This window comes from Cryptomeria japonica, chromosome 5 (assembly GCF_030272615.1).
Source record: "Cryptomeria japonica chromosome 5, Sugi_1.0, whole genome shotgun sequence".
NCBI classification, from domain to species: domain Eukaryota; kingdom Viridiplantae; phylum Streptophyta; class Pinopsida; order Cupressales; family Cupressaceae; genus Cryptomeria; species Cryptomeria japonica.
In genome coordinates, this window is record NC_081409.1 from 761072046 (window position 1) to 761144134 (window position 72089).

Consider the following 72089-nt stretch of genomic DNA (forward strand, 5'->3'; position numbering starts at 1 on the left):
TCTGGGGAAGCGTAAGCTTCAAGGTTGGGCGAAAAAAGCACCTGAATCTTGTTCTTTTCTTCATGCTAAATATTGCATTGGCGATAGCTTGGGTTGCAGATCAACGGACGCATCTCACCCTTTACTTTGTATTATTTTTTTATTGAACTTACGACAACTTGAAATGCGTAAGTAGTGTATGATTGAAATACTACTTATATTGATTTATTGAATGAAGAATCGTTATCTTTTATAGAAATTTTGTGTTTATTACAATCTAAATGGAATCATAAATTGAAGCTATGAATGGAAAATGGAATGAAATAGACTTATTAATAGATTTATGAGTTTATTTAAGAATAAAGAGTATTTCGGCTATTATTGAAGTTAGCACGATTTACATCTTTACAAGGATAAGGTCAAAGGAGGCCCAAAATAGGGTGGGGATAGGGGCACCACACCCTTTTTGTAGGGGGGAAAGGGGCGCTACGCCCTTTTCCTTTCCTAATTTAGGATAGGAAGTGACAGATAGTAGTGTGGGGTGCAAGTTTTAGGTGTTTTGAGCATCTCTCAGGTCTCCAATCAGGCTTAGGGATTCATCTACCAATGTGAAGACCCAAATGCGGTCGAAAATTGCAAGGTCACAATTTTATGATGCTACACGCATGAAAAATATTTACAATAGCCTCTTATATAGAAGACAATAGAAGATATTACAAAATTTTAGAAATTTTTAACTTAGTTGATAAGAAGCCAATAAGGTAATTACAATAAGAATTCTAGATAAATCTAGAATATAATAGAAATTACATATTTCTAACACTCTCCCCTAATTTCTACCATCAACAACTAATTACATTAATATTTACAATGCCCAAAATTTCTCTCTAATACTCAAATGGTTCTTGTGTTAATGCCTTGGTAAATATATCTGCAAGTTGCTCCTTTGATCTGCAATGCTATAGGATAATCTCTAGATTGTTCACCAACTCTTGAATGAAGTGATATCTAGTGTCAATGTGCTCTGTCCTCTTGTGAAAAACATGATTCTTTGAAAGTTGAATGGTGGGCTTGTTGTCATAATATATTGTAGTAGGCTCCTCTTGTTTATGTATTAGATTCTTAAAAATTCTTTGCATCCATATTGCTTGACATGCTACTGATGTACCTACCACATACTCTACTTCTGCTGATGAAATTGTCACAATAGGCTGATTCTTTGATGCCCATGCTACAACACCTATTCCTTGATGAAATGCATATCCAGATGTGTTCTTTCTATCATCAATACTTCCTGCAAAATAACTGCCTATATATCCAACCAACTAGAAATTATCTATAGTAGTATATAATATGCCATGTTTCATAGTTATTGCAATATACCTCAATACCTTTTCCCTTCTTGCCAATGTGAATTCTATTACAAGCTAGGGTTGTCGTTGCACCAAAAGATCAACTTGTCAATGCCCGATACAACCATTAGACTTATAGAATCCATAGGAGGCTATTAAACCATGTCGCAAATCCCTACAAGGGACGCTAGCCCACTGCCAACAATCCCCCTCCCATCATCACTCATCATGACCTGCATGATTCGAACTTGTGACCAAGCTTTGATACCATTTGTTACAAGCTAGGGTTACCATTGCACCAAAAGATCGACCTGTCAATGCCTAATACAACCACAAGACTTATAGAATCCATAGGAGGTTGTTGATCCATGTCGTAAATCCCCACAAGAGATGTTAGCCCACTACCAACAAATTCTTTGGTGCATCCATGAATCTAGAAATCAAACTAACTCTAGACATTATATCTGGCCTAGTTGCAGTGTGATTCATCAAACTACCAACCAATTTTCTGAATATAGTGGAATCAAAATCTATCTCATTATCTTCTCTACTTAGTTTTGTGCCTATTGCCACGGGTGTAGAAGCCGGACTACAATTTATCATTCTAAACCTCTTCAAAACATATTTTGCATACTTACTTTGATAGATGAAAATGTGCTTATCATTTTGTGTAACTTCAAGGCCAAGAAAATATTCTCCTTATACATGCAACTAGTCCCTCATCAAATACCCCAGAAAAAATGTGGCATGATAGATATTAGAATGGAGAAGAAATAAAAACATTATATTATATATGTCATTTACATGGACAAGTTCAATTTTTAATATCTTAACAAATCTATCCTCTTCATTGGGTGTAAATATTCAAGGAAAGCATTTCAATCCTTCACTTAGCCTCGAAGAATTTGTATTTATGTGTTCCTTCCCCAATTCACTATTTCCGTGTGCCTTCCTTTTCATTTTCTACAAAGCCCAAGTGAGAAGTTTCTCCATTCACAACTTGCAATTGCATCAAATACATTCCTTTCCTTTTCTTTTCATCGCTCTCTCGATTCTCTTTCCGTTTCTTCTTATAACATATTTTGTTGTGTTATTAGTAAATGTTGATTCCCCGTATCCTTCGTATCAGAGTTGTTCTAATTCTACATGGAAATAGTCTCTTATCAAATATCCCTTTAACCATTGTGGCATGAGGGGTACTGAGTGCAGAAGAAACAATATTAGTCCAAATGTTTTCCCTCATACATCAGGGTTTTGTTTGTGAGACATGTATAAGGTAGTGAGAGGGATCACACAATCATCTTATGTAAACAATACCATTTGTGTTGCCCGTGATGAAAATTCTTTTAATTTTTTCTCTAAAATACTATTCCATTATGTCATGTGGTCTGAGAATGAAAATCAATTTTATCTTACTGATAATTATAAATCAGGAACCGTTCTTATCTGTTATAGAGAACCTCCCTACATCATCAATCTCAAGCAAATCATGCGTTTGGAATGCAGAAGAAAAGACGATTTATGCAATCTTGTTAATAAGTTATATGAACCTACGCATTGTGAGTTTATTTCCACTTATTCTTAATGTTATGCAATCTTGTTAATAAGTTATATGAATCTTGTGTAGGTTTTAATGTGAGGTCATATCTCTTCTTAAGAAAAAAATTATCTCTATGTCATTTAGTTAGGATGTTAGATGGTTTGATTCTCTAGGGTTTCTTGGCAAGCATTAGATTATCTATCTTTCATAGTGGTTTCACAAAACCCTCTGTTTCAAGCACACAAAGGAACTAGCAATAACCTATTATTTCATGATTAGATGATAAAAATCTTAGAAACGTCCCTCTTGAGCATATAAAGCGATTCAAACATGGATTAAAATAACAACTAGATTGAAGATCTTATTTCTGAGTCAACCACAAATTGACACAATTTAATGGTTATTTGATAGAAATACTTAAAGCAAGCATAGAATAAATTGCATAAAACCCTAAATCACAAACCTGAAATTGCGAGTCCTTTGAAGTGGTTAAATGAAAACAACAAACACATTGAACAACTAATTTATGAACAAACCACAATACTCCCTTGTATCCAACAAAGGTTCAATTAACACCCACATTGCAATGGTTACATGAGTGAAACAACCAATCAAATAAAGAACGGATAAAAATAGTAACCACCATGATAGACAAACTAAAATATTTCCCACTCAATCAAAAATTATTGCAGTTTAATGGTTTGTTGACAAAATAATCAAAGCAAGAAAACAATAAATTGTGAGACATCCTAAATGAGAAACCCAAAATTACCTTTCTTTTGTAGTGGTTTTACAAAATCCTCTACTTTGACCACACAAAGAAACTGGCAGTGACCTCTTCTTCCACATGCGAATGATAAAAAACCTTAGGAACATAAACCTCGAATAGAGAAAGTGATTCAAGTGGACATGAAAATCACAACCATATGTTAAGATGATTTTTTCTAGTGAACAACAAATTCAAATCGTTTAATTATTGTTTGACAAAAAATCCAAAGAAAGAACACAATAAATAGTAGGAAAACTTAAATAAGAAACCCAAAATTACCTATCCTTCATAGTGGTTTCACAAAATACACAACACCTACATCAATGCCCACATCCAACTTGATGGGTTTCAAACATTTTTTCAAGTACACTATAATAATGGCGTCTATTAATTTCCACCAACAAAATCAACTTCAACAACTTTATTTTCCCTAGATCAATCGCAACTATATCAATGGGCACATTCAGTTGAAGGGTTATCTCAAGAACCTTCAAAGAAACACCACAAACCATTGAAAATGAAAATAAAACATTACCTGTCAAGCACCTGGGATTGATTATAGAATGCAAATGGAAAACTAGATGAACTAAAATTGTATCAATGTGCACATGTAGTCCAAGAATTATCTCATAAAACCTTCAAACAAACACCACCACTTGTTGAAAGTAAACATAAAACATTACCTGTCAAATGCTTGGGATTGATTATCGAATGCATATGGAAAAACATTTGTATACTCCAACGCTACTTTCAAAAACACCACACAATTGTTCCCATGTCATGCAGGTTAATGTGCCCATTGGCAATGCTTGTGTGGTACAATAAACCTATTGCTAATAAATGTTAGGCAAGCTAAGTGACTTGCAAGCAATATTGGAGTTGAAGATAGAATTTTTAGAAAACCCCGCCAATAAATCTAGACATGATAGAGATAGTTTTTTGGCCTATGGTGGGAAGGAGGCTCCTGATAAGCAGCTTTTTTTGGGGTTATTGACACTTGTTCAAGCTTAAAAGACCACACTAAAGCATATATGCTAATTAAATATTAGTTTTATTTATATATCTCAACATGAACAAATAGAAAAAATAGATAAATGACATTTTTTAACTTATTAAATTAGAAAATTAATTATAGTCTATAAGATTGTTGGTAAGAGGATGTAGCAAGATTAGAGAGTCTTAAAGACATGTCCACTTATTCAACATTGAAAATCAAATAGAAGAGTCATACAAACTACTTTACCTTTTTAATTAAAGATGATGTGACACAGTTGTACATTCTTAAATGTATATTCATAGATCAATATTTAAATTAAGAAGAAAGCATCTTGCCAACAACTTAGTCTATAAGATTCTTGATGAAAGAGGATGTAACAAGATTGGAGTCTCTTAAAGATATGTCCACTTATTCAACATTGAAAATTAGATAGAAGAGTCATACAAACTACTTTACCTTTTTAATTAAAGATGATGTGACATAGTTGTACAATCTTAAATGTATTTAAATAAATCAATATTGAAATTAAGAAGAAAGCATCTTGCCAACAACTTTATCTTTTTAATCAAAAACAACCTAACAAAATTGCAGTCACATATCTTCAACATTTAAAACCAAAGAAAAAATATCTAACAAATAACTTTACCACTTCAATAAAAAATAATGTAGCACAACTATAATCTTAATTGCATGTCCGTGAAAATTGTGAAAAAAACATCTTTCAATTTTGCCTCTTTAATCGAGGATGGTGTGTTGAAATTTCACTTTTGCCCACCCAGTCTTTATTAAGATTTAGTGTTCAAACTGAAGGTTAGTAATCGACTTATTTGTGGGTCAATACCATTGCATCCGGTCAACAGACTTTCTTTCTTCCAAGTGACGATTTCTGCGTTCCTTCCTGACTCACTATTTCTGCGTTCCTCTCTATAACATTGCATTTGGTCAAGGGACTTTGTATTTTTGCGTTCCTTCCCCGATTCACTATTTCTGCGTTCCTTCCTTTTCATTTTCTACAAAGCCCAAGCGAGGAGTGTTTCCATTCACAACCTGCAATTGCATCAGATACATTCCTTTCCTTTACTTTTCATGGCTCTCTGGATTCTCCTTCCGTTTCTTCTTATTACATGTTTTGCTTTGTTTTTAGTAAGTGCCTATTCCCCGTATCCTTCGTATCAGAGTTGTTCTAATTATACATGCAACCAGTCTCTTGTCAAATATCCCTTTAATGATTGCGGCATGACAGATACTAGGTGCGTAAGAAACAATATTATTCTAAATGTTGTCCGTTATGCGTCAGGGTTTTGTTTGGGAGACAGGTATAAGGTAGTGGGAGGGATCACAGAATCATCTTATGCAAACAATACCATTCGTGTTGCCTGTGATGAAAACCATTTCAATGTTTGCAATAAAGAAGTATTATATTCTTTCAGGTGGCCTTATCAAAATCCATTTTATCTTTCTGATAAATACAAATCAGGAACCGTTCTTATCTGTAACAGAGAACCTCCATACAGCATCGATCTCAAGCAAATCAAGTGTTTGGATTGCAGAAGCAGAAACGATTTATGCTACTTTCTTCTTTCTGGATTATCTCTGGAATATCATGATGAAAGTTGTGAAAGCCGATACGGCGTTGTCATTCCGAAAAACAATAGCTCCAACATCACTCATGAAAAGAATCTCCGGGAGCTCCTCTGCACGGGATTCGAAATGAAATGGAATATCAGCGATGCATGCACTTCCTGTGAAGCCTCTGGTGGGATTTGTTATACCCCAGATTATTATAATGGAGAGGACTATCTTGAGGCGTGCATTTGTGCCAATGGTCCCCACCAATTCAACTGCTCTGACGGTATTTATTTTTATATCTGAATTTAATAATTAATAGTTCAAGCATATTGTGAAAGCTTATCAGGTTTTATAATCACCAGAAATAAATAAAAGGACCATGAAAATCATAAAATCTTAATTGACTTAGGGTTTTGAATTTGGAAGGGAAATTACAAATTGAGAAATAAGCGTTATTTTTCTTTCAAGTTTTACTAAATAATTTATTTTGTTTTAGGAAATCTTCTCTACCAGAGAAATGGCGGATGCTCTCGAAATATAAAGCAGGTAAGCTACTTTAGACGGGGGTTTTTTCTTTTCAAAATTAATTATCTTATTTAAAATTTTCATGAATGGATTATGGTCCTTTACCTTGTGCACTTGATTACCGTATTAGAATTGGCTATGAATTTTGTTGCAGCTTTAGGTGCTATATCTGGTGCCTTCATTATATCAATCATCATCTTCATTTACAGAAGGATTAGGCAAAAGAGAAAGGAAAGAGTGCAACAAGAGGAGCAAGATATTAGAAGGTTTATGGATCCCCTCGACTCCAGACCTCCTTCAGTTGCGAACTTTTTACAAGCAGGAATTCCCAACAAATATTCTTATCGTCAAATTAAAAGATACACAAGCAATTTTGCAGTCAAACTTGGCCAAGGAGGTTTCGGTACAGTATTTAAAGGTGAACTTGCAAATGGATGTATGGTAGCCGTTAAAATACTTGATAAATCAAAACACAGTCAAATTCAATTTTTAAATGAAGTGGCTACCATTGGAAGGATCCACCACTTGCATCTTGTGCGACTTTTGGGATATTGCTTGGAGGGGTCTAAAAGAGCTTTGATTTATGAGTACATGGTCAATGGTTCCCTTGAAAAATATATCCATGAAGATGATCAAAATATATTGAATTGGAATCAGTTGTATTCCATTGCAATGGGCACAGCTCGTGGGATTGCATATCTTCATGATGAGTGTGGAAGCAAGATATTACATTGTGACATAAAACCTCATAATGTATTGTTGGATGTCAATTTCTCTCCAAAGGTTGCAGATTTCGGTTTGGCTAAATTAACAGATAGAGAAGAAAGTCATGTGTCTCTAACAGGTGCTAGAGGAACCCCTGGCTACGTGGCCCCAGAGGTGTGGTCTAGAAACTATGGACCCGTGACTGACAAATCAGATGTGTACAGTTATGGTATGTTGATCGTGGAAATTGTGGGAGGGAGAAAGAACTTTGACATGAAAGCTTCCAAATCCAGCAAATTTTACTATCCAGAGTGGGCATTCAAATAGGTGGAAATGGAAGAATTTCAAAACCTGGGGGGAAATAATATAACAGAAGACGAAGATGTAAGTATAGCAAAGAAGTTGAGCATGTTGGGACTGTGGTGCATCCAGTACAATCCTTCTCACCGGCCTTGTATGAGTAGAGTGATACAAATGTTAGAAGGAACTGTTGATATCGCCATGCCCCCTCAGCCCTTTCCTATCGATATACCAGTCCAAACACCAGCTTCTACTGAATCATCATCTAGCATTTGATGTTTCATGATCACATGGTCTCATTCGTGGCATCCCGTCCATGTCGCATTGCTCATGTTGATCTCAATCGTCAGCATTGGTAGAAAATCAGGTTAATGCTGCTAGCTGCTTTCTTGTTTTGTAATGGTGAAACGCACATTGTCCAGACATATATTATGCATAATATACAAACATTACTCCTTTCTTTCAGTTTCAGAGAGCAAAACTTTTTCTTTAAATTGAATGGAAAGCCCCTTTTTAGGGTAAGCATATGTGGTTTGTTCTAGTGATCCCCCATGCATGTAGGTATATTTAAATGATTCATTTATACTGGCAAAGAATTGCAGATTTAAAAGTAGTATAAAATAGGACACCATTAAGAACCCACGAGCAAATCTTTGTTTATAAAGCAATTAAGAGAAATGCTCGTCCCATTCCTTACCTCCCCTAAAAGGAAGTGTTTGAAAAATGTCAAATTGCTGAAGCAAAAATATCCTATGATAATGCTTCGTTCTTATGACATAATTTTTTCTAAATAATGCTTCCATAATTATTTACAGCACAGGCCGCAAAATTAATTGGAGAGAGGAAAGGGCTTTGCGTGATGTGATCTCGGATAACACACTTCCAGTCCTGATTGCCATTCCGTTTTCATTCTTCAATATTATGATTCTCCATGAAATTATATGATGCCGGATAAACAGAAATATGATGGCAATCACAAAATTATGGGACACTGGGAAAAAGGGTAGCACAAAGGATTCTGTAACCGCAATTAGTTCATCCAAATTGTTGAAATTAATCTTCAACTGCCCACCTGCTCCTACGTAGACTGCTGTTCATCCCATCTACTCAACTTTACCATGCCCGTGCCTTCCTTCTTACTCCAAACATGACAGTTTTTTGAATTAAAAATATTGATTGCAATCTTTTTGATGTACATACAAGACAGTAGTAAATGGACTTGAACTAAATATAATTTACTGTTTAGTTTTCTTCTTCTTCTTCTAGAATTTGTAGAAGAGTCTAGAAGCTGTATTATTTTAATACAAAAGTTAATTTGTAAGAAGTATTGTAGAAGAGGTAATGCTGGGAGAGCAACACAGAAAAAACAGAGTATGAAAAATACAGAGTAGATGATGTGGCTGCAGTAATAGAAAATCAGAACTGGGGAGCTGTTTTGATGCATTAGATTGGAAACAGCAGTAGCTCTGTTTTAAATCAGATTGTATATCTTTTATGTATGAATATATATGAAGTGTTCATAGATATAAAGCTCATTTTTCTGTCTTGTCTCTATTATAGTCTATTTATAATTTGTTTTGTTTCTATATCCTCTGTCTCTCTTTCCATCAGTGGTATCAGAGCTGAAGCTTAAACGTTATTGGGTGAAGTGACTGAGGAACTTTTTTCAAAGAGATAGAAGGGTTTTTCACAGTCTATAATGGCAGCTCCAAGCACAAGTTTGACAAATCCACAGATCCCACAGTTTAATGGGAAAAATTATGATTATTGGGCAATCACAATGAAGGCATTATTTTGTGCACAGGATTTATGGGAGTTTGCTGAAAATGGCTACCAAGAACTAGTAGATGCAACAACATATAATGCATTAACTCAAGCAGAGAAAGACTTATTGAAAGAAAATAAAAAGAAAGACTCAAAAGCCCTCTTCCTCATCTTTCAAGGAGTAAATGAAAGCATTTTTCCAAGGATTCAAGCAGCAACAAAGTCCAAGCAAGCATGGGACATTCTTCAAATAGCCTATCAAGGAATGGAAAAGGTAAAAATAGCTAAGTTGCAAATGTTAAGAAGGGATTTTGAGACCATCTACATGAAAGAATCAGATACAATAGACTCATTTTTCATTCAAATCATTGGATTGGTAAACCAAATCAGATCTCATGGTGAAAACCTTGAAGAAACAAGAGTAGTTGAAAAGGTTTTGAGAAGTTTGCCTACAAGATTTGAATCTATTGTGGTGGCCATAGAAGAGACAAAGAATCTCTCACAATTTTCAGTGGATGAGCTTCATGCTTCACTTATTTCTCATGAGCATAGACTAAGCAGGTCAACAAATTCAAATTTGGAGCATGCATTCAAGACACAAGTTTCAATCAACCATGGTAGAGGCAGGGGAAGAACAAATTTCAGAGGTAGAGGAAGAAATTCATATAGAGGTGGAAGAGGTAGCCCATCAAACTCAAGTGGAAGAGGTAGCAGCCCATCAAGCTGAAGTGGAAGAGGCAAGTATCAAACATCAACTCAAAATCAGCCCCAAAGCCAAAGGTATGACAAATCCTCAGGCCAATGTCATTATTGCAAGAAATTTGGTCATTACATAAATGAATCTAGAAAGAAGCAATATGATTCTAGACAACAAAGTGCAAATTTTACCAAGGAAAATCAAACTCAGGATAGCATGTTCATAGCTTGTCATGTTGCACAAGAAAGTGAGCAAGATATATGGTTTTTAGACTCAGGTTGTAGCAATCATATGACTGGAATTTTGGAAATGTTTTTTAGTTTGGATGAGAGTGTAAAATCAGATGTAACATTGGGGAATGACAACAAAGTTTCAGTTATGGGTAAAGGTAGTGTCAACATTCTAACCAAAATGGGGGAGAAAAAATATATTTCAGATGTCTATTTTGTTCCTGGACTAAAACATAACTTAATGAGTATAGGGCAGCTCATTCAAAAAGGGTATAGAGTCTATTTCAAGAACAAAGAATGCACAATTTTAGACAAATTTCTAAGCAATCAGCTCATAGCAAAAGTCCAAATGACAAGTAATATAATGTTTCCCCTAAGGATAAAATCAGATTTAAAGGTAGAATTTTCTCAAGAACATAACACAATGAATCCATGAGTGCATGAAGGAAAAGTTGCAATAGTCCCCCAAGTAGTTTATCAAGTTGAAATTAAAGATGAAAATTGGTTATGGCACCTAAGATTTGGGCATCTAAACTTTGGAAACTTAAACTTATCGCACAAGAAGAAAATGGTGATGGGGTTGCCACTAATAGAAAAACCGGATAGAATATGTGAAGGATGTATTCTGGGTAAACAACATAGAGAATCATTTCCAGTTGGAAAGTCAATTCGTGCAAACAAACCATTAGAGATTATTCATTCAGATTTGTGTGGACCAATGCAAACACCTTCCATTGGTGGGAGCTACTACTTCTTGACATTCATTGATGACTTCACAAGAAAAATATGGGTCTACTTTCTAAAACATAAGCATGAGATGTTTCGTTATTTTCGTCAATTCAAGGTTCTTGTTGAGAAACAAAGTGGGCACTACATCAAAGCATTGAGAACAGATAGAGGAGGTGAATATATCTCAAATTACTTCATAAGATTTTGCAAAACCCATGGAATCCACAAACAATTTACTGCAAGGTATACCCCACAACAAAAATGGTGTTGTTGAAAGGAAAAATAGAACAATAATGGAAATGGCAAGAAGCATGTTGAAGGCAAAACATTTGTCAAATGAGTATTGGGCTGAAGTAGTAGCATGTGCAGCATATATAATTAATAGATCTCCTACTAAAAGTGTTATCAATATGATTTCGAAAGAAGTATGGAGTGGAAGAAAATATAATGTTTCTCATATGAGAGTATTTGGATGTGTGGCATATGCACATGTGCCAAATGAGTTGAGAAGAAAGTTGGACAACAAAGGAGAAAAATGTATATTTGTGGGATATAGTGATGAGTCAAAGGCATACAAGTTATACAATCCAATCAGCAAAAGGGTTATAATTAGCAGAGATGTGCAGTTCATAGAAGATGAATCATGGGATGGAACTTTGGACAAAACAATCAATATTGCAGCCAACATACCACAAGAAGAAAATGAAGATTTTATATTAGCAAGTACTCCCTCAAATGTGACTCCTTCTATAGCTATTCAAGGTCAACAAAGTGGACAACAAATGACACCATCAAGTGTAAGGACAACCCCACACACTCAAGCAAATACTCCATCAAATGTGCAATTAACACCATCTTCAATTGGCAGTCTTGGTGCTGGACCATCAAGCCCACATTCAACAAATTCAAGTGACATGTCCAATCCTATATTAGCAAGCTTGAGGAGACAAAAAATTAGAAGTTTAAGGGAGATTTATGAAAAAAATGAAGGTGAAAATAATGCAGGTCGGACTTCTCTTTTTTCTTTATACTCGCATGTAGATGATCCAATTCAATTTGAAGAAGCTATTAAGGAAGAAAAATGGGTGCAAGCAATGGATGAAGAAATTGAAGCAATTGAAAAGAATGAAACATGGGAGTTAGTTAGTCTTCCACAAGGAAAAGAGGTGATAGGAGTGAAGTGAGTTTACAAAATGAAATTGAATGCAAATGGAGATGTGCAAAAATACAAGGCAAGGTTGGTGGCAAAAGGTTATTCACAACAACCTGAGGTAGACTACAATGAGACATTTTCACCGGTTGCTCTCTTAGACACCGTGCGAACAATACTAGCCATAGTAGCTCAAATTCAAGTGGGTAGTATATCAAATGGATGTGAAATGAGCTTTCTTAAATGGTATTTTAGAAGAGGAAGTCTATGTGGACCAGCCACCCGGATATGAGATTTTGGGTCATGAAAACAAGGTTTACAAGCTCAAGAAGGCGCTTTATGGACTCAAACAAGCCCCAAGAGCATGGTATAGCAGAATTGATAGTTATCTTTAACAAAATGGATTCAATAGATGCAACAGTGAGCCTACATTGTATACCAAGATGAATGAGAAAGGTGAGATCATAATTGTTTGTTTATATGTTGATGACTTGATATTCACTGGTGATCTTTCAATTGGCATGTTCAAATCAGCTATGAAGAAAGAATTTGAGGTGACTGATTTGGGTTTAATGAGATATTTTCTTGGCATTGAAGTAAGTCAAAATGATAAAGGTATTTTCATTTCACAATCTAAGTATGCAAATGATATTTTGAAGAGGTTTAATATGATGAATTGCAAATCAACACCAACACCAATAGTGACAGGTTTGAAGTTGAGTAAAAATGAAAAAAGAGCTAATGTAAATCCAACTTTGTATAAAAAACTTGTTGGTAGTCTCATATATCTAACAGCCACAAGGCCGGATATAATGTTTGGAGTTAGTCTCATTTCAAGGTTCATGGAGTCTCCAAAAGTTACACATTGGAATGCTGGAAAAAGAATTTTGAAATATGTTAGTGGAACAAAGAATTATGGACTATTTTAATCAATGTCTAATGATTTCAAGCTAATAGGATACATAGATAGTGATTGTGCTGGGAGCATAGATGATAGGAAGAGCACTTCAGGATATGCTTTTCATTTTGGATCAGGCGCAGTATCACGGGCTTCAAAGAAACAACCTATTGTTACTCTTTCATCAGCTAAAGCAGAGTATGTAGCAGCTACAGGGGCAGCGTGTCAAGCCATTTGGATGAGAAGAATGTTGAAAGAATTGAGGTATGAACAAGAAAGTGCAACAAAGATATATTATGATAATAACTCAGCTATAGCATTATCAAAAAATCCAATATTTCACAAAAGGAGCAAGCATATAGACACAAGGTATCACTTCATCAGGGAGCTGATCAACAATGGAGAAATAATTTTGGAACATTGTAAGTCAGAAGACCAATTTGCTGATATCTTCACCAAACCATTGGGAAAGGAAAGTTTTGTGCATCAACAAAACAACTTGGGTATTATAGATGGAAGTTGCAATTAAGGGGGAGTGTTGAAATTAATCTTCAACTGCCCACCTACTCCTTTGTAGACTATTGTCCATCCCTTCTACTCAACTTTACCATGCCTGTGCCTTCCTTCTTACTCCAAACATGATAGTTTTTGAATTAAAAATATTGATTGCAATCTTTTTGATGTACATACAAGACAGTAGTAAATGGACTTGAACTAAATATAATTTACTATTTAGTTTTCTTCTTCTTCTTCTAGAATTTGTAGAAGAGTCTAGAAGCTGTATTATTTTAATACAAAAGTTAATTTGTAAGAAGTATTGTAGAAGAGGTAATCCTGGGAGAGCAACACAGAAAAAACAGAGTATGAAAAATACAGAGTAGATGATGTGGCTGCAGTAACAGAAAATCAAAACTGGGGAGCTATTTTGATGCATTAGATTGGAAAGAGCAGCAACTTTGTTTTAAATTAGATTGTATATCTTTTATGTATGAATATATATGAAGTGTTCATAGCTATAAAGCTCATTTTTCTGTCTTGTCTCTATTATAGTGTATTTATAATTTGTTTTGTTTCTATATCCTCTGCCTCTCTTTCCATCACAAATTTCATTTTATTTTTATTTGATTGAATTTCGTTTAAACAAAATTCAGACTGATTAAATTTCCACAAAAAATATTTAAAATTATTTATTTCTCTATGACTTACATTTTCATCAAGTAGCGAACCGGGGTAGGAATAGAGAGGAAACTAAACTTGCGAAACGTGTTCTATGGAAGATAATGATCATTTTAGAGAAAAATAAAAAATCCAAGTTAGGAGAATTACAAGCCATATATTGCAAAGAATAGACAGCCAGTTAAAAACTTTTTTGTATATTTACCCACGCAAGATAATGACCATTTAAGAACAGCCAAAGTTTAGAGAACAAAAATCTATGAGTAAGATGAAATAAGAAAATTGTTGTGAACGATCAAAGTCTTTTCTACTTGCGTGATGGTCACGGAGTGCCCTGCAGCTTTTGTCGCACGATACATTATTGCAGTCAGAAGATATTGTCATTGCGACAAAAATAGTCCCTCTCCATAAGAGAGAATAGTGCTAGCAACCATACGCGTCCCTGTTCATATAGTATTTACTAGAATATATTTATCAATATATAAATTAGGAGTTGTATGGAAAGGAGGTGCAATGGTTATGTTAATAATCTATTTATTTTTATCAATTTTCTTAATAATTTTTTATAGTTCTTAGTGTAGTTTATATATTCTTTGTTCCTTTCAAATGGAAATATTTATACATCGATGCATTATATTTCTTTTATAAATTTATCCAATGAGTATATAGAATTATTTATTTTTAACAAGTATCCGATAGTTTGTATTTGATTTTGTAAGAATTTGTTGAAAATAGCCAAGATGAAGAGCACATTGAATAGCATGAGAGAGAGACAAATAATTTGTAAGAATGAATAGTATTCTAATCAAGAGAAAATTGAGATCAATTGGATCATTAAGAATTACATACAATGTAGATGAGCTTGTTTATAAAGGCAAGGCTGAGAGACAAAAGAGCACACAATGATGACATGTGGCTCAATGAGATGCAAGGGTAGGTAAGGGTAGGTAGGAGAAATAATAAAATATTTCACATGAGGTGGATCACTCACCAAAGGTGGAATTATCACTCCATGATAAGTGGATATGATAAAGAAATAACAATATCACACCATAAAAGGTGGAAATTCTCCTACATACACACTCCCAATGTATGCACATCTCCCTAAGTGTCTCATATGCAAACTACTATGAAATACATGTACCTAAGTAAACTTAAGTAAAGTGTAATTATATCCAAGATGAATAAATATTTACACCAACACCCTCACATAAGTGCAACCTAGAGGAATGCATTTAAGTCTACAGTGCAACTAAGCAATGCAAAATGTGTTTTGACTACAAGGCCATGTTAGGTACCCATGTGCAAATGCAAATGCAATCTACCATAAAGTGGGGAAAGAGAGAAAATCCCAATGGGAAAAAACTCCCCCCCTAAAAGAGAGATGAAAACTATACAAAGAAATCTCAAAGAGGCATGTGAAGGACAAAACCACATGTGAGGAAAATGTCCCCCCCCATATGAGAGAAGAAGAGAGACCAAGTAGCCCCCCCTCAATGTCTAAATGACACCAATGATAGAAGCTCAAAATTGAATGAAGAAACTGCTCCATGAACGTCAAACAATGTTCCTCCACTTAGGAACCAAAAAAACCAAAGATGTATCCATGAAGTCTCCCCAATCATTAAGGGAAGAGGTAGGAAAAAAACTCATGATGAATGAAGTCTCTAAAAACTGCTAAGTGTCCCCATGTCAATGTTGAAAGTTACCCCCTCCAAAGGTGGTGTACGGATCCACACTACTGAAAAAGTCACTCCAAGATCTAGTGGAGATGAATCTAGAACAATATCCAAAGACTCACATGTCTCATCTAAAGATAAAGAGACCTCCTCCAAGAGTTGTACATAAGAATCCACAATCATGTCAACCTCGAAAGAATGATCATGTAGAGAATGTACAAGAGGGTCAGAGTGTTCCCTCGTAAAAATCGAAGAAGGATCATCTTCATCAAAGAGAAGATGAATATCATCAATGATGTTTCTCAAATCTAAAATGTAAGAATCCATAAACAAACTTGCAATGTCTATCAAGTAGTAATCTCAATGAACTAAAGCTAGAAGACAAGATATACCCTGTTGCATCGAATCACAAGAAGGCAAAATTATCACAACATCCACATCATTTGGTGCAATAGGTGATGTGATATCAATAGGAGGAGATGAAATACAATGCTCAAGAATGAGGTCACATGTGAGAATCCCCAAGTTCAAGTACCCAAAGTTTTCCTCGATATCTAAATCATCACTATAAGTGTGATCATCATGTGAAGAATCATCCTCATCAATAGGAACAAAATTTGTAGAGGAATACAAGTGAGATGCATGATCAACCACCTGTGTAGCAATGATAGCTCTAGTAACCAAGTTTCTAATGATAACTGAATTAGGTGTGAACTCCCCAACTTTCCTTGTTTCCCGATGAGTGATTTGATAGATGGAAAGAAGTTTGTTTTCCAAGTGGGGTACACACAACACATCATTGAAGGAGTTATCCCTAATGGCAAAAGATACTTTCCCTGTTACATTAATGTATGTATGATTTCCCATCAAAATAGGGGGCATGTGACAAGGCTCAAATTAAGAGAACATAGACTATGAAGATGCCATATTGTAGCATCATAAAATTATGACCTTTCTATTTTCGACCGCATTTGGGTCTTTGCATTAGCGGATGAATCCCTAAGTCTGAATGGAGACCCGAGACATGCTCAAAACATCTAAAACTTGCACCCCACACTACCTTTGTATCATTGTCTATCCTGAATTAGGGTAGGATAGGGGTGTGGTGGCCCTATCCCAACCCTATTTTGGGCCCCCTTTGAGAAAACCTTGCATTGGGCTTGTCAATTGTGAGCGGGAAAATGTTTTCCTATATCAGTCTAGGACAAAAAATTGGCTAAATACCCCTAATTGGCAAGTATGTAAGGAGCACTTCCCTTCCTATTTGCATACGTTCAATAAGTTCAACAAAATCATTAATTTCATAAGCAAAGCAACGATGAGAGACAACAAGTTCATCATAAAGAAAAAGAAAGCATTCAAGCATCCATTGAGCATTTCAAGTCTCCTTTCAAGCCTAGGTGTTGCATTCAAGTCAATGATTCACCATTTGAAGAGGAGATCTCCATCAACATTCACAACATTCTATTCCACATATCCTTTCAAGCATTTCTATCTTTATCAAAAACATTTCAATTGCATCCTCTCTTGAGGTGGATTTTACTTTAGATATTTCCTTTCATTTACTTGCAAGTATTTTCAATCACTTGGTTAATTCCAAAATAGGGTTTGACCTGAAGGTAAATCCCCAATACAAACAACATTTTCCTCTCTTTGCTATGTGAAGATTGCAGGTGCACGACTGTAATTGTAGGTTTAGGCTTCATTTTTAGAGACAAAAAACCCCTTTTCGGTGCTCGGATTTTTTGGAGGTCTAGGTGCAACTTCAACCTGGTCTCGACAACTTTTGCTCAAATTTACAAGGAACTTTGTCTCGACATTTTACTACTAATTTCAGGTGCACAACTTCATCCGACATCTCTATATCAAGATATAATTGCTTCTTTGTCATCTCTACACTTGTCTCAATTTGCTTAATTCAACTTTTGTATTTTAAAAGAGGGTAAATTTACTTTTCAAATACACTTTAAATCCCCTACAATTCACTTAGCATTCAATCTCTTTCCATTGGGATTGGATCTAGTGAATTCAACCCCCTCTTTTAAATGTGAGGTGCGTGAGAAGTTGAAGGGAATCCTTTGTGAAACTTGCATCCCTCTTTTGAGGGGAGTAAAAATTTCCACTTGATCTCCCCTCATCACTTTTCACCACATTACATTTTTGGTGAACCCAACATGATTACATGCTTGACATTGAGAATTATTGTATATTTTTTATTTACAAGTTTAATTTTCTTGTAAAACTTAGTGGTTAATTCATTCAAAACCCTGGTTCTTAAAATTGAAATTGAACATGTGTTTTGCAAAAACTACTATCTATTGTCTTAGATCTGAAAATTTCTTTCATTGTCTTGTTTAATTTGCAAATCAAATTGTAACACCCCACCTATAGATGGTCAGAGATATTTCATTTTGATGACTAATTTGAGATGCTTTTATCAATACTTTCATTATGGACATTTATTTATGATATGGTCTTGATTGTGGCCATGTCAAATATGTGGAATATTCTAATTGTGCATCTGAATGCTATATACTTAAGCGAAACTTGGAAATAAAATATGACTTAGTTTATATTTAGCAATAACCTAAAATTAGAAAGTGTTCAAATGGTTAGAATGTTGTAGTTGTACCTACTATGAGTAAAGTGAATGGAAACATATTATGCTCTAATGATTATGCATTACTTTTCATGTTACATAATAGAATTGACCATTGTGGAGATTGTGTGGACCTCAGATCTTATGAAAAACAAAAAGGGGAGAAAAGAAAATGAAAAGCTAATGTTAGCTCAAGTGAATTGTGTGTAGATCTATGACTCATGTCAGCCAGCTTGCCAATGAAGTCCTACCAATATGCTCACATGATCAAGTTGTAAAGGTATGATCAACAATTATGTATCTTTGCTATATTTCATATTCATATATTGGTATAAAGATAAGCATATGCTTTTTATGAAGGTATACCCTATCATATACCATCTTTTATGCTCTACTTAGAATCATCAAATCTAAACATTCTTTTAAAATTGATCTAAGTAAATAATTTGAGACTTTCTACTACATGAGAATACATCTTCATGATAAACATATTTGATTAGAATCTATATGCATTTAAAAATAATTTGGTTACCTGTTAAACATATCTAAATGACAAGTACATATGAACATAAATAGAAAGCATGCTGTTTTTATTTTCTTATATGATCCTAAAATGGGGTGGTTGATGTAGGTTGTGTTTTCTCAAGTAGGATATCATAATATAAATATAAGGCACTAATCATACTTCATGTCATTCAAAACATAACATGTTAGGGAAGCGCATAGAGCCATATTAGAGTTTTTTAATACCTATTTCTTAGATATAATTATATTTTTGTACCACCTTTTATTATCCTTTGTTACAATTTGATCAAACTCATGCATACTTATGAATTTTAATTTTATTTTAGTAAAGATAAAAGCTAGCAATGTTAACATAGTGAATCAATGAATGCTACAATTCTATTTTCCTTGGTGATAGAAGTAGGTCAAATAGAAATCATTTCTATTGCAATTAGCATAATTAAATAGATTAATTTAGAGTTAATATTATCTACTCAATGTGTTTATACATAATAAAGTTAGAGTTTATAATTCAAATACTTTTAGCATTTAAATATTAAGTAGCCAAGTCGTAAGCATGAAGCGAAACAGTGAGTAACCTGTGGTTAATGCAAATCATGTACAGACCATTATGATAGCATAAGTCGAGGGGGATGTACATCAATTAGGATCGTGACCTCTTTGTCTTCCACGCCTTACAATGGAAATTGGAAGAGGGATTGTGAACGATCAAAGTCTTTTCTACTTGCGTCATCACTATATGTTTTATGTAATTAAATGTTTCTATGTGAGGATTTTGCCTATACAATATACAGTGGACACAGGGTAAATTTAATTTTTTCGCCTACACTCTTCTAGGTTGCCTTAATAGATGACCATAATTCGCCTATAGGCATGTGAAGATTTGTTAGCCAGGAGGACCCAATTCGCCAGGAATTTTGCCGATGTGTGTCTCCCTTCACTCCAACTTTTGCCAACTATATTGTATTTGCCAATTATTTGGATGACCCATAATCACCTCGAAAATTACATAAGTCATGTTATAGTTACGCGAGATTCGCCAAATATTTGTATACCATATAAAATTCCCGTGGAATTTGCCATATAAGGATTGGTATAAATACATGCAAAGATCAGATCTATCTCAACACAATCTAGTGGGTTCTAGGCTCTGAATTCTGATCAATACCGAAGTTTCAGACCAAGGAAAATCATTGTTGTTGGCTCCAATGGCAACTGATAGTGACCTAAAGGTGAGCGATCATATTTTTGAAGTGTTATAATATTATTCTAAATTTAACTATTTTTGTTTGCACTGTTGAGTTCATTTTTATTCAGTGGCAACCCGTCAGTGCCAAGCGGTCAGCGGGGACATTCAGACCTCAGACATCTAGATTGTAGGTCATAGGGCCAATGAAATAATCTAGTGGGTTCTAGGCTCTGAATTCTGATCAATAACGAAGTTTCAGACCAAGGAAAATCATTGTTGTTGGCTCCAATGGCGACTGCTAGTGACCTAAAGGTGAGCGATCATATTTTTGAAGTGTTATAATATTATTCTAAATTTAACTATTTTTGTTTGCACTGTTGAGTTCATTTTTATTCAGTGGCAACTCATCAGTGCCAAGTGGTCAGCGGGGACATTCAAACCTCAGACATCTAGATTGTAGGTCGTAGGGCCAATGAAACATATATTATACTTTATAGTCTATTATTGCTTCTTCAACAAATTGATATTTTTTTTGCAGCCTTTATTTCATTGGAGATGTCGAACAGGAAGAAGGGTAGGAAACCTGAATGTGGGGAAGGCCATGAGAGGCCAACAAAAAGAAGAACGTTGTCTTCATACTTTGGCTTTGGAAAAAATTGTGGTGAAAATCAGGAAGGTACATCATCACAAGTGCAAGTACAAAATTCGCAACCTACACTGCATGTTGAAGATGGCGGAAAACCTAATATCTCAGATCAGGATGATCTTGAAGAATATTATCTAGTAGATGGCCAAGTTAGCTGGAATGATATAATCGACTCGGGTGATAATGCCATTAATGATAATGCATGGAAGGGGAAAAGAAAAGCCAGATCAAAAAAGGATGAACCACAATCAAATAAGGATCGGGAGTGGGATATATCAGTGAGGAATTTTCAAATTAATTGGGCATCAAAGTATCCATTCATTGAACCAGTGGATAATCCAATTGAAGGCGAGCCTCCAATATAATGCAGGTGTAAGATTTGCACTTGGAAACATAACAAGGAAACTAGGTTGCAACTAAAATTTGACACCATAGAAAAACATATGGGTAAAGTTTATGAAAAAGGAATCATAGATGGAGTTAAAAAATCAGTGATAAGATGGAAAACAAAGGAGGAATGTAAGCATGTGAGGAATGCCAAAGAGTATTATTTTCATGAGAAAATATAGACGAAGCTTGTTGAAGTTAAAGGTTCTATTGAAACTAGTTTTGGAAAAGCAATGCAAATAGAACAACTGGGAAAAGTTGTTTAGTTAAGTGTTGTTTTTTATATTTTGAGTAGAGGGCATGCTATGACAAATTTCCCATCAATTAGTGGTTTATTAAACTTTTTGAAAGTTCCTAACTATCCTAATAGACACTAGTCAGTAAATAGTGGATGAGAATGGGCAAGTTGTCTTGCTGAGGTTGAAAAAGAAGATGTAAAGGAAGAAATAAGAGAGTCAAACTTTATTGCATTTTCTTTAGATGAAGTTACGGCAATAGACAATACTTCATGGGTATGCATGCATGTTTATACTGTAAAGAATCATGCCCTCCAACCTCATCAACTATCCATTGCTAAAATGAAGGAGAGTGCGACAACGGAAAATTTATTTCAACTAGTAAAGAAAAGTTTAATTGAATATGGAGGTATGGATGACATGATGGTTGCCAAAAAAATGGTGTGTGTTGGAGTAGATAAAGCTTTAGTAATGCAAGGTCACAAGAACGGTCTCTGTACAAAGATTGAAACTTCATTTGCATCATACATTACTGCAATTCACTGCATGACTCACAGAATGAATCTAGCTTTTGGAATTGTGAGCAAGTATGCTTTGGTAAAAAAATTTAAAATTTTAATCAGAGAGCTCTACTCCCACTTCTCTCAAAGTCCCAAGTGATTTATGGAATTTCAACACTTTGCTGATGAAATAACTGATGGGGATAAGCTTCTCAAGGATAATAATACTAGATGGATCTCTTTGGATGGTCTAGCGCATCAAGCTTTTTCAGAATATCTATCCTTGATTGGACTATTTCATAGAAATCGCGATGAATCAGAGAAACCTAAATTTCTTGACCTTCTTCGAAGGTTAAGTAATCTAGAGACACTCTTAACTTTAGCAACTCTTTTGCCCATGCTAGAGAAAATGAGGAATATTATGAAGGTTGCCCAAAAAAGAGCTCTGTATATTGCAGAATATGCTACGCTGCGTAAGACGACATGCATGACCCTCGACAATCTCTATTGAAATCAACCAACACTATCTAATGAAAAATTTGTTAAGTGGCAGACACTCATGGATTTGAACAATCCTGATAACTTTTTATAAACTGGTGCAAACAGGGGGGTATGTTCTAATGTACTGGGAGTTGAGATACCAATGCACTTCTATGCCATAGTCAACCCCAAGGAACCAGGAAAGCGTCCCAGGAAGCAACTAGCAAGAGTTAAAAGGGAAGATTTTGACAAGATTGTTGAGACTTTAACTAATCTGTGAAGAAAATTGCCTATGATCTTTCCTCACAAATTAGAAGCAGATTCCCTCTTGACAACCTACTCAAAGCTATCTCTATTGTGTTTCCTCAATATTGGAGCTCCAACAGTGCAGCTAATTTTTGAAGTAAGCTACTGACTTTCATAAAATAATTTTGCATATCTAGAGATTTGAATGGAGTAACTATAAATGGAATATTAGACGAAACTCATCTTTGAGAGAAATCATCTTGTTTTGAATACACTATGAGAGAACAATATGGCACAATGGAGAACCACCATGAAGAGGGATCAGTAACAAGACTTTGGAAATATATAGCTAAGAATGTAGTGTTGCGTGATTCAATGCCACAATATTTGAAGCTTGCTGATTTATGTCTGATGCTCTGCAAAAAGGATTAGAAAATCTATTTGATGGCAACACACACAAGAGCACAAGAAACAAACATTAGTGTTAGCAACAAAAGATTATCCTAAACAGGCATATCAAGAGAGATATTAAGCATGAAATAGAAAGCATATAAACATAGAATAAAATAGCTAATCAAGATGCTCATAGTTGCTCCTCCCTTGTTCCTCTCCTCTCCAAGTCCCAAATGAGTGTATCTCTCAGCTTTTAGCACTAGCCATGGATGCCATATGGAGATTCAAGATGGTTGAATATGATAAGCAAATACTATGCAAGAGTAGATAGTGATGCTATGAAAAAGCTCTATGCTAATGCCAGTATAACAACAATACTCTAAATGCTTTTTTTTTCTTGAGGAGAAGGGTTCTATTTATAGAAGAAATGGGGAAATGAAGGGTTAAGATTGAATGGTTTAATCAAGGGCCAAGTTTGAAAGTTGGGGATCCATGTGCACAATTGGCACCAATAAAATGGTGACAAGTGTCAACATAGGATTGGGTTGAGAGAAGAGGTTGGAGGCATTAAAGGCCTGAGAAGACCTCATGGTTATCTAGAGGCTAAGGGTCAAGTCCAAATTAAGATTACCCACTGGATTAAGAGTTAATCCAAGGATAAACCTTTGTGCAAATGTTTAAGAGATAATCATGGTCAAAGCATTAATGGCCTGATGAGACCTTTGGGTTGGGCAGAGGTTGAGTCAAAACAAATGTTTTAACCATGTGGGAGGGTTTGAGGTAACCATTAATGGTTATTGGAGACTTTGGGGATTAAGTGGTTGAAGGTTGAAAGCCTTCAATGGTTATCAAAGACTTTGAGCCATTTAGTGGTTGAAGGTTGAAAGCCTTTAATGGTTATCAAAGACTTTGAGGGTTTGAGAAGTGACTTCCCTTTTGCTTAGGAATGTGACAAAGTTTAGAGAAGGGGTTAGGTTATTTAGAAGTGATTAGAAAATTCTAGAAGGGGTTTAGGCATGCAAGTGGATTTTGTAGGAAAATGCAAGTGGGAGAAATTTTTGTATTTTCAATTAAAATAAAATCATTTATTTCAATTAAATGGTGTAATTTGCATTTGGATAAATATTCAAATAAATATTAATTTATTTAAATGAGAAAAATGAAGATAAAGCATTAAAATGCTTGAAGACTTTGAGGGAAACCATTAAAGGCTTGAAGACTTTAAGGAAAACCATTAAAGTCTTAAGAAGACTATAGAAGGAAGCCATCAAGTTTGAAGACTTTAAAGCCATCAAGTTTGAATACTTTAAGGGAAACCATTAAAGGTTTCAAGTGGGTGAGGATAAATAGGATTTTAAATAAATAATTTATTTAAAATAGTTGTGCAACTTGCTTTTGTAGGAAAATACAAGTGGGTGGAGGATAAAGGTGATTTAAATAAATTATTTATTTAAAATAATTGTGCAACTTGCATTTGTAGGAAAATGCAAGTGGGTAGAGGATAAAGGTGATTTAAATAAATGTTAATTTATTTAAATGTGAGAGGTGGGATTTTGGGGGATTTAAATAAATATTAATTTATTTAAATGTGAGAGAATATTTAATTAAATAAATATGATTTATTTATTTAATTAATGGTCTGAATTTGGTTAAGTGAATTAAATCAAATAAATTGAATAATTTATTTAATTAATAGGAAAAGAGGGTTAAGATGAATTAATTAAATATATTAATTTAATTAATTATTGATTGATGGTTAAATAATCAAATAAATACTAAATATTCATTTAATTAAGTGGACAAATTTATGTGACTACAATGTCTTACCATGATATTGGGTTTGGTGGAAGATGAGAGAGTTTTTAGTTCTTTGGGGTTCCTAAAATCAATGCTAAGAAACAAACTAGACAAAAATTTGGAAAATTGTGTGAGGCTCTATACATCTAGGTATGATGTCCACACTTTTCCTTATGATAGGGCACTGAAAATTTGGAGGTCCAAATGTGAAAGAATAGGTTTGGGCAACACTTCAAAACAAAGTATCAGTGGGACTATTGACTCATGTACTGAACCTACTGGTAGCCTTGAGATGCAGTTCAATCAAGGTATGCAGACTCAGAGTGAAGAAACCACATACAAGAATCAAGAAAGCTCTAAATTTGATGAGGATGAATGGAAACTATAAGAGATTGGTATTTATTAATCTTATTACTGTATCTCATCATTCATATTACAAAATCATATTATTATGGTTGATAACTTGATGATATTTTATGAGTCTATTAACTTTTTCAAATTAGAATTTAATATTGATTTGTAATTGTATTTTTCAACTTTCTATTTCTAGATTTAAAATATCATAATAAAAGACCATAATGTGTTTATTGATACAGAGATGTTTATTTAGACATGTTTGAAAAATTAGATTTTCATTAATTCTTTCAAAATATAGCCATATGATATAATTCATTCAATAGTAATACACCAAACTGTGTGATTCTCCATGCAAAAGTCAATACAAAGTTTTAGAACCCTTTGCAAATGACCCTGAATTCCCTTTTATAGAAACAAGGCAGCAGCAACAGCTTTAGGTCGAATTGCAACATGTGAATACTCAACATGAAAATCACAAACTCAACACAAATTTACATGGCCATCACAGGTCGGATTAGCAATTTAACAACTGCTACATGTCTGATGTCTCCTATTCAAAAAATAGAGTTCGAAATTAAATATTAATTCAAGCCATGACAAATTAAATATAGATAATAGTAGTGCGCAAAACCTAGTAATAAAAAATAGAGGAATGCAGAAATGTTAAAGCTTGGGAGAATTTTAGGATACAAATTTACAAGTTGAAGTTTTGCACTATGCATCATAGATTCATAGGCTGGATTAGCAATTTAGCAATAGCGAGTGTTGGTTTTTTCCTATTCATAAAATAGAGTTATTTCAAGCGATGCCAAGTTCCAAACACAAAAAACATAAAACCTTGAAATTAAGAGTAAAAGAAGAAAACTGTGCAATACATACTATGATTCTTAAGATTTTTGTGCTAGTTTTTTTAGGGTGCTCCAATCTTCATCTGATGGAAGGTCAATATTCTATAAACTATGGAAAGTCAACTGCAACTTCATCAACAATCCATATTTAAAAGAGTGACTTGACATCACTGTTTCACCCAATAAAACATTCAAAGTTGTAAATGGTTGGATGAATTCCAGAAAGCTTTGGGGAGTTGTGTCCTTAGGAAGCAAGTCTAAATCAGACTTCAGATTTATCTCCATGCTTGTTTTTAAGCTTCTTTTCCAATGAATTTATTTGATGGGTCAACGGTCTTAGGAAAACCAAGTTTAATCAAATTAGTTTTCTTTTCTTGCAGCTTCAATATCTTTTTGCCACATTTATCCATAACTTCTGATGTTTCCCTTAGTTTCTAACATTTTTGAAGGATAGATGATGTCTTAACTATGGCATCAATGCGGCTCTTAATTCCCTTGGATTCCAAGTAGATGTCACTGGTACTGTAGACTACTTGCAAAATCTATTTTTCCATAGCCTCTTTTGAATAAACATGTATGCTCTTCTCAAAGTGCCCTTTTATTTTCATATAAATTAATCTCAGACTTTCATTCAATTCAAACCATTCACAGAACTTGTCACTCCTCTGCATTATTTGCCACCAAATGTTTTTTTGTATATACTTCATTGTATTTTTCATATTATCTTTCAATCTATCCTCCAAAGTTTTAATTTTATCATTTGCATTGTGCATGTCTTCTTTCATTTGTGCACATTTTTTTCTTCCTCTACTTCCTCTTGCAAATGTTTTGCTTTTTCCTTTTCATGATCTAATAGGCCCTGTATTTTTCTTATTTCGATAGCAACAGACTCATAACTTTTGTATAATTTTTGAAATCTGGCTCTTTACTCATCAATTTCTACTACAGAGCCTGATTTTTTTATCCTTTTACGTAAATCATTGCACTTGTTATCTGCTCCTTTCCTCTTTGATTTTTTGTTTGCCAGGTCTACCTGTAACTTTTCTATTTGTTTCTCCAGTTTATTTATTTTTCTCTCCACCTTTAGCAGTGAAGTGTAGATGACTTCATTGGTCCTTTTTGCACACTAATTTTATCCACATTTTGTACTTTGGAAAAATCCATTTGGAGGGTGCTAACTTGAAATTCAGAGGGATCTATCTGATTGTGTGGTGGATTTTTATCTTTAGTTGGGGGCATAACAACCATGAAATCCATTATATCTTTGTGTGGGTCATATGTTGGAAATACCCTGTTCCTTGCAGGTTGTTCATCTAAAACTTCAGTTAGGGCAACCCTATGAAATGCTCTCTTTTTTTCTTTATTTGCATTTGTTGTGTGTTCAAATTTTTTATAGTAATCACGCAATTGAAAATCTGGGCTTGGTGAAGCAATTGAATGTTTGAAAGGTGACATAGGAATAATAGAGGCTCCGGTTCCACTTATGCCTATGGTTTTAACTAATGCATTACTAGGATTACCAACAACCATTCTTGATCCTGTCCCACTGACACTTTCATGTGTATTTTTCATTATCTTTTGAGGTGTGTGATCTGAAGCTACAAATGATTGATTTGTAGTGTAGTGGCACTTGATATAAGATTCTGAATAGTATGAGTATCTACCACTAGTGCCCTCTTGCGAGAGATATTTTGTTGTTGCCCTTGTCCAACACCAAGATAACTAGTATCAATAGTAGTACCCATTCCAACCCCACCAATCATAGTGGCACTTGACTTAACACTAATAGGAATACTATCCCCAAATTCCCCACCAGTGGCAGTGGAAGTTGATTCACCACCAATGGGAATACCTTGATGTGGTGGTGGTTGTGGATTTGAACCTGAAACAAATGCAGGTGGACCCTGAAGGTAATGAGTAGTACCTTTCTATGATAAATTTGAAGAATCAAATCCAATGACTGGTTTAACAAGAGCTTTTGATTTTGAATCTGATGGAAGCTATACCTCAAGTGGATACCAAATGCCTTTTCCTCTGGGACCTAGACCACCACCTACAAAACCCATTTTTTCCACAATGTTTGCCCCTTTTCTATATTTTTCTTCAATGGACTCATTGACTCCACCTAATATTTTAGGGATTGTAGTAGTTGTTGGAGTGGGCTCAACCTCATATGCATCATCATCTTCACTCATGCCATATGTTGTTGTGGGATGCTTCATATTCCACAATTTGCTAAACTCTTCATCCTTGTCGATGGTCTTAAATTCTACACTGGTCTTTGGTTCACCGAGATTCTTCCTCACAGTCCAAAAATTATCTTTTTTGGTTTGAGTCCATTAACTCTCTTTACATTCTTGCAGAATTGATTTGGGAACAGATTTGTTAGATGGATTAGTAGATTTTTGGTAGAAATTGTAGGACCTCCTACTTTGGATGCCCTAACCCTCCTTTGTTGTTCTCTGTGTGTGCAATGCCATAATTTGTGATGACATTTCTTCTATTGAAATGTTATTGCCAGCGGTAATTTTCTCCATCTCTTTTTTACCTCATTCTAGGATTCCATGTTCTAATCTTTTCTAGCAATGGTTTACTTTCATGTTGACATAACACTAAAGAGTTCCCATTTTTCTTAAGCCTCGATTGAACTACACTGATTGGATCATACTGCCAGAGACCCTCATCACCAAAGCTAAAAGCTATTAAAAAATCATTTGCCACATTGAATGCTTTTCTCTCAAATGTGAACCCTCCACATGAGAAAGGCAAGGAAGGAAATATGCTCTTCTTTTGCTGACCATGGAAGTGCCTATCTATTCTCTCCAACTACCATACATATTCAAATGCAAATACCCTCTTTGTCACATGTATTGGAAGTTTGTATGGTTTTATTGTTGATCTGTAAAACCTTAACACAGTATATTCTTCCATGAAGAACTAGTCACCCAATTCTATTTGACTTTTGAGTTGAATACAATCTCTACAAGACATAGGCAATCTAGGCATTGGAGTGCTTGTAATTTCATTATACATTGGTGCCAAAAAGAAGTCTACAAAATGGTTGTAGTTCTTTATGTTATCATGCATCCTTATCTTTGGTGTCCATTCATATATTGGACACTCTGTTTTGTTTCGAGTCTTCTCATCAATCTTATAGTTCACAATTTGAAGATTGTTGGTCTCGAATATTGCACGATACTTTGATAGAAGGAGATAGCACAAGTAGGATGAGAACCTAAATGTCTTAAAGGAACCTTTTGTGATCATTAGTAATTGTTTTTCCATGGATTGAACAATGTGCTCAACAAAATTATATCTTATTGGCTGACCTACACAATGGATACTATAAATCATTCAAGAAGGCTTGCACCCACTTCCCTATCATTTTCCAATCCTAGGAAAAATGATAGCAAGGAAATAGTATGCCCAACCCATGGAACAAAAATTTTAGAATCATAAGGAGGCTTATGATTCTGATCCAGTAGAGTACCACACTTTATTAGAGATTTGATAAATGAATCTCTGCAACTTGGATCGAGACTCTCATAATTCTCTGCCAGCTTTCCTAGGTCAATTTGGATGTTTGATTTTTGTGCTTCAAACCCTAGGTTCAACAAACAAGCAATTTCTCCCACGTTTATGGATAGAATTTCCTTTTTTGTATTTTAATTGACAAATGCTTTTTTATCTTCATCATAATTTTTGGCGCAGACCATGAAAAAATTATAGCAAGGGAATACTTTAGGTAGCACCTTGCTTCCCAATCTAGCATCCCATGATGTGATTTTATTTGTTCTTTGTTTTAACATTGTGTTGAATACAATAAATTTTGCCCTGGTTGGATTTTCTACCTTACTAGACAATGCATATCTAATATCTATGATACACTTTTCACCATGGATAGAAGGGTCATAAATATTATGGTATTCATTAGTGAAACCTGGTGTTTTAACCAGTTCGATTAGGTACATTTTTTTTCACTTGGCTTCCTGTTGAACTACTGCTTCCCTTTTTCCCCATCATTGTTATTGTTAATAATTCAGAATAATGCTAGATACAAACCTAAAAATGATAACCCTCAAATTAGATCACGAGATTAAAAAAAGTAAAAAAGGCGAGATGTTTGATTTTACCCGAAATTTCTATTTCACTAGATTGGCGCAGATAGTCTCTGTTGCAACTTGCATTCCTCAATCTAGTAGCTATTTCTAAATCTCCCTCGATTTATTGGTTTGTCCATGAAATGAAATATGATTATGATCTATGAGCCACTTATTTTGAAAACTCTGAAAAGCACAAAAGTAATACCAAAAGGGAAAAATATCTATAATCATGTTGTAATTTTATTAATTATTATTAGTATCTATTCATCGCCGAAGGAGAAAACATTCATTAATTCAGTCTAAATTATGAGGACATTAAATGTAAAATGTTCAATTCTGGATGAAGTTCTCGCAAATGTGTTCACTTCCCACATTCGGGACGAAATCCACCCTAAGCCATTGATTTGTGCTCATCCAATAGATGATGGTAGCTATTGTTAGTTGTTGTGAGTCCCATGACTTTTTCCATTTTTTGGGCACGTCACTACACTTGAGTCACTTTTTCGGACTATTTTTTAAGTCTTTTTAGTCCTTCAATTTCCTCCCCAAATAGAGCTTTATCGACATAATTATATTTAATTAAATGTTAAACATTCAATTTTGGGTGAAGTTCTCACAAATGTGTTCACTTCCCACATTCGGGCTGAAATCCACCCTAAGTCGTTGATCTGTGCTCATCCAACAAACGATGGTATTTGTTGTCAGTTGTCGTGGGTCCCATGAATTTTGCCATTTTTCGGGCACGTCACCACACTCGAGTCACTTTTTCGGAATTTTTTTTAAGTCTCTTTAATCCATCAACTTTAGCCCGAAATATAGCTTTATAGACTTAATTATATTTTATTTAATGTAAAACATTCAATTTCAGGCGAAGTTCTCACAAATGTGTTCACTTCCCACATTCGGAATGAAATCCACACTAAGTCGTTGATCTGTGCTCATCCAACGGACGATGGTATCTGTTGTAAGTTGTCATAGTCCCATGACTTTTGCCATTTTTCGGGCACGTCACCACACTTGAGTCACTTTTTGGGATTATTTTTTAAGTCTATTTAATCATTTTAAACTTTCACCTGAAAAAGAGCTTTATAGACTTAATTATATTTAATTAAATTTAAAATGTTCAATTCTGGGTGAAGTTTTCACAAATGTGTTCACTTCCCACATTCGAGCCGAAATCCACCCTAAGTCATTGATCTATGCTCATCCAACGGACGATGGTACCTATTGTCAGATGTAGTGGGTCCCCAAATAAGAGACATTTAAAGATGTGCAATATTTTGAGATAACTATTAAATATAATGTTAATATTATTTGCCAAAATATGAAATTCAAAAAAAGTATAGAACATGAAACTTAGTTTCTAGAATAAAAAAAATAACTGAATAAAAATATAAATTTTGATATACAATTTGAAAGGTAAAAGTTTAATATTAAAAAGAAAACATTCAATATTAAATCTAAAATATTAATTTAAAGTTTAACAAAATTCTTTAAAAATATGTTTACGATATATAATTTTAAAAGATAGTTTAAAAAATATATAAAAGTTCAACATAAATTTAGTGTAATATAAATGTAATTAACATAATTTAATAAATAAATAAAGACTGAAAATATATATAGAAGTTGAACATAAATTTATTTTAATATAATTTTAATTTAATTTAGTTCAAATTAATTTAATAAACAAATAAAGACTTTAAAAAAATTATATGATTGTATTTACAACAAAGTTTATAGCCTTTATGAAAAATCCAGCCTAAGCAATTGATCTAATTGAGTCTATAATCTTGAATTTTCTTCTAGTGACCTTGGCCTTGAGTCTAATAATGTGGTGAATCTTATTGATAAACTTGCACCTCCTAAGGACCTATGCAATATGCATTATCTTTGATCCTAGTGAGACTATTGAAACACCCGATGGCCCACTATAAGTCTATATATCACTTGCAAAGATCAAAGATATACTCTCACGAGGGGTTCTCATTGATGATTGATCCAACATGTATGGTGAATGTAATAACTTAAGAATATCTTTATACTTTACAATTACATGAAGTAACATATTGATATGATAAATTTGATTTAGTGGTTAAGATATTTGATGGTTTCTCTTGTCCTACTATAGGTTGTATTACTCTTCCCGTTAAGGTTGGTACTAAGTGCTTAGGTGTCATTTTTGCAATCATTCCTAAATCCTACATCAGATCAATTTTGTGTGAAGTTGGGACATCCTTGCCCTTGGTTCTCTTCCATGAAAGCGATCCCATCTAACCTTCATAAATGTCTCAAATTTCTTCATTATGACAAAATCTTAACTATAAATCATAGCATGTACCCAATACCAACCCATGCATGCACTAGTTCAAAACTTCAACAACAAGTCATTTGGACTTTTAATTCACTTGTTTTTCACAAGATAAACAACTTCTTTTTTTATATTTATAAAATTATAATCAACCATAATCAATGTACAAATAAATAATGGAACAAACTGATTTTTTTTTATATGTTAAGTATAGAGGAAGAAGCATTACATAAAAAGGATCACATTATTAAATATATTTCCATTGTTTAATGAAATATTGAAATAACGTACTCATAGAAAAAAAGCATTTGAAAAACTTTCTTTAATAAACATGAAATAGAAAGCATTTCTATATCCATAAGAAGCAAACTGAAGCAAACTGGAATTTAAAAAATTATCATTAATATTAATGCTTTGGAAATTTACAATTTTTACATGTCTCAGACTTGAGTCCCTCAAAAACTTTAAAGCCAAAATGAGTGAGCCATTGAGCCTATGAGGTTATGAGGACATAGGCAAAAAACAACTACTAGGGAGTATGGGGTTGGGGCTAGGGCACAGGTAGTGGATCATTTACCCTAAGAATATGGCCTTCCTTCCATGTAGAATTCTTCAAGCCACCTGTAGTTTGGAAAGTCATCAAGGAGCTACCATTTCCGGAGAAAGTCCCTGCCAATCCGTGCCCATTTCCTATGATGCGTCAATTGCCCTGCATTTAGGTTCAAAAGAAATGGTTACCTATCCACTAGCACTATTTTATCAGGGAGGAGAAGCTTGGTTAATTCACTCGCCTAAGGGATGTTGAGATTTGAGAACACTGAGAGGGGGGTTGAATCAGTGTTTTGCTGGAATGAACAGTTTTTTACTTTCTAAACCATACATGTATGTATCAGTAAACAAATAAGCATATAACAAGAAGCAAATAAACCATCCACATAAATGAACACCATAACACACAAAATTTATACATGGAAAACCTCAACAAGGAAAAACCATGGTGGGATTTGTGACCCACAATATCAGTTCACCAGCCATATGAAAAGATATTACATAAAATAGAGGCCTGCAGTTGTAGGAAGGCACACTGCCTAGAGAATACTGCTCATCACTAAAGAGCCTCACTGACTACAAGCTTTCTGCAAAAGTAAATTACAAAATGGAACTCAAGAACGCATCTGCTATGCTAGATAGAGTTTTGGTTCTGGTTCTGCTCTGTACCGGTTCACAAACTTGAACTATTATCAATATTACTTCTCCTCCAAGAATGATTTCAAAGCTATCTATAGATCATTGCATGATATAATGTTTACATACAAAAATGATATTCATACATATATTTCGCATCTCATAGTTTTGCTATACCTATATATGTCTATCATCTATTCCATCACAATACCATCATATCTATTAAATTGACCTAGCAGACTTACTTATGTACGTATTACATATGATATGCCTTATGTTGGCTTACAATGCATTTACAAGAGATATTCAATGTTGGCCTCAACAATAATTACAAAATGATTTACTAAATAAATCTTCCTTGATGTCAGCTTCCTTGAAGTATTGATGCCGGTGTTGTTGCCATTGTAGGCCTGAATGCTTCCAATGCCGATATCTGCTAGTATATGCCTCAAGTTTGTGACTTACATCAAATCTTGTTGCCATCAATGACAACAAAATGAATCCAATGAGTGTCAATTGCCAACAATCTCCCCCTTTGGCATTGATGGCAACACTCATGTGAAAAATGGATTCCCTACCGGTGTGCTCCCCTTGAGAAATACACTCCATATACTCCATCTGATAATATTTTCTTTGATATTTTTCACATATGTACATACTCCCCCTATGACATTATTGCCAAATATTGGTGAAATAATAAAAAAATGAAAGAATATTGTTAGCGTCATTCGAGCGTACTCATCTTCAGGATTTCTGGGTATGCCTTTTGTAGCAACTGAAGATACGTGTCCCAGCCTGATTTGAAAGTATCAGATACCAATGCAAGTCCACTGAGTAATTAGGAAAGTGATTCCTTCTCCTAGGTATCTACCAGTGTGGGTTTTTCTAGCATATCCATGCATTCTTTCTTGTGAACACCCAATGAATCAAGTCTAGGGCTTACTAATCCTCTTAAATTTCTTTCTCTCCTTATTATTTTATCTTTCTCCTTCTCAAAAGAAAAAACTTGGTTCTCCAAGGACAAAATTTGTCCATCAATAGATGTAGTTAGTGCAATCAGTCCATCAAAAGAGTTAGCAATATTAGCTAGTTTGTCATATAACTCTTTCAATCTACTATCTATATTAGTTGTAAGATTTCCTAAATTACAATATACTCTGTAGATATTAGTACATTGTTTTAAACAAATTTTAATTGGAATAAGCTTGTCTTCTATTTTCTTCTTCCAGTTTCTATGAGTTGATCAAAATTTTGGTGCAAATAAATTGTCCAAAGCCTCTTGGTCTACAATCTATCTCAAGGATTGAAAATTATTTGATATGTGCTCTTTTAAATTCTTGAGCTTACCGGAAGGGCTTGCTCCATCCTCAATCTAACACTCAGACATTATTCTGTGTAGCACAAAGACCGATTGATCAATTAATCATTTGTCTACAGTTCCTCCCTTTAGCAATTTCTGAGTGGCCATCATCATTAATTATGTTGGACTTAACTCAAAGACTGATTTCTTCTCGATCTGAGAAGTTTCAATTGCCAAAGCTCTTGCTGGGGAATCAATTTTACCTGTTGATATGGACTCATTGATTTTACCTTGTCCATCTCAACTTCTTTTGCATCAGTGGCTTCGCCACTTGGTGCAGTATCGATTACTGTTGGTGGGGTATCATCCACAGTGTTTCTAGTGCTTTGTATATTGCCTTGCTAAAAAATTGTCTATGCTAGTACAGACTGTACACTCTTTTTAACTGTCGGTTGTGGTTCTACCAAAACTGGAGTTGAACTGCCCAAAATAACCTTTCCTTTTGATTTGTTAGGAATGGTGGGGGATGTTGCCTTTGCAAATTCTTCTTGAGATGTGAGAAAGTCTGGATTTTTCTGAAAGAATTGTGTCCATCCCTTACTTGTCTCATTTATCACCTCATTTACTTTTCCCATCATAAGGCTTATCTACCGGTTTTTACTACTAAAAAATTGTCCTATTAGTAGTGTCAATACATATTTTCATCTCTTCATTATTTATAGTACCACATTGTTCCAAAAGTGCAACTTCCTTGATTTCCCTATCCCTCTTGATAGCATCAAGTCTTCTAGCCTAAAGTTTATTGTACAGGGATAAAGGTATGTCCTTCAAAATTTTAAATAAGGCTTTCTTATAGATGTCTATATACAGTAAAATAGCCTCTTCTAACTCGTTTTGCTCATTTTCTTCAAAATATTCACAATACTTTGATATATTCTTTAATATTTCATCTTTTGTAACTTCATCAATAATTTCAATACAGGTCATTGTTGTCTTACCAGTTCTAGTATCATCACCCTTCTGCTTTTTGCTTGTGGTTGTCAGTGTGACTAGTTTCCTCTTTTGCATAGGCTTCCTTACCGGTGGTGGAGGTGCAGTAGGTTGAGTTGCCTTTCTGACAAGTCTCCTCCTAGGTTCTGCCTTCTGTTGTTCTACCGGTGGTTTTATCACATTCTTCCTTTGTACCCTTCTAAAAGCCAGAGGCTCATTATCCTCAGGATCAGAGTCAGAAGTGATAGGGGAAATGTGTACTTGTGGCTTCTTCACTTCTTTAGTAGCAACCTCTACCAGTTTGACTGTGTATTTAGATTTGGAGCCCAGCTAAGTGTCTATCTTATGTAGCACATCTTGTACATATGCAAACATCTTCTCTATTTTCTTTTCTCTTCTTTTCCTGTTAAAACTAGTTTTCACTTCAAGAGACTTCTTTCATGCTATACCAAAATGTTCTATTTTATCATCTAATGGGGCATCTGACAACATCTTTACATAAAGCTCAAAAATGGTATCATCTACCTCATATCTAAGCTCAGTAATCCAAATTTACCTGGGTTCAACTGCTTCCATGAGAGTTTCACCAGTTTTCACCATGAAACATATGTCAGTGGAATACTTCTCCACAATACTCTTTGAAATTCTCTCTCTTTCCCTCATGTTTTCTTGAAAAGTCTTCAAATACCCCCAAATTTTCTCATCTCTATCCGTGCCAAGACTGGTGATAGCTATCTTGATTTGCATACCTACTAGTATATCATGAGCCCATTTTGCTTATTTCCTAAACTGGGTAGCTCATTCAGGAAGTAAAGTATTAAACAAAAAATTAAGTTTCCATATCTAAAAGTGCCTTTCTTGGTTCCTTTGATCTTAGTAAGGTTTAACATCAATTCACTCCTCATCCATTCACATAATTCATACTTCACATTATTCCTTAGCATCTGATATGCAGCATGAATGCATGAACTTACAACATAATTCAATTGGTTCGATTGAGTTACCTTGTATCATATGATCATGCTTGAAAAATTTATGTCTATATCGGTTATTGTGCTTATCCTCATTGATCTTCTATCAGATGTAGCACCAGTGAGTTTTTCGACCTCTATGCTGGAAATTTTTTGTCAGGTTCTTGTCCGACCCTCGGTAATCCGGTGACAGCTTGAATAGCTTCCTTTGTGATCATGTAGGGTCTGTCTAGCCAAATGAATTCATTGTGAACCCTGCTTAGAATGTATCTTATCACCTCATCCTTGAATTCTGGTTGTACAGAATACCAGTTAACCCTAGATCCTCAATTGCTTTGAATTTTGGTGTCATCATTCCAGTGTCTCTTAGTATCACTGATTGATAGAGGTTTTTGATGTCTTCAATGCCCAAATCCTCAAGAGTGCAGTGAATGTATGCCCTCACATCTTCAACATACATTACTCCATCAGGACCCCTAGAAAATTCTCTCGCAGAGTCTTCCTTCTTGGAAATTTCGGGAACCTCCTTAAAGGTTGGCCTTAACCTATCCTTGACTTCGACAATGGTGGGATTTGCAATAAAAGTAGGTGCTGAAGGTCCAAATTCCATGTCGAGAAATACCTGAGAGTGAATGTCGGAGAAAGATTTGAGTTCTTCAGATAATTTCTCGAAATCCTCTCTCAATGCTTTGCTCGCTCTTAATTCGCCTTCACTTTGCTCTAATTGCTTGAGTGCTCAGTGAGTGAAAATGAATTCACTTACCCTCTTTTATCAGTGAGTAAAAACCCTAATTTTTTGTAATTAATGCTTTACCAACAACCCTACGAGTGTCGGTTTCACAGTTATGTGCCGGGGTAACCTTCATCGATGATGAACACATTTCTCTAGATCTCCTTAGATCTCTTCCAGGGTAATATGAAAAATTTAGGAGTGACTTTGCCAACCCCTAAGGCTTATGCCTTAGTTACCAGTGGAATTTCTTGCTAATGGAGGAATACCCTATTCTATCAATGGATTTGCCGGTATAGATCCATCTCCACTTTGTTCTTCAGATGTTCTAGCACATCTCTTGGTGTGATCTTGTTCTATTTCATCTACCTTCTTCTTTCCTTTCTCATTATTAATCTGTTGAGTCTTGCTTCTAAAACACTTAGCAATATGACCTATTTTGTTGCATGCATAACATGTAACATTGTTCTTCTGAATTGCTTTGACATATCCAGTATTATTATTTCTTGACCTACAATGATTAGCAAAATGTCCAAACTTTCCACATGCATGAAATTTAACATTCATTCTACAATCTTTTGATTTATGACCATATTTCTTGTAGTTTGTGCATTGACCGGGAACAAAATTGTAGTTTTGATTTGCCTTATTTCTACATTGTTTGGCCATATGCCCAACTTTATTGCAAAGAAAATATCTACCATTGAATTTATAAGCATTAGATTGTCTTACCGGTTTCCTCTGTTCTGATGAGTTACGCATATCGGTTGTCTGATCTTCAATAGAAGTACCGGAGCTTTCACCTTGTACAAATTCAAGTCCTCTAGAATCATCAATCTGTCTTTGTCATTTCAATAAATCATCCAACTATGCAACACTAATCCTAAACTTCTCTTTATACTCACCTGCAGTAGTCAGATCATCTCTTAGAGTAGTTACTTGTCTTTCAAGTTCTTGTTCATTGTTCCGGGAGTGTGCCAAATCAGTTCTCAATAGATTATTCTCATGATTCAATCTTCCACATTCATCAAACTTGTTCTTCAAAGATAAAACAAGATTATCTTCCTTATTCTTTCTATCCTCAATATCTTTCGATAACCTCATAGGCAGGTCTTGCATTTCATTCTTCATGAGCATGTTTGCTTGACTTAGTTTCTGATATTGTTCCTTAAGAGCATTCTTCTCCTCATCATCTAGTTGTTGCAAAAATTCTTTTCTCTTGGCTTGAGTAGATGATAACCTTTCTGGCAGGATAAGAATGAATTCATTTATAGAATTCAATTCTTCTTGCAATTTCAAGTTCTTCATCCTTTCAGCATCATAATTGTCAGGAGCCATCTCAAGTTGCTTCTCCATAGCCATGTTCAAAGATTTTGGTTTTAGGATCTTCCTCAAGTGGTTAAACTTCTTCCGAGGTACCAGGCTCTGATACCAATTTTTGGGATCTGAGAGCACTGAGAGGGGGAGGGGGGGGGTGAATCAGCATTTTGCTGAAATGAACAGTTTTTAACTTTCTAAATAATGCATGTATGTACCGGTAAACAAATAAGCATATAACAAGAAGAAAATAAACCATCCACATAAATGAACACCATAACACACAAGAATTTATACGTGGAAAACCTCAATGAGGAAAAACCACGATGGGATTTGTGACCCACAATATCAGTTCACTGGCCATATAGAAAGATATTACATAAAATAGGGGCCTGAACTTGCAGGAAGGCACACTTTCTAGAGCATACTCCTCATCACTAAAGAGCCTCACTAACTACAAGCTTTCTACAAAAGTAAATTACTGAAAATGAACTCAAGAATGCATCTACTATACCAGATAGAGTTTTGGTTCTGGTTCTAGTTCTTCTTTGTACCGGTTCACAAATTTGAACTATTACCGGTATTACTTCTCCTCCAAGAATGCTTTCCAAGCTATCTCTAGATCATTGCATGATATAATGTTTGCATACAAAAATGATCTTCATACATATATTTCACATCTCATAATTCTACTATACCTATATATGTCTATCATCTATTCCATCACAATACCATCATATCTATTAAGTTGAGCTATCAGATTGACTTATATAACTATTACATATGATATGCCTTATGTCGGTTTACAATGCATTTACAAGAGATATTCAATGTCGACCTCGACAATAATTACAAAATGATTTACTAAATATATCTTCCTTGATGTCAACTTTCTTGAAGTATTGATGTCAGTGCTAATGCCAGTGTAGGCCTGAATGCTTTGAATGTCAGTATCTGCCAGTATATGCCTCCTAGTGCCGGTTTACGACTTCCATCAGATCTTATTGCCATCAATGACAACAAAATGAATCTAATGAGTGTCAATTGCCAACAAGGGATCCCCACCCCTAGTTCTGCAAGGACGACAACAGTAACATCATCTCCAAGGAAGTCTTCCTTAAACACATCCCTTAACAGCATCAACATATCCACCTTGTCTCCTTATAGGTCCAGAAGAGACACCAAGAACTGGGATGTAATGTCCATCTTAACACGGTATCTATTTTTGTTTCATAGAAAGTCTCTGCCCAACACCATCTGTACAGCCTCATTGGTGAATGACCCAACCTCCTTGCAGACTGATTAGAGGGTTGGGTCTCTAATGGAGCCCAGAAAGGCCCTCTGGTCCTCTACAGAAATGCTTCTCGTGTGGATGGAAGTGTCCATCTTGAGAAATTAGATTACCAAATTAAACAACTTGATCGTATAGACCTAAACCAAAGGCAAAATTTAAATACAGTGAGCTCCGACGATTTATCTACCAAATGGAAAAGGCTCTTTAATAGACTCCAACGCCTCAATATTTTTGGGGGATGGGGTACGAGAAGGATTTTCTTCACCTCTCCGCTAGGGTTGAAATGGGTGTGGACAAGTTTGGGCTTGGAGGTATAACCAAAACTTGAGGTGATTCTAGCCATAGGGGGCCCAAAGATCTCAATTACCATATTTGGGTCTGACAGCAGATTAGAAGGCTTATAAGGGGACCCACTCAAAGGGGTTAGAGCTAGATGAAAATTATATAGCCTAAGAATTAAAGCTTGATGAATGGGCGAGTATCTCCTTGACTTAGCTCTAGCAACAAATTGGGATAAAGATGAACAAACCTAGAAAGAAAAACTCATGTAGATTTCGTACTGTAAGTCATTTAGTAAGGAAAATATCTAAGTGTGAAATATTTTATAATGATCATTGAGGGTGAATAATTTCATGACAAGAATATTTGCATCATTCTATTTTCTAGGGAGTTCTTTACTATTGTAATTTCTTTGTAGCTTCGACATTCCCTCACCCTCCTTGAAGGATCACTTGAACTCTTCCTTATATGAACCCTTTGACTTCTTAAGAAAAGTAATGTCATTCTATGGGAGTCAAGTAATGGCTGCAATCAAATTCGGTATCACTTTGAAGGTAACATTAACAATTTGCACCTCTCCCTTATGCGAGGCCTTCACAAAGTTTTTAAAGAGCTATGGGTCGAAACCCTGCATGCCCTACACATAGCTATCTAAATTCCCCTTGATAATTTTCTTCCATAGCTTCAATGGTTTGCAGTTGAATTCCTCACAATTATGAACTTCTACTTGGATTTGACCCACTTGGTTTCTTCTTAACAAAAACCCAGTGGGTCAAACAAAACCCAATAGTTTGGTTTTCACAACACTCACAAGGAGAAATGACACTACTACTCAAAAAGAATATCCACAAATCTAGCAGAAAATGACTTGCCAAAAGGGTGGCTAGGATAAAAAAGGTGCATTTTAAATTATAACCCATCTTAATACTTTATGTCTCTGTATATTGGCATATGAACACAATTCGAATGATCACAAGAATTAGTTCATATTTTTAAATTCTTGAAAAATAGAATTAAGGAAGCTATCCTATCTGCAACATGATTACCCTCCCTAATGTGAATGATGTCAACGTAGCTAATGCTAAAAGTGACAAATTTGAAATTTTCCCCCAACCCTTCACAGTTCCAATTTGGAGAGGCTTTGTTTTTAAGGAAAATTATTGTGTTTCTTGAGTCAACTTCAATAATAATGTGGATATACTTCCTTTCAATGATGATGATCAGATCATAATAAGTGATAGCCGTCTCAGAAAAGCTCAAGGTTTTCACTCAAGTTTTCTGCATAAGCCAACACGACATTGCCTCTATGGTCCCAGATGACCTCACTCCCACCAACCTAACCTAGGTTTCCTTTAGATGAGTCATTGAAGTTTAACTTCAGCCAACCAGAGTTGGGGAAGGCATTTAATTAAATTTTTGAATCCAATGGGAGGGGCTATACGTATAGCTAGAGAGTCGGCTAACCCCCACTACTTCACAATTTTCTAATCTAGATTGGATGGGGGAGAAGAGTGTGTTCTTTTAAGAAAGCTACTCAAGTCCTCTTTGACATAAGAAATAATGGTAGTGACAAGTGCTTATGAGAAATGCCTCCTATCCCTAAAGATTTTGTTGTTTCTTTCTTTCCACAGACACCACCCCGAATGGAAAAAGTGTACCACCATATCTCTCATATAAGGGAATGGATTGAAGTGAGGAGCCGATTGGAAACACAATCCATACATTGTCCAAGCCAAATCTAGTTAATAAAAATTAAATTGGAGATCTTTTGTCTGATGGTCCAAGACAAATCACAGTGAACCATTATATGATTGATCATTTCTCTGTCTTTCTCATGCAAAACACACATTTGTTGACAAACTAGAAGCCATATTTTCATAAACTATCAATGGTGAGGTTCTTTCCATGACATATAGACCACCTAAAGAAACACACCTAAGGGATCATGCCATCTTTCCAAAGGGTCGACCAATTAAATTTGGGTGGGGGAGAAGGAGAAGCTAAATCATAACCTAAGCGAATCAAATACTTGTCATCCTTAGAGAAGGCCCAAATTAGTCTATCACCAGCTTCCTGTCTAGCAAACTTGATATTATTGATTATCAGGAATTTGACCCTCCGGGGAGATCTAGGAATCCGATAATTACAAACTAATACACCAAGCCTTGCCATCCGAATACCCTCGATAGCATAACAAATAAGGTGAAATTCCAAAGGGACAAACAAAACCCAAGGGTCCTTCTAGAATGTCACCTTGAGACCGCTACTAATTTGCCACTATACTCGTTTCAAAAGGATATCCTTGGATTTTATCAAGGATGTTCTAAATATGGGTTCCCCTCTAGAGGTCCATAGAGTATAGAAAAGAATAATAATCCCTCCTCTGAAGGTACCTGGAATTCATGACAAAAGACCAATCACCAGCTTCAGAGATAAGCCTCTATCTAAATTTAGGCATTAGGGAAATGTTCAAGCAGTGGGAATCTCGAATACTGAAGCCACCAAGTTTTTTATTAAGGCACACCTTCTTCTAGTCAATGAGAGACATTCTATTCTTTTACTCAACTCTTTACCAAAGGAATACTCTTTAGATTTGACCCAATTTATTAGCTCAAGACACACGAATGTGGAAGAGTGATAAAATATAAACAACAGAGCTTTGAAGGGGAAGCCTTTAGGAGCTGGAGCTTTCCCACATTAATAATTGTTTTGATAAATTTAAAACAACTATCCAGCAATACGTGAAATAGCTGATTTTGTTAAACAAACATCCTTTGTTGTTCAATGGAAAAATGTTTGGTTGATTTCCCATGCCTAATGGCGGTATATTATTTCATTCCTGGGACAAATATTTTTCAAAAATTTTGCAGAAATGTTTCTTTCCCTGTTTCCTTCCAATGGAGATGTTACTTCTAAGTAGTTAATTTAGAACGCTCAGTTTGTTTTTGATCGATCCTACTGGGTTAGGTTCTATTTTGGGCTTTGGATCCATTTAAAGTTTTTTTTGGTGGTTATAGTAGAGCACTATATTTCTTCAACCTAAAAGAAAAAAAAGATCTTCGAGTGGCAAAAGTCCCACAAAATATGGGGAGAAAAACTGTAGGGTTTCAATCCATTTGCAATTTTTTTTTTAATAGTAGACCATTATATTTCTTCAACCAAAAAGTTCCACAATAACGTGGAGAAAAACTGTAGGGTTTTAATATGTGCAGTATTTGCAGTTTTTATAAATGTACATACCTTTAACATTTTTTAAAATGTTAGGGCTTCTACACTTTCATTTTCTCTTCCTTTTCCTTTATATAGTGTTTAAGTGTTCCTGTCTGCCACATAAATATATTAAGGTTTGTTGGGTTTTAGTTTCTATCTTCTTTATTGTCAGAATTAAAATTTTATATTTTTAGTGTTTTGTTATGTTCAAAAGAATAGACAATGCAATTTTAAAATATAGCAAAACTTCCTGTAAAAAATACTGTAGGTTTCATTCGTTCTATAAATTTCCCTCGAAGCAACATTTTTTTAATTGAATGAAGCAATGAAAAACATTACAAAATAGAAGACAACCAATCAGTTGCCACTAACCACCTCTCCAAGGGCTGATTTACAGATTTGGAAATCTGAGCTACTTTAATGAAGGCAGATTCCAGAGGTTGAGATATATTGTACAAATTGATAGAAAGAAAAAATCAAAATGGAAGTTCATTAGAGACGGTTTTTTGAAAAATGGTAGAAAATAAAATTAAATGTTTAAAAAATTTCACACAAGATATTTCTCATGGTCTCTCTGTCAAAAGCATGTATGTCAATTGTTTATACAAATGAAGGTCTCTATTATCAAAAGTATTTTTTCTTTTCAAATTGACACAAGAAAAAATTCAAATGTTAGAAGTCATATCAGAATGAAATGATGTCTATCAAACATTTATAAAATTCTTTTGGATAAATTGAGATCTAGTATAGACAATATTTACTAGACATTATTTTTCTAAAAAGATTGATAGAAGGAAAAAATTAAATGCTAAAAGGGTTCTCAAATGATATATATATATATAAACACTAAAAGGGTTCTCAAATTTTATATATATATATATAAGTCTGTATTCTTCCTATTAATAGTGCTTAACTTTTTAAGCGTCATTTATCTTTAAGTCAAAGCTAATATTAAATCAAATTGAATCCTAATCATAAAACTAAATGAAATTTAAGCATAACCCCAAATCCAGTTGAATTAAACATTAAAATTAAATCAAACCCTCACCTAAACCAAATTATACCCCCATCCCAAAACTAATTTTTTTCAACCCTAATATTAACTAAAACCTTAATTAAAATATATTCCTAACCATAATCTTAAGTTAGCACTAATCCTATTGTAATATTAATAGCAAATAACCAAATTAGTGTTTTAAGTCAAGCATTACTCTAATTCTATATCTTACCCTAACCTTAACACTATACCAAATTTAACCCTACCCCTAACGCTAAATCAATTTAAACTATAATGCTAAACCAAATAGAATCATAAATATAATATTTAACCAAATTAAATCCTAACAATAAACCAAATTAAGCACTAACCCTATCCCTAATCCAAATGGTACCCTAAAATTAATAGTGAACTCTAACCCTAACCATAATTGAATTCTAATCCTAATTATTCCAATTAAATACTAACCCTAATCTTACCCCACCCCTATCCTTACCAATAACCATGAACATTATAAAATCCTAACAAAAACCCTAATTTAATGCTAATGATAACTAAACTCTATTTCTAACCCTATTTGAAACCCAAATATGACCTTATTCACAAGCTTTATTCCAAAAATTAGAATTCAATTTTGATTAGGATTTAAAGCTATCCATTGTTGTTTAACTATAGCTAAGGTTTAATACAGTAAATTAAATAATCTATGAGTCCTAAAGCTAATACTAAATGAAATTTAAACCTAACCTTATTAAACACTAACCCAAATTGAACCTTTATCCTAAACCTATTTTAACATTAAACTAGATTGAGTAATAACCCCAAATTTTAACCAGTTCTAACCCTAACCCTAATACTAAACCAAAATGAACCCTAACCATTTAATCATAATTGAAACCTAACCCTAAAAATAATTGAATACTAAACCAAATTGAACCCTAATCCCAAGAAAAGCCAAATTAAACCATGACCCTAAAAAAATTAACCATATCCTAACTCTAAACAAAATTATACCATATCCCTTAACCTAATTAAAAATTAAATTAAATTTAACCTTAAACCTTAACCTAAACCAAGTTGTACCCTAACACTAACATTCAATAAAATTAAACCCTAACTTTAAACCATATAGAAAGGTACTCCTAAAATTGGACCCTAACCCTTTAGCTAATTCAACAATATGCCAAATTGAACCCTAAATCTAAACCTAATCCTAAATTAAACCAAATAGAATCCTAATCCTAAACATTATTAAAACCTAACATATTGAAATTCAACCCTAACCCTAAACCTAATTAAGTAGCATATTATGTTGGGATCCAAGGACACTAAGAGGGGAGGGTGAATCAAGGTTATACTAGAATGGAGAAATTTAACCTTATTAACACAACAACTCAACTATTGATAAACATAAACACATATAACAATAAGCAACAATGCAACCACAAAGATGAACACCATAGCACTATAGATTTATACATGGAAAACCTCAATGAAGAAAAACCACGGTGGGATTGGAGATCCACAATATCTATCCACTGATCAGATGAATAAATATTACAATAAGGGGCCTGTGCATGTAGGAAGGCCAACAACCTACAGCACAATGCTCATCACAAAAGGAGCCTCACTGACTACAAAAAACATTGGACTACACTCGGGAATGAAGATTGAACTGCAAGAATAACATCTCCTATGCTTGAGTATAGTTCTGGTTAAGATTAATACTGGAGGTCTTAAACCTCTTACACAAACCCAATTCGATCACCTATGATCGACCAAAACCTCTACATATGATTAGAATCTTATTCGCACACAGATAATCCCATTACCTTTATCCCATGATCTAGAAAGAGATCTTACATCATATTTATACCAACCCGAGACCTAAACAATTAGGTTGGCCACCTAAAAGATAATACAATAAATCCGTTACATAATCCCGCAAACCAATGATAAACTAAGTAAGCCTAAGACTGAAACAATATAAACCAATCAATAAATCCAACTGGCAACACATCATGAGCATCAACCAACACGTTACATAAACCAGTCCATAACCTAAAAGAATATATCAAACCTATAATAGGTTGCCATAATCCAAATGAAACACCACTGATCAACTGAAACACGAACAAGATAACCATAAGAATTTTGATAACCTTCTAGAAGCAGCACTAACACCACTTATTGGATTCATCAAAAGATCTTCAAAAAGATGTACCAGTAGAACCCTTACTAGTAACCAAAAGGCTTACTAGAACAAATGATAGCTTACGAATCATCAAATCCTGAACCAAATGAATGTGATACACATTAGGAACACATGAATAACCAATCCAAAGCAATTCCAATAGCCCAAAAATGCCAGAGAAGATCTCCAGATCAACATCATAATCCAACCACTTTATTGGAATCTGGTAGACAATAAAACAACCAGTGTTGACATCAATGACAAACACCTATGCAACACATGACCAATTCCTCCAAATTGCCAACAATCTCCCCCTTTGGCATTGATGGTAACACTAGATGTGGAAAAGATCCAAGTGCTAAGAAATGTCAAACTCCCCCAAAGGAAGACATCCAATAGTCTCCCCAAGATTATATGAAGTTCTGAACCAATAGATAAAACTCCCTCAATTGGATACAACCAATTTAAAATTTTGTTCCTCTTCCTTGTGCCAACAGTCTTCCTCTTTGACTGATATCTTTGTTAAGCTCTAATCTCTATTTTTCACATAAATATCTCTCCCACTTTGACATCAATGCCAGAAATCTGACATAAACATCAAAGAAAAGTAATAAATCCTCTAAACCATACAGTTGACTACTCCCCCTGAGTAGTAGCACCAACACATCAATCCTGAATGAATGATAGTTCTAATAAATGCATGTCAGACTAATGCCAGTCAACATGACTCAAGTCTCTATCAGAGCAGCAAAGACCCTCAATCTATCTCTGAAGTACTCAAATGATTCCTTAGACAAATGTTTAGTGAAGATAGTTGCAATCTTCTCTTTAGTGTTCATATAAACTAGTTCGACTTCATTTGCTTCCATCTTCTCTTCCAAAAAATTATACTTTATAGAAATGTGCTTTGTCTTAGAATGAAATACTGGATTCTTTGATATGTCAATAGTAATAGAGTTATCATAGTGAATAACTAACGGTTCATTGCAATCTATCCTTATATCCTTCAATATTTACTTCATCCATAAACCTTGTGTACAGTTAGCAATAACAACATATTCAGTTTCAACAGTAGATAAAGAAGTGCATGATTGTTTCTTGCTAATCCGAATAAGCCTTTCGAGTTAGCTATATCTCCAACCCAATCCACATATATATATGCACATAGTGTAAAGTCATTATAAACCAAAACCCATACCTAAAATTCCTTGAAAATATCTGAAAAATCCTAGCCACCAGAGAAAATATCTGAAAACATAATCAATTCATTCCTTCTGAGAATATCCTTTGCAAACCAATCAATCCTAGTTCTAATAACATCCAAGTCCATGTATTGTCCTTTTCTAACTGATCCTATTCCTCTTCCATAGCTCACATCCAACATTCATCCTTACATGCTTCATCTATTGATGCTGATACAATTAAAGAAATTAAGCATACCTCATCAACTACCAACCTTTTTCTTGTCCAATTATCTGATCTTCTAAATGATTCAACCTTACATAGCTAGGAGTCTTCTAACTTTCTATTTCTCTTCTTTGATCTTCAAAGAAGTATTGAATTTTCTGATACTGCCGAAGTAACTGATTCAACATTCTGTTCCAGTACATGTGCTACTGGTTCAGTTATAACCATTTCCACTTCCGATTCTCTCTCATAAGTTCTGATTTGACCTTTGTACTGCTCATCCACCTTGACATTAAAACACTCTCCACAATTATCTACAATATTTTGTTATAACATCTATATACTTTGCTTTCATTTGAATAACCAAGAAATATCCCTACATCACATCTAAGATCAAACTTCCAATTCAGTACCAAAGATTTTGAAGCACTTAACTGTAGATGTATGACCAAACAATAACTCATAAAGTGACTTACTGATAAACCAAACCAAATACAAGATCCAACAAATCTTAACTGGTTAACCTTCAAACTGACTTCTCCCAAATCCGAAAGAAGCTTTTAGACTACTATCAGGGGCAATGCAAGATCTGTCATCAATTTTCCTCCCCCTAAGGATAATGCCTTAGCTACTAGATGAGTTTCATGTTGATGCAGGAACAATTTGCTCTGCTAGTTGAGTAACCGGGGTATATGCTTCAACCGAATGAGTATATAAAGCAATTTATTCTGCTGGTTGATCCTCAAACTTCATAACCCACTTCTTCTCATGCTCCTTCCAAATATCATCAACCTTCTTCTTTCCCTTCTCATTGGTTTTGTCATTTCCTGTCGGTAGGTTCTTGCTTCTGTAAAATTTAGCAATATGTCATACTTTATTGCATCCATAACAAGTGACATTATTCTTTTGAATTGCCTTATTATAACCTTGACCATTCCTCGACCTACATTGATTAGCCATATTTTGAAAATTTCCACATGCATGATATCTCACATTCATTCTACAATGTTATGGCCTATGACCAAACTTTTTATGATTTGAACACTGATCGAGAACTGTATTATTAATCTAATTTGCTCTATTTTTGCATTGACTTTCTCTATGACCAAACTTATTGCAAACAAAACATCTACCATCAAATTTATGTGCATTGGGTTGTCTTACCGGTGATTTCTAATTCCAGTTGTCCTTCTGACTGGATGTATCATCTTGATTTGTAGTATCAGAGCTTTCTCCATGCTAAAATCCAAGACCTCTAGTGTCTCCAGTGTCTCTTTGATCCTTCAATAATTCATCAAGCTTAGCAAAACTAACCTTGAATTTATCTTTGTACTCATTTGCAACATCCAGATATCCTCTTAGGGTTGTTATCATTCTTTCCAACTCTTGCTCATTGTTTTGTGATTGCACCAATTTAGTTCTCAACACATCATTCTCATGCGCTAACCTAATGCATTCCTCATATCTATCTTTCTGAGATATAGAAATATTTTTTTCACTCTTCTTTCGATCTTCAATCTCCTTAGACATTCTCATGGTTAGAGCTTGCATTTCATTTTTCTTGACACCATTCTCCTGACTCAGCTTCTGACATGATTCCTTTAAAGCATTTTTCTCTCCATCATCCTAATTTTGTAATTGATCACTGAGTTGTTTCCATTTAGCTTGTGCAGAAGACAACCTCTCCTGCAGAGTAAAAATGAATTCCTTGAATTTCCTCCCTCAAACTTATTTCCATAGATTCTGGATACCAGGTCTTCCTCAAGCTGTTAGACTTACTCTGAGGCACCAGAATCTGATACCAATTGTTGGGATCCAAGAACACTTAGAGGGGGGCGGGGGTGTGAATCAATGTTCTACTAGAATGGAAAAATTTAACCTTATTAACACAACTACTCAATAACTGGTAAACATAAAAGCATATAACAATAAAAAACAATGCAACCACAATGACGAACACCATAACACCATAAATTTATACATATAAAAACTCAATGAGTAAAAAACACAGTGGGATTGGAGATCCACAATATCTATCCACTGATCAGATAAATAAATATTACAATAAGGGGCCTGCACATCTAGGAAGGCCAACAACCTAGACCACACTGCTCATTACAAAAGGAGCCTCACTGACTACAAAAACATCAGACTATAATTCGGAATGAAGATTGAATTGCAAGAATAGCATCTCCTATGCCTGAGTATAGTTCCGATTAAACTCAATAGAGGAGGTCTTAAACCTCTTACACAAACCCAATTCTATCACCTATGATCAAGAAAAAGCTCTGCATATGATTACAACCTTATTCACACATAGATAATCCCACTAACTTTATCTTATATCTACAAAGAGATATTACATCATATTTATAACAACCCGAGATCTAAACAATTAGGTCAACCACCTAAAAGATAATACAATAAATCTGTTACATAATCCCACAAACCAATGATAGACCAAGTCGGCCTAAGACTGAAACAACATAAACCAATCAATAAATCAAACTGGTAACACATCAGGAGCATCAACCAACATGTTACATATACTGGTCCATAACCTAATAGAATTAGACTGGACCTATAATAGGTTTCCATAATCCAAATGAAACACCTTCGATCAACAAAAAACCGAACAAGATAACCATCAACATCCTAATAACCTTCTAGAAGCTGCACCAACACCACTTATTGGATTCATCAAAAGATCTTCAAAAAGCTATCCCAATAAAACCCTTACCGGTAACTAAAAGGCTTACTAGAACAAATGATAGCTTCCAAATAATCAAATCCCTAACCAATTGAATGTGATATGCATCAGGAACACATGAATAACCAATCCAAACCAATTCCAACAACCAGAACATACTAGAGAAGATCTCCAGATCAACATCATAATCCAACCACTCTACCAAAACTCGATAGATAGCAAAACAACTAGTGTTGACATCAATGACAAACATCAATGCAACACATAATCAATTCTCCCAAATTGCCAACACATTGAACCCTAACCCTAAATGTGATTGACAATTAAGGCAAACCATATCCTATCCCTAACCCCAAACCAAATTTAACCCTGATCATAACCATATCAAACTCTAACACAAAGCCTAATCATAACACTAAAGTAAAGTGAACATTAAACTAGATTGAGCACTAACCCCAACTCTTAACCAATTTTAATCATAACCCTAGGACTAAACCAAATTGAACCCTAACCATAAAAGTAATTGAAACCTAACCCTAAATATAATTGAATAATATACTCTAAACACTATATCAAATTTAACCCTAAACCTAAAACTAAAGTAAGTTGAACCCTTACCCTTAATCAGATTGAACCCTAATCCTAACACTAAACCAAATTAAACCCCAAACCTAAAAGATTGAACCATATCCTAACTCTAAACAAAATTATACCATATCCCTTAACCTAATTCTCCTATTCATGCTCCTATTCATGCGTGCATTTGTCCCACCAATACAACTGCTCTAGGGGTATGTTTTATATATTTGAATTTAATAATTAATAGTGCAGAGATACTGAGATATTGTGAAGGCTTATCAAATTTAATAATCACAATAAATAAATAGAAAGATCATGAAAACTTTCATCTTAAAATCTAAATTGGCTCAGGTCTTCGAATTCAGAAGAGAAATTACAAATTGAGAAATAAGCATTATTTTTGTTTCAAGTTTTACTAAACAATTCTTCTTTTTTCAGTAAAACTTCTCCACAAGGACAAATGGTGGGTGAGAAAATGGCGAGTGATCGCAAAATATAAAGCGGGTAAATTACTTCAGACTCTGAGCTTTTTCCTATCAAAAATTATTTATCTCATTTAAAATTTCTATGAATGGATAATGGTCCTTTAGCTTATTCACTAGATTGTTGCATTAGTTTTGACAATGAATTTTGTTGTAGCTTTAGGCGCTATATCTCGTGTGTTCATCATATCAATCAGCATCTTCATATACGGAAGGATTAGTCGAAAGAAAAGAGTGCAGCAAGAGGAGCAAGATATTAGAGGGTATATGGATCCCCTTGACTCCATGCCTCCTTCAGTTAAGAAATTTTTACAAGTAGGAATTCCTAACAGATATTCGTATCATCAGATTAAAAGATACACCAACAATTTTTCAGTAAGACTTGGCCAAGGAGGTTTCAGTACAGTATCCAAAGGTGAGCTTGCAAATGGATGTATGGTAGCTGTTAAAATACTTGATAAATGGAAACATAGTCAGATTCAGTTTTTGAATGAAGTGGCTACCATTGGAAAGATCCACCACTTCCATCTTGTGCGAATTGTGGGATATTGCTTGGAGGGGTCTAAAAGAGCTTTGATTTATGAGTACATGATCAATGGTTCCCTTGAAAAATATATCCATGGTGATGATCAAAATGTATTGAATTGGAAACAATTGTATTCCATTGCAATGGGCACAGCTCGTGGGATTGCATATCTACATGATGAGTGTAGAAGCAAGATATTACATTGTGATATAAAACCTCATAATGTATTGTTGGATGTCAATTTCTCACCGAAGGTTGCAGATTTTGGTTTGGCGAAAATAATAGATAGAGAAGAAAGCCATGTCTCTATAACAGGTGCTAGACGAACCCCTGTTTGTGTAACCCAGAGGTATGGTCTAGAAACTATGGACCCGTGACTGACAAATCAGATGTGTACAGTTATGGTATGTTGGTCACGAAAATGGTGGGAGGAAGAAAGAACTTTGACATGAAAGCAATCAGATCCAGCAAATTTAACTATCCAGAGTGGGCATTCAAATAGGTGGAAATGGGAGAATTTCGAACCTCAGAGGAGATAATATAGCAGAAGATGAAGATGAAATTATAGCGAAGAAGTTGAGCATGTTGGGACTGTGGTGCATTCAGTACAACCCTTCTCACCGGCCTTGTATGAGTAGAGTGATACAAATGTTAGAAGGAACTGTTGATATTGCCATGCCCCGTCAGCCCTTTCCTATTTGTTCAATTTTTGGAACAAAAGGTATCCACAACCCTCACAACAATTGATACATACTCAACTACTGGGTCCTTTCCCCTAGAATTATTTTTTCAAGCAAGAATCTTGTAGTTTGTATTTTATTTTATATTTTAGATCATTGTTAAATTGTCATTTATTTGATTTTTATTGGTTGATATTGGAAAGAGTCAATGCAAAAATCAATTTCTTTTTGTTTTGTTTTTGTAAATTAGGTCATTATTCATTTTTTTATTTAAACAGGGGGTAAAAATTTATTAAATCAAACCGAGCAATAGCCCACAAAAGAAAATAGAAATAGAGAACTCAACAGAAAGCCCCCAAATGAGCAACAACTAATCCGCTAAATCCTTCTTGACCAAACCTTCAAGAAAATGAACATACTTTGAGGGCAGATGAACCCAGTCTTCAAATCTCCACCCTTCCTAGTGATTTGAGGCCCACTTCGCTAGACAATCAGCAGCTCTATTCCACTCACGGGGAACATAACAGAAAGAAACTGCCTCCAAGGAATAACTCAAAGAAAGAATTTGTCTAACCACCATAGCCAAACGCCACTCCACATCCTCCATCCTCTGCCGATTCAACATATCAACCACAACTTGGGAATCAGACTCACACAAATTCTTACTCCACCCAAGAGCACAACCTGTCTCAAGGGTCAACAGAATAGCAAGAGGCTCCATATAGTTATTAGTTTGTAAACCCTTATAGTCAGAAAAGAGAAAAACAACATTACTAGAACTATCTTTGCCAACTCCTCCAACCCCGACATGTCTGGGATTTCCTCTAGAGGACCCATCAGTATTAATCTTAAGATATCCCAGAGGAGGAGGCATCCACTTACTATCCTGACAAGCCTTCCTTTTAGCATTTCTTCTCCTGGGCTGTAGTTTCTTACATAAAGCATCATGAAAGCCTGCCCCAAAAATATTCAAACTTTGAATCACTTGCATTTCACCAGGATCAAAATCCCCAAAAAGGTCACACTTCACAACTAGGGTCTCCTGAATCATATTTAAAACTTTCAACCACACTTGTTGCACCATTTTCATCCTATCCTAGAAAATCTTGTGGTTTGTTTCCAACCACACCTTCTAGATAATAAAACCTTGACCAATGTCCCTGATGAGCTTAAAATATGCTCATAACTTGGATGTTATGATAAACTTTTAAATGCCTTTACTTTTGTTATTTCATGGATGTTCAGACTTTGTTGAAACCTTTTTTGGGATATCCTGTAGCAAGATACTTTTATATTCCTGCAACTCATTGTGTTGACTTGATTGCATTTATTGCCCTGTTGACTCCCTAAAATGACTGGTATATCGTATACAGTTTTTGAATGATGAAGTAAATTTAAAATGTGTGATTAATGATTAGATATCGTGTATGTGCCATACGCCTTTTCTGTTGCCTGTTACCTTTTGTTTCGCAGGTTGTTGAAGAACGATCGAGTCAAGTGCAGCCGATCTCGGCCTTGCAGTAAAGTCCATTTCCTGCACGACTTCGAGGAAGCTCCGGTGAAGACTCTTTGACCGAAACCATGGGAAAGAATTTTAATGACAAAGAGTGGAGCGCTAGATTCTCTCTGGATCGGGTTGAATGCATAAATTCATTTATGAAGTTTGTTCCTTGATTCGAGGATATGTTTTACTTCCACGTCTTTCTTTGATGGGGTTAGTTAGTTAGTTGCTCTCCTGTTTTTAAATAAAGTTCTCCTCCTGCACGAGAAGAGAGAGAGGAAGATAGAATCAGAGTAGTAGATGTCATGTAAGAATCAATATGATAATGAAAGACAGAATCTGTTTAACCAAAGACAGAGTTTGTTGTTAGTTTCCATATCAACAAAACAATGTATATCATTTTGTTTTTATGAATAAAGTTCAATGAAGTTCTGAGTTTAGCATCTGCGTAATCAGGAGATGCTTGTTAAGGGGGCCCACTTAGTAGGTATCTGTAGCTAGTTAGTTAGTTGTTCTTTCTTGTTAAGCTTCAGTTTGCTTTCATCTTTAAAGTTTTTATACAAACTCAGCTTTACATTGCTCCTGCAGCACAAGGAATCCATCACTGTGCCTGTTCCTGCAGCATAAGGCCAGTTCATAGTTTGTGTTTCAGTTGTAGTTATCATGGTTTTTGTTTTAATCAAATCATAGTTGAGTTAAAGAGATTTGCATTACCTTCCTGTAGCATAGGTAGAATTTCTTTCCAGTATGTATTTCCGCTAAGATTTGACCAAAATGAGTTCCTAGTGCATATATTTTGTTGTGCCATTTAAAGTATACGTCCCCTGGTTTGACAAGTAAATGAACATCTACAGAGAGAGATATTGGTCACCTGTTGGAATGCCCAATTCCCAGGAAAGGTTTTATTGTGATTTTCATATCCTTTTGTGGGCGCGACCATCATTTTTGGCACTGTTGCCGGGGATGGCATCTAGCTAGGAGTTTATCAGAAGTCATTTTTGGCATTAGTTTAGCTTGTTAGTAAAATTTTCTAGATCCTTCAAGTCACTATTCATTATATTGCATGCATAGAAGAAGAAGAGACGCCCTGGGAAGGTTCCTCCCTAAAAATCTGTTTATTGAACTACCATTTGACCCAACTGACAACGAACCTGAGGAAAATCCATTCGCTCTGTTATTCGAGCAACCAAATATGGCAAATGATCCACCTAATAATCCACCTCCTGCATTTGAGTTTCCCATTGTTCCCCAGGGAGATACTAACAATCTTAAAAACATTCCCTCTTCTTTACTTCTAAAGTTTTATGGCCTAGTCACAGAGGACCCAGAAACCTTTCTATTTGAATTTGATGTCCTCTGTCGCAGTTATGACTACAACACAGACACTCATAAACTGAAGTTATTTCCTTCCACCTTGAAGGAAGGAGCTCTTAGATGGTTCATGAGTCTGGGAAGAGGTGTAGTCGATAGTTGGGAGGTCATGCAGATGAAATTCCTTGAAAAGTATAAGGAATATTGTAAGAGCGCCAGCAAAGGTGATGACATATTTCAAATTCAGCAGAAGGACGATGAAAGTCTGGAAGATTGTATTTTCAGATTCTTGTTTTCACTACAGAAGAACTCAAACCATACTCTCAACGAGGACTCTTAGAAACTGCTATTTCTAAAGGGAATTAGTGATGCTTGTATAGATGCCCTGGACCTGATAGGAGGAGGTGATATAACCCAGGTGCCTTGGGATGATATAAAGAAAATATGTCTTAACTACTCTCAAGCAATAGTTAAGAAAGGTCAAGGTCATCATGCTACAATAGGGAAGTCTTCTTCTGGTGGAGTTTCCCGAATGGAGATAACAAATTTGCTATCTAACTTCAAGCAGGACATCATTAATAATATGGCTACGCAACTGGACACTATGCAAGCTCGAAAGAAACATGAGGCTGACACAGTTTTGGCCGAGTTCTGTCCATACTGCAGACAAAAGAAGCATGACTATAGATGCAAGATGGTGGCTAATTTGGAAGCTAAACAACTACCTACTGACTTCAAGCCAGTAGAAGGAGATGATGATCAAGTGTTCTTTATTGCACAAAGGAGACCATGGGCCCAAAGACAAGGTATGCCTCAAGACCTTTTAACTTTTGGTAATTCTTATTCTGGATATAATAACCAATGGCAACATGCATATGGACCACCACCATCCTAGAATCCACCTCAACCAAATTGGCCTAATTATCAGAACTAGCAATGGCAATCCCCTCAAGGAGGATGGCAGCAGCCACAAGGGCAATGGACCCCACCTTCAGGAAATTGGCAGCAAAATTCTCAATGACGAGGCCGTCAACAATGGCAAAACCAGTCCTCTGGATTCCTGCAGCTTCCACAACCGCAACCACAAGCCCTTATGCCACCTTCTGCAGTAACTGCCACAAATCCTGGACCTCCAAAACAAACACCTATGCCTGCCCAGCCATTGCCCAATCCCAATAATAAGCCTCATCAGCCTGCGTATCTTGCCGAAGCCAACCAATATCAAGCTTATGCCTTAAACATTAATGACATCCATTTGAGGTCTGGAACTACTTTACTTGCTCCAAAACTACCTCGGATTACTAAAATATCAGATCCTCCCCATGAAGAACCTACTGCACCTATTGTTCCTACTGAGCACATGCCCATAACAGATACAGTTCCTAAAGAGCCTGTTCTGCAAAATCAAGATAACCCACCTTTTCCTTAGAGGTTGCAAAATACTGCATATAAACCCATGAAACAACCCATTTTTGACATTATGGATCAGCTCAAAAATGTGCAGATTCAAATTCTTTTATTTCAGGCTATTAAAGATATTCCTATTTTTGGAAAAGCTATTAAAAAAGCCTATTTGAAGAAGCCTGGATGAAAGAAAAAGGACCCTCAAACAATTCATGTATTAGGGAAATTGGCTGATATAATGTTGGGAAATGTAGTTATTCCAAAGTATATTGACCCTGGAAGTCCTATAGTGCAAATAAATGTAGATGGCCAAGTTGTAAAAAATGTTTTGATTGATTTAGGTGCTGCCATTAATGTCATGACAAAGCATACTATGGACTCCCTGAACATTTCAAACATTAGGTCTACACCCACAGTCCTGTAGCTTGCAGACAACTCCATAGTTAAACCTGATGGGATAGTAGAAGATGTAATTGTCATTCTTGAATCTTGGGAGTATCCTGCTGATTTCACAATATTATCAGTTAAGGCAACTTTAGGAGGGTATCCAGTTATTCTTGGTAGACTATGGTTAGCAACTATTGATACTTTTATAGGATGCCGTTCTGGAGATATGACCATTTCTGATGGGCAGTTCACAAAGAAATTGGCTCTGTATCCGCCTGCTAGACCTCAGCCAGATTTGTCCCAACCTGTTTGGCCAGATGTGGGGGAGGAAATTGAAGAAGCCAATTCTTTGGCTCAATTAATGATGATTCAAAATGACCCATTCTCACAGCTTCAAAGTGAAGATGCCTTACTATTTCAAATTCTACAGTACAAAACTGATACGGGTAGTTCATCTGGTCCAAATGACACTCATTTACAATGTTTCCTGCAGCAACCAGATTCTGAAAGTTCACTGCCTAAACTTCCAGCGATTTTTTATAATTTGTTTCCACAAGAGGTACAAACATTACCTGTAGACTCTATGAGTAATCTCACGGAGTGGATAGAATTGTCTCAAGGCCATTGTTTGAATATCAATAACAAGCTGTCATAGTCTCAACAGGCTGACCTATTAAAAATGCTACAAGAAAAGCATAAAGCTTTTGCATGGGAATATGGGGACATGCAAGGAATAGATCCTCGAGTTTGTACTCATAAGATATATATCAAAGAAGATTGTTCACCAATTAGACAACCTCAAAGAAGAGTAAATCCAACACTTAGGGAAATAGTTAAAAGTGAGCTTTAAAAGTTGCTTGATGCTGGTTTTATTTATCCAATCTCTGACAGTCAATGGGTTTCTCCCTTAGTCATTGTTCCCAAGAAAGGTGAAAAATGGAGAGTATGTGTAGATTACAGAGAATTGAATAGTGCCACTAAAAAAGATCACTTTCCACTACCTTTTGTAGATCAAGTACTAGACTCACTGTCTGGAAAAAGATATTTTTCCTTTTTGGATGGTTACAGTGGGTACAATCAGATAAAAATCGCCCCTGAAGATCAAGATAAGACCACTTTTACCTATCCATGGGGAACATTTGCTTATTCGGTCTTGCCTTTTGGCCTATGCAATGTGCCAACAACATTTCAAAGAGTAGTAATTAGTATCTTTGCTGATATATCTCATGAATGTATGGAGATTTAAATGGATGATTTCACTGCCTATGGAGTCACATTTGAAGAAGCATTGGTAAATTTAGAAAAAGTATTGAAAAGGTGTAGAGAGAAAAATTTGTCTCTAAATAGTGAGAAGTGTTTTCTAATGATGGAAAAAGGTATTGTTCTAGGTCATCATATTTCAAAGAATGGAATTCAGGTCGACCCTGCTAAAATTGAAGTAATTCAGAATTTACGAACTCCTGCAAATCAGAAAGATGTCAGAAGTTTTCTTGGTCATGTAGGGTATTATAGAAGGTTTATAAAAGACTTCAGTAAAATTGCCAGTCCACTTTATGCTTTGTTAACAAAGGATTCCCAATTTGAGTGGACAGAGGCCTGTGAAAAATCCTTCCTACAATTAAAGGACTTGCTTACTAAAGCTCCTGTTCTTCAAGGTCCAAAATAAAATTTGCCTTTTCACATACATGCTGATGCTTCTGACTTTGGCATAGGAGCAGTTCTGAATCAAAAAGAAAATTTAGTTGAACATGCTATTTACTTTATCAGCAAGAACCTTCAAGGTCCTGAGCTCAACTATACTGTCACAGAAAAGGAGTTGCTTGCAGTAGTATATGCTTTGAATAAATTTAGGCATTATGTCATAGGTTATCAGATATTCGTCCATACTGACCATGCAGCAATCAAGTATCTGATGAACAAACCTGCCACCTCTGGTAGGTTGGCACGTTGGCTCTTGTTGTTACAAGAATTTGACATTTCCATAATTGACAAACTAGGGAGCGCTAATGTTGTAGCTGACTTTTTATCAAGACTTCAATCAGCTGCACCTGTTGAACATGAAATGATTGATGATAGGTTCCTAGATGAACACTTGTTTTCCATCACTGCACACATACCCTGGTATGCAGACATTGCCAATTATCTAGCAGCAAACAGAATACCAGACTACTTTTCTCCAAAAGAAAAGAAATTGTTAATAGAGAAAAGTTTTAACTTTTTCTGGATTGCAAATAGTTTGTTTTATACTGGACCTGATCAGGTAATGCGAAGATGTGTAAGAGAAGATGAAACTTATGACATATTGCATGCTTGCCATGATGAACCATGTGGAGGATATTTTGCAGCAAAAAGAACATCAATGAAAGTTCTTACAATAGGGTACTACTGGCCAACATTACATAAGGATGTTGTGGCCTATACAAGAAAATGTGACAGATGCCAGCGTATGGGAAGACCAACTAAGTCCAATGAGATGCCACTATATCTGCAGATAATAGTGACCCCTTTTGATAAATGGGGGATGGATTTTGTAGGGCCAATTGATCCACCATCAAATGGAAAGTCATACATTCTAGTTTGCATGGAGTATGTAACAAAATGGGTCGAGGTAACAGCTATGACTCATGCCCGAGACAACAAAGTTGTTGAGTTTCTATATGAACAAATTTTCACAAGATTTGGGGTTCCTAGAGAGCTTGTAACCGATCAAGGAGCTCAGTTTACGTCTAATCTGATCACTGCACTAATGAATAACTATAAAATCAAATATAGGAAGTCCAACCCTTATCACCCTCAAGCTAATGGTCAGGCAAAGGTAACAAACAAATAAATTGAGGCGATCCTCACAAAGACAGTACAGATACATAGAAAAAATTGGAGCAATAGACTTCCTGAAGCAGTTTGGGCTTATAGAACTACATGGAAAATAACAACTGGGTTTACACCTTTTGAGCTGCTTTATGAGAAAACAGCCATGTTACCCATAGAATTTGAACACAAAACTTTGAGGACAGCTCTTGAACTCAATATAGACATATCTGAAGCACAGAAGGACCGTCTCCTGCAGCTAAATGCTTTGGAAAAAATGAGAAAAGCCGCCCTGCAGCATACAGAAGCAATCCAACAACAAAGGAAGAAATGGCATGATCAGCACATTAAAACCAGGAAATTTTCTACTAGAGATTGGGCTCTGTTATACAATTTCAGATATTAAGAAAACCAAGGTAAGCTCACAACACGCTAGCTTGGCCCCTATGAAGTTGAAAATGTGTTCGACAATAGAGCTATATAGTTGGTAACAATAGACCCAGTTCGCTTCAAATTGCTAGTGAATGGCCACCGACTCTGCTTGTACCACAAACCAGTCTCCAAGGAAGAATTCATGCAGCAGTTCATTCAGGTTCCTCCCACTACTCTTCCTGCAGCCAAAGGCTTTAGCCTTTCTCCTGCAGCGTTACCATAATTTTCAAAAAGCATGCCTATAATAAAGGTTTTCTTTTTACAAAAGGAAACCCCTTTTTTCTCCATTCTCATTTATCGCCCCCATTTCACTTCTTTATCTTCCGTCCGCCCATTCCATCTGTTCATTTCATCCACCCATTTCGTCCATCCACGTCATCCATCCGCATCAGACTTAATTAAGATATCTTTCCCACTTGTCAATCCATGCAGATGCCGTCATCTTTCTTCACATGTACGTGCAATTATCAAAGGTACGCCATATCTTTTCTTATCGCATATTTGATTTATTTCATTCTATTCATTTACTGCTATACATGTACCGATCATTATTGCCTGAATTTCTACCTGTTCTTTACGACATGTGAGGACACATGTCATACTTTAAGTAGGGGGCGGGGTAATCCATCTTTTAAAAGCTGTCTTTTTGCCGCTGCCATAACTGCAAAATAATCTTTCTTTAATACTTTTCTAGTACTTTCCAACTATGATCACATGTCTTTCTTTATTGCATAATCACGATTAAGACTGCTTGTTCAAAAAGTTCATTTTTGGAAAAGAAAGAAAGAAATGTGATGGCACAAAAAAAAAAAACCAGAGCAGAAAGGGAAGCAGAGAATTTGAATCTTCAGCAAGGAATCGAGTGTAGCTAAAGGAAAACTACAAACATGGGTGGTTAATTGGTGCGACATGAGCCTATAGCTCATGAAACGTTATTGCAAAATTCGCAAACAGTCCACGCATTCAGCCTCTATGGATGGTTAAATTATTTCTTGAGCTTAAATGATTTTGATGAGGAGGCTGCTGGAGAATTTCTGAGAACCCTTTCTGAAGGGGAAGCTACCGTATGAGGTCTAACGGTTGTTGCAACCGAAAAAAAAATTGTAGAAGTAACTGGGCTTCCAGCAGTCGGAGAAAACTTTTCTTCAGACGCTGTAGCTGCAAGGGCTGAGTTTTCAATACCTACTGATAGACCTCTGGAAGTCTCCAAGCAGGGATGCAAGTGCGTATCATTGCCTCCTCCTTATTCAGAGTATGCTACTTACATAATCAGGTATTTGACCTGTGAAGACCGTTTTTCCTATCTGCATTCTCATCATTTTAAATTATTGAGCCATATGAGGCATGGGTTAGTTATAAATGTTCTGAATTTCTTGTTAAAATTTTTAGAACACAATGCCCACGAAACTCAATAGGGGAAAGATAATTCTGTCACTCATCATGGCCCTATTAAATTACTGATTGAGTGCTTTTTGAGGGATGTCTCACCTCTCTCCTAGCAATAATTTGTTGCCCAAAAGAGTTTGGAAATTCCACAACCCCCTAGGGTACTTACCCCACAGCCTCAGAAAAAGAAGAAAGAAATTGCATCTACCAATAAAATAGGGCAAGGGTAATCTACTCCTGTAGCACCTGGTCCTGCAGCTTTCGCACCTGAATCCTCTGCTAGGGTACAAACTAGGTCTACCACTAGGAGTGAGAAGGAAAAAACAAAGGCAGAAGGGTCCCTAGAATCTGACCCTCATTCTCAGAAAAGGCAATGCCCTTCTCCTGCAACACCTTCCCCTGCATCTATTTCTCCTACAGCAATGCTTGTTGCTATTTCTAGTTTAGCGTCATCCTCTGGTAGGGCAAAGCCCTCTAAACAAACAAGGAAGAGGAAAGCTACAGGAACACCTCCTGCAGCCGCATCAGTGCCAAGAAGGGTTTCCGCAAGGAAATGATCTAAGACCTCCCCTGCTTCATCGCAACCAGAGGTGATTGTAATTTCAGAAAGGTCTGTTAAGTCCAAATTTAATGTTTCTCAGAATGTGTCTGAAAATGCTGCTCAGAGTTCATTCGTTCCTGAAGAGGAACAAGTTGAGACAAAAGAAACAGGGCATAATGAGTAAGGGTTACCAAATCTTGATGATTCGGCTACTGCTGCTATGCAATTTTCAGAGGAAGCACAGACTTCTCCACCACAGGAACAAGAAGAATTTATCTTGCAGCAAGAGCAAGAACAGACTGAACAATTGAATGTGCCTAGTGAAGTTGTATCTCATCCTACAGTTTGTAAAGCTATTGTTGTGTATAAGAGAACATTTTTAATGGAGTTTCGGGAATATGTTAAAGCTAATTGGGAAACAGTTACATTGCAAACCCTGAATTTTTGATACATAGCCCAGACTGACATGCAACAGAGTCTATGGGAAATAGAAAAGAAGAAATTGAAAAAGAAAATTGAAAGTCAGAAGCAGGAAATTGCTGAGTTGAAAGCAAAAATGGACAAAATGTTAAAAGTAACTGGTCAGATTATGGAATGTAGACCAACACACAGAGTTTATGCTCTGTGCCTTAAAGAACAATTTTTATGGTTCCAATTGATGAGAATTTCCAGAAACCAAGATCCTATAATTCATACTGCCAAGGAATTCTATGAAGCATACCAGGAAGCCCCTAACTGGTTAAGGAATTCTCTCTGTGAATTCTATTTGCATGGCTTTTTAATACCATTCAAAACAGAATGGAATCCTCTTCTATATATTGGTGATATTCATTTGAGAGTATTTATGTCATCGGCAGCAAATGAGGCGAATTATGGCAGACAGTGGGAAACATATGAGGAAGCTAAGAAAACAGAGCCTGTTCCATTACGTTCTCAAAGTTCAAACCCCTATGCAATGTTGAAAGATTGGTTTACTCTGACATATGGTATTAATAATGTTTCAGCAAGAGAGAAAATATTTGATATTAGAAAATAAGTATACGATGAATTTCAGGCACAACAATATTCATTTTGGAAATTGGCATTCACCAGAAGTGAGAAAAGATGGGAGAGATTAACTATTGGGTTAAGAAAGTCAGAACTGCATGGTCCCTTAAATTTCACAGCAGCTCTCAAATGAACCAGTAGATGTATTCAATTGGGACTTCAAACAAGATTTGAACTGTGGTTGCCGCTGACATTCAGACCCCCTGTGCTAATGTGGCCACTTTATCCTCACTAGGCTACAAATCTTAACAATGAATTAGAAGACCAAAGGTATGAAAAATGCCAGGATTTCAGAGAATTTTATTACAAGTTTAAAAATCCATTTCAGAGTCATGTAGCAACCACCGACTTTAGAGAAACCACCAGGAAAGTTAATGCTAGAGGACCAGCATTGGACTAAGTAGGGGGCTGTGATGAGCTTTAAATATCCTCATAACTTGGATGTTATGATAAACTTTTAAATGCCTTTACTTTTGTTATTTCATGGATGTTCAGACTTTGTTGAAACCTTTTTTGGGATATCCTGTAGCAAGATACTTTTATATTCCTGCAGCTCATTGTGTTGACTTGATTGCATTTATTGCCCCATTGACTCCCTAAAATGACTGGTATATCGTATACAGTTTTTGAATGATGAAGTAAATTTAAAATATGTGATTAATGAATAGATATCGTGTATGTGCCATACGCCTTTTCTATTGCCTGTTACCTTTTGTTTCGCAGGTTGTTGAAGAACGATCGAGTCAAGCGCAGCCGATCTCGGCCTTGCAGTAAAGTCCATTTCCTGCACGACTTCGAGGAAGCTCTGGCGAAGACTCTTTGATCGAAACCATGGGAAAGAATTTTTATGACAAAGAGTGGAGCGCTAGATTCTCTCTGGATTGGGTTGAACGCATAAATTCATTTATGAAGTTTGTTCCTTGATTCGAGGATATGTTTTACTTCCACGTCTTTCTTTGATGGGGTTAGTTAGTTAGTTGCTCTCCTATTTTTAAATAAATTTCTCCTCTTGCGCAAGAAGAGAGAGAGGAAGATAGAATCAGAGTAGTAGATGTCATGTAAGAATCAATATGATAATGAAAGACAGAATCTGTTTAACCAGAGACACATTTTGTTGTTAGTTTCCATATCAACAAAATAATGTATATCATTCTATTTTTATGAATAAAGTTCAATGAAGTTCTGAGTTTAGCATCTGCATAATCAGGAGATGCTTGCTAAGGGGGCCCACTTAGTAGGTATCTGTAGCTAGTTAGTTAGTTGTTCTTTCTTGTTAAGCTTCAGTTTGCTTTCATCTTTAAAGTTTTTATACAAACTCAGCTTTACATTTCTCCTGCAGCACAAGGAATCCATCATTGTGCCTATTCCTGCAGCATAAGGCCAGTTCATAGTTTGTGTTTCAGTTGTAGTTATCATGGTTTCTATTTTAATCAAATCATAGTTGAGTTAAAGAGCTTTGCATTACCTTTCTGTAGCGTAGGTAGAATTTCTTTCCAGTATGTATTTCCACTAAGATTTGACCAAAATGAGTTCCTAGTGCATATATTTTGCTGCACCATTTAAAGTATACGTCCCCTAGTTTGACAAGTAAATGAACGTCTACAGAGAGAAATATTGGTCACCTGTTGGAATGCCCAATTCCCAAGAAAGGTTTTACTGTGATTTTCATATCCTTTTATGGGCGCGACCATCAGTCCCAAGCCACATCTAGAAAGGGAGTCTTAGTAGGAGGTCTACCTAGACTATTCCAAAACTCCACCATAGTGTTAGCATGAACACAAGCATGCTTCCAAACCCCCCACCACCAATGCCAAATATCAGTGGTGAAGGAGCAATGGAATAAAAGATGCAAACTTTTCTCCTCACTCTTATTACATAAAACATAGATAGAAGGCCCATGAAAGCCCCTCTTCTGAAGATTCTCTATGATGTGACATTTATTTTGTACCAAAAGCCACAAGAAAAACTTACACTTGGGCCAAGCCAACCTGTTCCAAATTGGCTTCCACTAGGGAGCATCCACCTTCACAAAAGTCATTTGTTCCAGCTCTTGATAGCCAAAAGCCACATAAAACTTGCCCTACGGATTAGGGCCCCAAGCAAGGATGTCAACACATCTAAGAGAATTACAAAATCTCCCAGCTAATAATCCAAGAGGAGTTTCTCTCTCTTTGATAGAACCTCCAAGCGGCCATTCTTGAGGTTCCTTCCATCTAACTACCTCGTCATGACCCAATCTTGAAATTAATTTAAAATCCTCAACTTTAGCTAGCTGCCATAAAGATCTCACCAAGAGGCCGAAGATGAGAAAACTAAGACAAAATAGGAGGATATCCATCCCAAGAATCCTTCCAAAATAAAGCTTCAGAGCCTCTTTTGCAAATCCAAAAGAGACACTTCTTGACTAGATGAGCTCCTCTCTTTAGGGTAGCCCAAATCATTGACCCATTTCCTCTCAAGTTGCACCAAGGAACATTTTTACTTTCCACATCACCAAGATACTTAATCGTTTGGATATTACTCCATCCTTGATCTTGATTTATGTACCATCTCCAAAATAGCTTAGCAGCAAGAGCACAACTATTCAAGCTTGTTTTCCACAAACCAAGACCACTCTTGTGTTTTGATTTACAAACAATAACCCATTTAAGCAAACTCCACTTATAGGAGAGAAAATTATGAGTCTATAAGAACTATCTAGAGTGAGCATCAAATTCCTTAATAAAGCTTGTGGGGGCTCTCTACACAAAACACTTGTAGATGGGAAGCGCCTAGACTGCCGACTTTCAAAGGGAAACTCTACTAGCAGTTGAGAGCAACCTATTACTCCAGTGACACATCTTGCTCTGAAACTTATCTAAAATTTCTTGTCAGATAGCTCCAGGCAATCTACAAACCAAAAGAGGAATTCCAAGGCAAACAAAAGGAAGGGTACCAATTTGAAACTTGAAAATTCATGCAATTCTTACCGGAATGCGAGCAGGAGTATTGAAGAAAAATATATGAGATTTTTCTTCATTAATCATCTATCCAAAGGCATTCACAAAAATATCTTGGGCTCTTCTGAAATTGGCCACTCCATTGATTCTGGCAGCCCCCATTAACGTAGTGTCATCCGCAAATTGAAGATGGGAGGAGGGAGGAATGCCATGGCCCCACCTATAGCTCTAAATCAAACCTTACCTGACTTGAGACTTGAGAAATCTTCCCAAACCTTTAGCCATCAAAATAAATAAATAGGGGGAGAGAGGATCTCCTTTCCTAAGGCCTCTAGTTGCACCAAATAAATCAGTTGGCTCACCATTAATAAGAACAATAAAGGATGATGAGGTGATGCAGATCATAACCCAACGAATCCATTGACTTCCAAATCCAAAATCCAAGAGAAACTTTTGCAGAAAACTCCATCTGACTGTATCATAGGATTTGTCCATACCAAGCTTCATAAACATACCCTTCTCCTTAGAGATAACCATGAAATGCACTGCTTCACTAGCTATGATAAATCCATCCAAAATCTGTCTTCTAGAAATAAATCCCCCTTTCTCCTTAAAAATTAATCTACTAATCCAAGGCTTTAACATTTCAACAATAAATTTGGTGATAATTTTGTAGATCACATTACATAGAGAAATGGGCCTAAATGAGTTAAGGGAATTGGTGCCTTCCTTCTTAGGAATGAGGACATGAAATGTAGAATTCAACACCTTAAGCATCTGGTTGTTACTAAAATATTCCTGCACAACTTCAAACAGATCTAGCTTGACAATATCCCAAAAATATTTTCAGAACTCTATAGGGAAACCGTTAGGCCCGAGAGCTTATCGTTTCTTCATACCAAAGACCACTACCTCAATCTCAAAGAGGGAAATAAGTTTAATGAGAGCCTCACTCATTTCCGAAGTGACTATGGAAGGAATACAATCAAGCACCAATACCTCCTTGGCCTGATCAGGCACAAAATATTCTTTGAACAGATTCCCAAAGAATCTGATGGCTTCTTGAGCAATCTCCCTATGAGAGGAAACCTGAGTCCCTTCCAATGTAATGAGAGAATTGAAAGTACTACCATATCTTCTATCCTTTACTGAGTTGTGAAAAAACTTGTGTTTCTATCCCCTTCCTGTAGCCAATCAATTTGAGACTTTTGCTTCCAAAACATCTTCTCCCAAAGCTCCCATTCTTCTAGTTTATTTAAAGCAATAGCCTCTTCTCTGTCTAAAGCATTAGACATACCCTGATCTCTAATTTGATGGGTAATAGTATTCACCCTTTGCTGAGCATTCCTCTTGGCAGAGAAAATATTACCAAAACTCATCCTGTTCCAATTTTTTAGCCTATACTTAACATGTTGCAACTGCCTGGCAAAGGAAAACATAGAAGCATCATAAGCAGGCTTCCCTTCCCTCCACCATTCAAACATATGATCCTAAAGAGAAGCATCGCTCATCCATATAAGTTGAAACTTAAATGAGGGATTGTTAATCATTCTAAACTTAGTGGCCAACGAAAGGATAGGCCAATGATCTAATCCTCTCTAATCCAAAATCTTTGAATTGGTAGTCTAGCTATCCTCCATCCAATAACAAGAAACCAGGAACTTGTCTAATATTTCTAATATAACCTCAACCCCGCATCTCCTATTATTCTAGGTAAATAAACCATTGGAAGGTTGGATATCCACAACCCTCAGCAACTCAATGTTACTCCTCAAGAGCCCCATAGAATGGTCAAGCCTTGTAATACCTCCCCTCTCCTCTTCCAAACATAATACAACATTAAAATCTCTTGCCAGAATCCAAGGAAACAAAGGTGGAAGAGAGAGAAAAAATCCTATATGTGACCAAAGCAAGGATTTTTCCACAAAATTAGTTGGAGCATAAACATTAGTGAAAAGAAGAATCTTACTAGCCTCGTAGCAAGTGGATGCCAAGGAGATAGAGGACTCGCCATAGATCCACCAAAGTAGGACAATCTTGTGAGGATCCCATAACAAAGCCAAGCCTCTAGAACTAACCTGGGCCCTAATACATTGGCAAAGACATCTTGACCAAACTTTAGCAGTCGTGTTGAACATACTATCAACTGATAACTTAGTTTCCTGAATAAAAACCACATCAGGAGAATAAGACCAAATCAACTCTTGAATAGGCTTTTGTCTAGGATTCTATTCAGCCCCCTTACATTCCATGAGAGCACAATCATTTCTGAGATTGAGAGAAGTGAGAATCGATGGTCTTCACAACACCAAATTCCACTAAAGTCTGACCAACTAGTTTTACCTTTTTCTGGTCTTTCTTCCTTCCCACCTTAAGGGCCTTCTCTAGATCACCTTTCTTGAGATTTTTTTGTTGAATTCATAAGATAGAGGAAGTTCCTATACCTTTTCTCCCATTCAACAAATCCTTTCTGACCAACTAGTTTTACCTTTTTCTGGTCTTTCTTCCTTCCCACCTTAAGGGCCTTCTCTAGATCACCTTTCTTGAGATTTTTTTGTTGAATTCATAAGATAGAGGAAGTTCCTATACCTTTTCTCCCATTCAGAAAATCCTTTCTACCATAAGTCTCCAAGTAGATAGAATTTGAGATCACCTACACTTCCATACCTCCACTACCTTCCATCCCACCCATGGGCCTCAGGGAAGTAACTATGTCCTTGTGCACCCCAAATGCTTCCTCTAGTGATTCAATCTAAGTAGCATTGATCTCTTTCCTACCTATTACCTCTACCTCCAAAAGATCACGGCTAGCAGGTATATTACCAATAGCCCCATCAGACTGTTCCAGATCTTCAAGGGCATCAAGCCTATTGAAGACCTCATCTGCCTACTTGTCCATAAGGGTCCTCTTTAGACCCCAACCTTTATTTTGAGTTTTAACTGGGATGAAACATTCCTTATCCTCCCTCATAGGAGCTTTTTCTTTATCTTGTTTATGAGGTGCATTGGTTGTCCCTGATTTAAAGTCCCCTACTGATTTAGATTTGGGAAACATCTTCTACAAATTCCCATATTCATGACAACATTTCATAATCAAGCTATTGAATCCATGAACTAGATCCCAATCGAAATTCCATGGAATCAGGAAAGGGCTTGTTTAAATCAATTTCAGCACAAACATTGGCATAGGTAATTACCTTCTTTTCCATAGTTTAATGTTAGTGGCCTATTGGCTTCCCCAGCTGAGCTGCAACTAGATTGAAGATGTCTTCTCTTTGAAACTCCAAAGGAAATCAAGGAAGTCTTACCCAAATAGGAACCCTTGAAGGAATCTTTTCTATCCAGGGTTAAATCATACATGCCAAGGTTTAATAAAAACACCAACCTAATTATAGAAATAAGGCTCCCCTTCAAATGCCTTATTTCCCCATAAATTTACAGATCAAAGCATTCCTAGAGAAATATTCAATGTCCTCCTCAACCAAAGTTGGACATCCATTGTCACTTGTTGCCAGACATCCATTAACCTTCTTTGGTATGAAACCTCCAGCTTGAGAAGAGTATTCACCCATGTCTGAACTAGCTAAGACAAATATCGTATTTTCCCACATTTAGGAAGAAGAAATATTTCTTGTCAAAGTATCATGAAATTGTGTGCCCAAAGCACCCACAAGTCCTTTTTAAGCAGCCATGCAACTCCCTCACACGAAGAAACAAAAACCACTAAACCCCCAAAATAGAGGGCACAATTCAATCAACAATAAGGATTGCAAAAAACACAAACCCTTACCACATAATTTCTCCCAAATATGACAACACTGAAGAATAATACCCTAGAAGGGTGCCACAAAAACCACAATCCTCCCCAAAACACCAAAAAACCCCCAAGAAATGAGTGAGAAAAGAACCACAAACCAACACACGAAATAGACAAGCCCACCTTGTCTCCACACTTCCCCCTGCCAACATCTGATCTCCCCCACGCCGGATGCCTACAGAAGCTTAGAAAGAGCTCGGCTATGGCATAGATGCCCTAGCCCAAGTGATCAGACACATCCCACGCGATGCCATCTTCCTAGAATTCCTCACATCTTTATTCATTTAAATTATTGAGTCAAATGTCAATTTTATTAATTGCTTGAACAAGATGAAACTATTGTATATATCATATATTTTGACCATATTATATATTATTTGATTGGTTGATTTTAGAAAGAGTCATTGCAAAAATAAATTGTCATTGAATTTTAAATCTGTTTTGTCATGCATTGAAATTTTTGGTCAAGTTGTCAAGCCTATTAATATTTTGAATGACAACAAATACTACTATAGATAAGATAATATGTTGAGGTGGCAAAATTAATCAAATTGAAAGTTATTTCCATCTATAATGTAACTTGCAATTATTGTGTTGATTTTATTTCATCAACCTTTCTAAAATCTATGCATAGATATTTTCATTGGAGTTATAATACATTAATTTTTTTTGGTTGAATTTTAATCATATTAATGTCCTGAATGCCATTGAAAACTATTGTATGTATTATCATATTGAAAATGCATAGAACTAAATCTATGTTAATATATTAGTTGAGATATGTAATCCAAGAAATTCAATCAATATTTATTTCATTAAAAATATATATACAGTCTTATCTTAAATAAAATCTACAAAAACCTTGTCACGAAGCTTCTAGAAGAGCCCAATAATTATTTTTAATTAATATCAAGTAATTATTTCTTTGTAGAGTTTGTTGTAAACCAAATATCTAAGAAGTAGTTTTGATTTAGATATGGTGCATTCAT

The 72089-nt window shown here is 35.5% G+C and overlaps 3 protein-coding genes across 3 annotated transcripts; all 3 read left to right on the forward strand.

Moving 5' to 3' along the window:
* Positions 1-5622: 5622 nt before the first annotated feature.
* On the forward strand, positions 5623-6806 carry LOC131036567 (uncharacterized). The gene is made up of 2 exons (XM_059220955.1): positions 5623-6489; positions 6703-6806. Exons 1-2 carry the CDS (start codon positions 5724-5726, stop codon positions 6804-6806), a joined length of 870 nt encoding a protein of 289 aa, XP_059076938.1. The 5' UTR covers positions 5623-5723.
* Positions 6807-6869: 63 nt separating this feature from the next.
* On the forward strand, positions 6870-8152 carry LOC131875668 (rust resistance kinase Lr10-like). Its single transcript, XM_059220269.1, has one exon. It carries the CDS (start codon positions 6870-6872, stop codon positions 7761-7763), a length of 894 nt encoding a protein of 297 aa, XP_059076252.1. The 3' UTR covers positions 7764-8152.
* A 5086-nt stretch (positions 8153-13238) lies between these two features.
* On the forward strand, positions 13239-53224 carry LOC131876151 (LEAF RUST 10 DISEASE-RESISTANCE LOCUS RECEPTOR-LIKE PROTEIN KINASE-like 2.4). The gene is made up of 3 exons (XM_059220956.1): positions 13239-13626; positions 52278-52343; positions 52479-53224. Exons 1-3 carry the CDS (start codon positions 13239-13241, stop codon positions 53222-53224), a joined length of 1200 nt encoding a protein of 399 aa, XP_059076939.1.
* The last annotated feature ends 18865 nt before the right edge of the window (positions 53225-72089 follow it).

Excerpts from the sequence above, each read along its gene's own strand:
- LOC131036567 (XM_059220955.1), top strand. The coding sequence starts at position 5,724 with ATGGCTCTCTGGATTCTCCTTCCGTTTCTTCTTATTACATGTTTTGCT. Across the intron at positions 6,490-6,702 it reads CCAATTCAACTGCTCTGACG|GAAATCTTCTCTACCAGAGA; the intron begins GTATTTATTTTT and ends ATTTTGTTTTAG.
- LOC131875668 (XM_059220269.1), top strand. The coding sequence starts at position 6,870 with ATGAATTTTGTTGCAGCTTTAGGTGCTATATCTGGTGCCTTCATTATA.
- LOC131876151 (XM_059220956.1), top strand. The coding sequence starts at position 13,239 with ATGTCTAATGATTTCAAGCTAATAGGATACATAGATAGTGATTGTGCT. Across the intron at positions 13,627-52,277 it reads AGAAATAATTTTGGAACATT|TAAAACTTCTCCACAAGGAC; the intron begins GTAAGTCAGAAG and ends TTCTTTTTTCAG. Across the intron at positions 52,344-52,478 it reads GATCGCAAAATATAAAGCGG|CTTTAGGCGCTATATCTCGT; the intron begins GTAAATTACTTC and ends ATTTTGTTGTAG.